Source organism: Notechis scutatus, chromosome 2, assembly GCF_049901735.1.
Source record: "Notechis scutatus isolate UNSWTSFEM ecotype Mainland chromosome 2, rNotScu1.2, whole genome shotgun sequence".
In the NCBI taxonomy this organism is placed as follows: domain Eukaryota; kingdom Metazoa; phylum Chordata; class Lepidosauria; order Squamata; family Elapidae; genus Notechis; species Notechis scutatus.
The window spans coordinates 92967548-93039636 of record NC_142010.1 but is presented as its reverse complement, the minus strand read 5'-3'; the positions used below and the strand labels follow the sequence as shown (position 1 = coordinate 93039636).

At 36.7% G+C, this 72089-nt stretch overlaps 1 protein-coding gene across 1 annotated transcript; it reads right to left on the bottom strand.

Moving 5' to 3' along the window:
• Window positions 1–34120: 34120 nt before the first annotated feature.
• KCNMB1 (potassium calcium-activated channel subfamily M regulatory beta subunit 1) lies at window positions 34121–57970 on the bottom strand. Its single transcript, XM_026688531.2, has 4 exons — window positions 57836–57970; window positions 42487–42655; window positions 38894–39089; window positions 34121–37148 (listed from the first exon to the last, which is right to left on the bottom strand). Exons 2-4 carry the CDS (start codon window positions 42621–42623, stop codon window positions 36858–36860), a joined length of 624 nt encoding a protein of 207 aa, XP_026544316.2. The 5' UTR covers window positions 42624–42655; window positions 57836–57970; the 3' UTR covers window positions 34121–36857.
• Window positions 57971–72089: the final 14119 nt, after the last annotated feature.

Here is a 72089-nt window from a genome sequence, read left to right as displayed (position 1 = left end):
TATCCTCCTTTCCTTCGATATTTTATTACATTTCTAAAATCAATCATTATTAAATCAATCATTATTAAAAACTTCAACATTTCAATTTTAAACTTCAACATTTTAATTTCTTATTAAATCTTAAGCCATTCTAATTTACTATTTCAAATATAAATGTTACAATACCATCTTCTGTACCTTAGCAGAATCTTTCTTACAAAAATTTATATTTCATCCTTTGTCTCTAAAAAAATCCCTTTTCTCCCATCCAATTTTAAAGCTTTGAGGCTTTTCTCCGCCTTTCCCTTTCTTTCTTCCCCCACCAAATCTTCCTACCCCGCCTTCTTCTTCTAACCTCTGCCTTGCTGGGATCCCTTCTCTGTTTTGTTCCTTTTTCTCTTGTTTATTATCATTATATTTATTTTGCATCATATTTTCTCTTTCTCAAATGTTTTTTAAATCTTAAGTCCTTCATTTTCCTTACTCTCTTCCTTCCTTCTTCCTTAGATAAGTTTTGGGATTCAATGAAGATGGCGTCTTCTTCCCTTCCTTGTTGTTCTTCTTCCGTTTCCATCTGTTCCATTGTCTGTTGGTAATTGACCAGCGCCATTTCTAGAAATAGAAAAGCTTTTTCCATGCCATCTTTGCAGGCTGCTTTTGTTTGCTCATATTCATCCCTCAGGTCTTCAAAAAGGAAAGCCATTATAAATAAATCTTTTCTTTTCTTTATTCCTCTTCCTTCTTACACCAACCAAATATTCCGAGAGAAAGGCAAAACAATCCCAAAATCCACAATCCTCAATAAATCCAAGCAAGCCAAAATTCCCCCTTCCTCTTCCAGGGTGGTATCAAACAAATAAAAAAAAAAGAGTCCAAATCTATATTTTAAAGCCTTATTAAGATTATATTTCTGTCCTCAAGTCTTCAAGGCATCTCCTCCAACAAGATCCAAATTTATATATTTTCTTTATCCTCTCCTTCCGGCTTAATTCCGTCGGAGGGAGAGTAAACTTTCCCTTCAGCACCTCAAAATAGCCGCTTTTTTTTTTTTCTCTTGTGGAAAAATCATCAAAAACCATCTTTTCCAGGAATTAAATTAGATAAATCTCAAAGCCCTGGGTCAACCAAGAAGAACTTTCACTTTCAATAGCTTTTCTTCTTCCTCCTGCGCATACTTGCCCGGCTGTCAACTTCTTTGTGGCGGCCATTACGGACCGCCGCTGCACCGTCCTGGTAACAGGGGTTCTGCCGGCCAGGGAGGGGTCTGCAACACCCCCAAACCCTTCCTCCGGATCCCCTTACCTTCAGCTACCCTGCAGGGCAGCCTTGCTCCGCACCCGCCTGGGTCGGAGCCCCAAAACGGCTAGCGCGGCAGGGATCGCGCAGCTTCGCGAATCCCTACCGCTCGCGAAGCCGACAAACCGGAAACTCCTGCATATTGCCCCCAACAATTTGGGTCCTCATTTTACTCACCTTGGAAGGATGGAAGGCTGAGTCAACCTTGAGCCTGGTGGTATTTGAACTGCCAAATTGTAGGCAGTTGGCTGCAGAATTAGCTTGCAATACTGATATGTTATGCAACTGGAATTATTACCTGGATACAAGGTGAACTGAACAGTTTGGGCTGAAAACAAGAAAGCTGGTGACGACACACTATGAATTATATCCCATAATTATATTGATAGATTATAATTTCCCACGGAGATTTACTTCAAGTCAAATAAACTGAGGAAGAAGTAAAGCATGCAACAGCTGTAAAAGAGAGCCAACAGCTGTAAAAGAGAGCCAAAAACAAGCATTGATGCAAATTAAAAACAGGAACTTCCTGAATGTAGAAGAAACAAAACATGAATATTGAAATGTAATTAAAACACAAACAGAATATTGGCAAGAAAAAGCATTGCATGGCCAATTTCTACAGAAGATCAAGGAGAAATTGGATAAAGATAAAAACTGGCAATAGCTTACAGTTGGAATATTTAAAAAAAGAAACTGAAGGTTTGCTTTTGGCTTCTCAAGAGCAAGCTATTTGAACTAATTCAATCAAAACTGAAAAGTTATTAAGTGATTCAAAGAACAGATTGTACAAAGAAGCTGCTAGTAGAATAGAAGACAAAGAATTGGAGAAAATATATCAAGATTTGTAAACCAAAATTGGAAGAATATAGGAATATGTCCTTAAATATATTTTTGTATCTTTTGTATATTTATGATACAGTTTTGTTTTTGGGAAGGAAATGACGATTAACTTAATGTTTGAAAACATTTTTCTACTTCTATGAGAAAAGCATTTATTCAAACAAGACTTAGTTCCATAGTAGTTAATAGTATGATCACTTCTCCTGGCATATCTATTCATAGCTTTGAAATAATTTCACCTTAGTAATTTAGTAATTTTTTTCTTAAGGAAAAAAAGAATGTTCTGTGGTTGTAACTATACTTACAGTTTGGCATTAATCTGCTCCATTCCATCATCACTATGCTTTTTTTGTTTCCACATCATTGACTTCTGAAGTGTAGAAAACTCATAATGTCTAATATTATTTCTTACAGTTTGTCTTACTGCAGTAGAATAGCAGAGGTAGCGTTCTGGGTTTGGAGTCAGATTTAAGAAAAAAAAGCAATAGGAGGACACTATTGAAACTAGAGGTGAAGACCTGCAAATTGCTCAATGATGGTCCTTTGGTTTGTCATGATCAATATTCTAGTTTCTTCTCCCTTCTTCAAATAACTAGAATACCAGAAATGTTCCAACTGGGAAAGGAGGATAATGGGGCAGTGTTCTAGAACCAACCCTCTTCATACCCTATATAAATGACCTCTGTGATCATATTAAGAGCAACTGCGTTCTTTTCACTGATGATGTAAAGCTATTCAACACCACAGATAATACTGCTACCCTTCAAAAAGACCTCGACTATGTATCAGAATGATCAAACAAATCGCAACTTCAAATCTCAACAAATAAATGCTCTGTCTTACATATTGGCCAAAAAATAAATAAATCGGAAAATAAAATACAAGCTGAATAATCAAGACCTTATTGATGATCCAAACTCTTTCAAAGACCTTGGAGTACTCATCTCTAATTATCTAAGTGCTAGAGCCCACTGTAACTATATAGCCAAAAAGGCATTAAGAGTTGTTAATCCTAATCCTGCGTAGCTTTTTCTCTGGTATAATCGCACTACTAATGATAGCATACAAAACATTTGCTAGACCAATACTTGAATACAGTTCATCAGTCTGGAACCCACATAACGTATTTGATATTAATACAGTTGAGAAAGTCTAGAAATATTTCACAAGAAGAGTTCTCCACTCCTCTTCTTGTAGCAGAATACCTTATGCCACCAGACTTGAAATTCTAGACCTAGAAAACTAGAACTACACCGCCTTCGGTCCAATCTAAGTATAGTACATAAAAATATATATTGCAATGTCCTACCTGTCAATGAATACTTCAGTTTCAACCATAACAATACAAGAGCACACAATAGATGCAAACTCAAGGTAATCCGCACCAAACTTGATTTCAGGAAATACAACTTCAGCAACAGAGTGGTCAATGTCTGGAATATTCTACCTGACTCTGTGGTTTCTTCCCCAAACCCCAAAAACTTTAACCTTAGACTTTCTACTATTGACCTCACCCCTTTCCTAAGAGATCTGTAGGGGCGTGCATAAGCGCACCAACGTGCCTACCGTCCCTGTCCTATTGTTTCTCATATATATATATATATATATTTATTTGTTTTCTTAAGTTTTCGGGTACTTACATGTATATATATCCATTTCATGTATTCATAACTATGTTTTGTCAAGCGATTATCTTATAATCACTTGACAAAATAAATAAATAAAAATACTTTTAGCAGAGGGGAAAACACTAAATGTAAGAGAATGTGCAAGTAATAGGACAAGTTATCAAGTGAATCACATGTGCTGAACTTGGCATTCTTGAACCTTCAGTTCTTATTGCAGGTGCTGAAATTCAACAGATCAAAATAGGAACAGGTTGAAGAAGAGTGGCTTAACTCTGTGCTAACCTGAAGAGTTCTTTTATTAAATACATAAAATGATGTTGGTGATGAAGATGATAATTATTCCTTTTTCAATTGGTGTCTTTCCTTCTGATAAATGTAATCGCCTGCTGCCAGGAGAGGTTCTTTGGTTTCTCTCTAAATTTATGTAAGCATTTGTTATAGTTTTATGGCTTTGATTAGATCTTACTGACATCATTGATTTTCTTTTTATGTCTGCTGCTTCAATTGTTTTGCTGTGTGTGTGAGAGAGAGAGGGGCGGGGAGAGAGAGAGAAAGAGAGAGACTGCGTGCTCCTTTTATATAGAGTATCAGAATGTCTGGAAATATGCTTTACCTTTGCTTTCTTTGAAATGCAGTGTGGTTTATAAATGAACAACATAGAGCAATAGCAGAGTTATGGTAATATATTACAAAATGAAATTATGATTCAATGGAAAATATAAAGGGTTTGCCTCATTCTGCACTCATATCTCTTACAGTATAAGAGCTGTTATAAGAGAATAACTGAGTGCCAGCTTTCTAAGTTTCATTTTATTGCCATGTCTTTTAAAATCCAAAGTCAGCATGTTTTCTTGTAATGTCCATAAAATCCTGTATATTCAATCAAAGCCTAACTTTAACAAAATACAATCCAGCAACATTATCTGATGCAAATGTTATTGCAAAGCAATTGTCATTTAATGCATATAATTTTCTGCTTGGCTAAGGTTTGTAAGAAATAAAAAAACACAACACTCTTTTGTCTCATCTTGGATGTAACTATCCTTGGAATTTATGGGTGATCTCCTTGCATTTGATTGTTGGGCTACATAGAGCAAAACACTGCACGTTTTTTATATATCTGCATATATTAGGTTACTTATTTATCTATCGTATTTGAATAGCTGCCCATCTCAAGTTTAAATCAGATTCTTTCCAACCCAAACCTTGTCTTTTTTCCCACTAGAAGAGATGGTAATATCTTCAAATTAGCTGAAGACTGGGAATGCCTGAAAGTGCAAGTAGGGCAGAATTTTAGCTACAGGAAATTGCACAATAGTCCAGCAGATTAAATGAATATTTTGTGAAACTAGGGAAATGATCCCATTCAGCAACTGGTGTGTCTGAAGATTTTCATTTGATTACTTTGGAAGCAATTATTGCGAAGCTTTCTCTTCTTTTTCAATGAACAAATGGATTCTGTAAAAGGTTCTTCTTTCCCTACCAGTTCGATTGGCAGCATGGTAATTTCCAGTATAAAAAGAATGGTTGTGCTATTCTTGAAAATAATGATGCATGTGAAGTTCATCATTGCCTTCCAGATTTTTCAGTATTTTAGTGGAAAAGAAATGTGAAAAGAAACCAGCAGGAATTTATATAACCAGATGTTATTCGTAAATGAAGCCCATGCTGTGCAGAAATGATAGAGGAAACTATTATCTCTGTCATGTGAAAGTGAGACTTTTCTACTAGCTTATTGGTGGCTCTCTTACTTGGTCATAAGAGAGTAAAATATTATGTTTATTTTGAAACTCCTAGCTGAATATGACAAGATAATTGCTAAGCACCTCACTACCACTGCTGTAAAGTAGCCCTTAGTCAGGAATAGCTTTACTTCACAGTAGACATACAGATATGAGTTGTCAAGGTTAGTCATATTACATACAAGAAACCAGTCGTAAGCCTGGTACGTTTTAAACAAAGTCCTTGTGTGTTCCCTGGTTTAAATGTTAGCTTTTTTCTCCCATCTTTCTGAGTCAAAGGATACTTGGCTGTTGTCTTGTAATCTTGGGGAGGGCTAATCTGTATTGATAAATAGTTCTCTTTAGTCTGGAAATTGCTGGTTCTTACCTTGCTTCAGCCTGTTGATTCAGGATATTGGCACAAGAAGTGAAGAAATGGCAAAACCAATATTTGTGAATGGAAACCTTGGTTTATGGCTTAGGATCTTGTGTGAATCCAGCAAATTGCCAGGCATTAGTAAACCTTGGATAAATAAGCCATGGCATAGACCATAAAGTAAAATCCTTTTCCTCCTCAGGACTCTCCTTTCTGTATGTGCCCTACCTGCAATTGTAGGAAGCAGGACTGTTGAGCAGAATTTCTAATAACCGCAACAGTAACTTTTGGCATAGGGCTTTTCTATCCTAAGTGTTTCTACAATTTGGTATCTCACAAAAGAAGAGGCTTAAAGTTTTGCTATTAGGGGTTCTAGAAAAGAAGTTTAATCACTTTTCCTTTCAGAGTTGACTGTTGGTCAGCATCATGTGCTCTGCTGTAATATTTATGGAACTAATATCACTCCTCTATTACTCTGGAAGAGAATAAATGCTTATGGATCTATTTTTTCTTTCAGCGACTCTCCTGGAAGAAAAGGCTTTAAAAATATTCAACCTGGCCTTGGTTCTCAGTTACATTTCATTTATGGTCATTGGCCTGATGCTGTATAAAAAACACCAAGAAGTAAACTTTTAAGAAAACTAAAATAATAACAAGAAAATTGGATATCTAATTGCCTTCTAACAGGGAAACAATGTCAGAATTTAATTATACCCAGGAGGGCGGAGCTGGTGTTGCGGCGGTATGATGGGCGATCTTGATCCTCCAAGATCGCCGTCGATATCTCAACTGCTGGTCGGTCCCCATGGACCTAAACTGTCCCGTAGAGATGGTGATTGACAAGGGCACGTCCTGTTGATCCCAGGGACACAGCAAAGTTCCTGGTTGATCCAGGGAAAGCCCTTTTTGCCAGCAGCAGAGAGGCAGCCTTCCAAGCTGCTGAAGCTGGGACAGCTCCAGAATGGAAGAGATTGGAAAGAAAGTGTGTCAGTTTGGTGAGATGAACTTTTACTTATTATTTCTTAGAGAGAACACCCTGAAAAAATTAAAGTGGACTAAAAGTGAAGAGAAAAGAATTTAAGCGGCGTGATTAATTGTCAAAGTGAAAGATTTTTTCTCCCCCCCCCTTTTTTTACTGGAATTGTGAACTTGGCAAAGCTGTTTAACTTTAAGCTGGACTGGTACTTTTTAATCTTTTTATCTCTGTTTGTATTTCTTTCTCCTTTTTAAAACAATCCTTTTGAAAATTCTGTTTTGATTAAGACTCTTCTGCTTGATTTAAGATTTATTTTTCTCCTTTTTAAAAAAAGAAAAGGGAAAAGATTTTTTTTTTTTAGTTCCTGGTTGTAGATTTAACAGGGGGAAGTGAAAGTGAAGGAAAATAAGTAGCACTGCCGCCCAGAGGCTTGGATACATTGTTTTTTTTCTTTCACTAGTGTTACAAACAAGGACTCTGAGCTTTGTATTGGAAAAGATAGAGATCAGCATGGCAGTTTGTTTATACAGGTGCTCATTGGTGAACAGATAGCTGGAGTTGAAGTTGAAAGAAAGAAGATTGAAGTGACCTTGAAAAATTCTGAGCTGATTTATCAAAGAGCCTTGGATATTTGGCAGCAGAGGCTTGTTTTATATTAGAATTGCTTTTTACCTTTTGCCTCCCTTTCTACCCCACCACACCAATTGGGTTTTTTTTCTCTTTAATTGGATTTTGACTTTTTAAACCAGAAACCAGAATGTAAATCTTTTATTTTTGTTCTCTTTTTGTTTATTAAGAGGAACATATAAAATATTTTTCTTTTCTCTTTTCCCCTTTTTCTCTTTGATTTTTTACTTTTTACATTTACCATTGCAACTAATTGGATTAAGGTATACAAGTGCCTGAAGATTTTCTTTTTCTTTTTTTCCTTTGGAGTGGCAACTGTTTGCCTTCATCTTTTTTTTCTTTTTTCCTCTTTTTTTTCTCTCTCTTTCTTTACAGATAAGCATACCAATATGAGTAGAAAGACAACAGCTCCAGCTTCTTCAATACCAACCCCCTCACCATCTGGAGGACAACAATCTGTACAGACAATATTACAACAGGAAAAAGAGAAAGAGAAGGAAGTGACATTACAGATGATTATGCAAGGAATTCAGGAGATTGAGCAAAAAATTGAAATGACAGATGAGAAAGTGGAAAATATTCCACAGATGATGATGAAATATGAGGACAGATTTAAAAAAATTGAAGAAGATATACAAAGAGATAAGAAAATTGGAGACATTGATATTCAATTGAGCGATGTCAAGAAGGGCAGATGTGAACCATTAGGATGGGAAATAGATAAATCAAAATTTTATCTAAGATTTCAAAATATAGAAGAAGAAAAAGGTGAGAACCTTGCTGAAATAATGGCTGAAATATTGGCAGAAGCACTGGAAATACCCAAAGAAAAGATGATGGATGGGATGGATGAAGTGTTTTGTGTCTATACAAGATATGCAATGAGGAATAGACGACCAAGATAAGTTCACATTAGATTTACTAAAAAGATTATTAAGACACAGATACTCCAGATGGCAAGAGAGAAAACACTAAAATATAAAGATAAAGAAATTGTGGTGCTGAAACAGATACCAAGAAGAGTAAGAGAGATGAGAAGAGAATATTTATTCTTGGCTAAAGAGTTACTTAAAAGAGGAGTAAACTACAGATGGTTGATGCCAGAAAGCCTTTTGTTCACTTGGCAGGAACAAAGACACAGAACTGACACAGTTGAAAAAGCTGAGCTATTCTACTTAGAATACTTTAGAGGAAAGGAGGAAGAAGTAAGAAAGGAAGAGTCACTAACTGAATTCCAAGAGGAGTATATAGCAGTAATTGAAAAAGAAAAAGAAGGCGCAGTAGGTGGTGAACACAGAGAACAATGAGAATTGAGATCTACTAGAGCAATAAAACCCTCTTATAAAGCTTAACATGGATGAAAGAAAATTGATTACGAATAACATAAATGGACTTAATTTGGCTACTAAAAGAAGGAAAGTATTTCACAAATTAGAAAAATTAAAATTTGACATAATCTGCTTACAAGATTACAAGAAATTATTTATGTCGCTGGCACAATCCAAAAAAAGAGGTGTGGTATATATTAAAGAAACAATTTTGGCAGAACTAATCTACACAGATGATGATAGAAGGATTTTGATAGTGGAAATAATGGATAATGGCATTAAAACACTTTTAATTGCAATTTATGCCCAAATGATAAACAAGTAGAATTCTACAGCAAACTACATACGAAAATAATTGAATTGGACTATGTTAATATTTGTATGATGGGTGATTTTAATGGAATAATTAATGACCGGTTGGACTATAAAACACAGAAAACAACAAAGAAAGTTAGAAAGATACTACCAAAATCCTTCCTTTGAATAACAGAAGAATTTAATTTAAAAGATGCATGGAGAGAGAGAAATGCAGAAAGTAAGCAATATACTTTTTATTCAAACAGGCATACATCCTGGTCTAGAATAGATATGATATGGATGTCAACAGAATTATTAACTAATGTAAACAGATTGAAATAGAAACAAGCACTTGGGCAGATCATAATCCAATGTCAGTTATTTGGAAAGGATACAAGAGAAGATCTAGATGGACTTTAAATAATACGATATTAAAAGAAAAAGACTTTAAACAGAAAATAGAGAAAGAACTCGTTTTTTTCTTCAAAGAAAATAGAAAAGAGGATACATCTTTACAGAATATCTGGGACATGATGAAGGCCTACACAAGAGGCTTGATAACAGATTATACTAGGAGAAGAAACAAAAAACAGAAAAAGGCATTCAAGATAGAGAATGACTATAAAAGATTGGAAAAAGATTTACAGAAGTCCCCACAAAAAAAGACATTAACAATAAAATGGATTAAATTAAACATAAAATGGGACTAATGGAAAAAGAGGAATTAGCACAAAATTTAAAAATGCCAAACAGAATTATTTTGAAGATGCAAACAAACCAGGCAGATGGCTAGCTTATAAACTGAGAAAGGAAAGAGAAGCAAGAAGAATTAGTCAAGTAATAAATAAAGAAGGACAGGTTTGCTATGGAAATGAGGAGAAGAAAAAATTATACAAGACTACTATGGAAAACTTTCAAGAGAATATTCAAGAATTAAAAGTTAAGCAATATCTACAGAAAGCGAACCTACCCCAGATACCTAAAAACATTGAAACAATGTTAGAAAGAAATATAACAATGATGGAATTAACAGAAGCCTTTAAAAAAACAGAACGTTGGGCAAGCACCAGGTCCAGATGGTTTGCCAGCGGAATTTTACTATAATTTTCAGGAAATACTGAATCTTCATCTTTTAGAAGTTATGAATGAAGTTATGTTAAAGAAAAGAATACCAAAACCATGGTCAGAAGCATACATTACACTTATATCGAAGGAAGGTACAGACCTGCAGCAAGTTAAAAATTATAGACCCATACTTCTATTGAAATCAGATTATAAAATCTTTGCTTCAGTTTTGGCAGAAAGACTAAAAAGATACTTAAATAATTTTATCCATACTGATCAAAATGGATTTCTGCCAAAGAGACAAATCAAAGACAATGTGAGAATTATTTTGGAGACTCTGGAATACTATGAAGCACACCCTGAGAAGCAAATGGTCTTGATGTTTCTAGATGCACAAAAAGCCTTTGACAATGTGAGTTGGCGATTTTTTTTACTGTGATTGATACAAATGGGCTTTGGTAAGAAATTTATCCAAGCCATTGAAACAATATACCATGAACAAACTGCAAAGGTGATGGTAAATGGAGAATTAACAGAATCTATAGATATAAGAAAAGGGACAAGGCAAGGCTGTTCATTGTCGCCTCTGCTGTTTGTGTTAACATTGGAAGTGTTGAATAGGAATATCAGAGAAGAAAAAGAATTAAAAGGAATGAAAATTAAAAAGGAGGAGTATAAATTGCAAGCTTTTGCAGATGACCTAGTATTTATATTAGAAGACCAATGGGAAACAGCACCCAAATTAATAGAAAAAATAGAAGAATATGGAAAAGTAGCAGGTTTGAGAATAAATAAAGACAAAATAAAGATAGTAACAAAGAATATGTTAGCAAGACAAAAGAAAGAGTTAAAAGAAATTTTAAAAATACAGGTCACGAACAAGGTTAAATATTTAGGGATACATATTACACCAAGATGTAGTACACTGAAGGAAGATAACTATGTTAAACTCAAACAGCAGATTGCGACAGATTTGATAAAATGGGAAAAACTGCAACTATCATCAATTGGGAGAATATCCACAGTTAAGATGAATATATTGCCTAGAGTCTTATATTTATTCCAGACAATTCCTATTCGACTAGGGAAAGAGTTTTTTGAAGATTTAAATAGAATTATGTTGAAATATATTTGGCAGGGTAAAAAAAGCAAGAATAAAATTAAAACTGTTACAAGATGCAAGAATAAGAGGAGGGTTTGCCTTGCCCAATTGGGAGCTATATTACCAGGCGACAAGTTTGATGTGGGTAAAGGAATGGATAACACTAAGGAACAGTAGATTATTGACTTTAGAAGGCCATGACTTGCTGTGAGGATGGCATGCCTTTTTCTGGTATAAGGGAACTAAAACACAGAGGTATTTTAGAAGACATTATATTTGAGAGGCATTGTTTTTGAATTGGGAGAAGATAAAAAGACAATATTACTTAAAAATTCCAACATGGATATCAACTACTGAAGCTTTTTCTTATCCAATAATATATAAAAAGGAACAAACAGTTAGATATGGTGAGATATTGAATGAAAAGGGTGAACTTAAATCTATGCAAGCATTGGACGAACAAGGTGTAAAAATGAATTGGTTTTCATATTTGCAAATACAATCTAGGTTTGATAAAGACTCTAAAGCAGAAGGTATTTATGATAAGTTGACTGATTTAGATAAAATTTTGATGGGTACTGATGAAAAGGTAATTAAAAACTTATGGACACCTATTAGAATTTAAATTGGAGGAGGAACAAGTTAAAGAAACAATGATTGCTTGGGGGGAAAATTTTGGATATGGGATTGATTTAGAGAAATGGCAAAAATTGTGGTCTCAAAATTATAAAATGACAATGTCAACTGCATAAAAAGAAAATTTGTATAAGATGTTTTACAGATGGCACCTACCCTTGACGAGACTTGCAAGAATGTTTAAGAATAAAATGGATAAATGCTGGAAATGTCATCAGATACCTGGTTCATATTACCATATGTGGTGGACATGTTCAGATGCAAAGAAATATTTTAAAAAATCCACACATGGTTGGAAAAAATGATAACACAACATATAGACTTTAAACCAGAGATCTTTTTATTGGGAGTCATACCGGACATATACAATAAAGAATTGAAATATTTGATTGTAAATGTTTTAACAGCAGCTAGAACCGTATTTGCAAAGAACTGGAAAAATGACAAAATACCTATGCAGGAGAAAGTTATTAAAAAAATTAAGGACTATGCTGAAATGAGTAAACTGACATTTGAAATTAGAGAACAAGAAGACAACCAATTTTATATGATATGGGATTTGTTTTATCAATGGTTGGATAAAAAGACATGGTAAGGTAACAGAATAGATAATTTTGTTAAAGAAGCTTAATAGATTGATACAAAATATAATGCAGACATATATAACCTTGGATGATAATACAATATTGATGGAATAAATAGCAGGATAATTAATAATTGATAAATAGATAAGCATATGTTAGTTTGACAATGTGATATAAATTGTAAACAATGATTATGAAAGGATCACACAAAAGATTCTAAACCAACTGACACACTGTATGTACAAAATGGAAGATGGTTTTATGTTTTTTTTTTATGTATTGTCTGTGTATGTTTGTCTTAAAATAAAAATTTTATATACAAGAATTTAATTATACCCAGAATGTCCTTACAGCTCACATGATTGAACAGCATTTTTGTACTTTTTTTTGAGTTTTCTAAGGATTTATCAGCTAATAAAGAAAATATATTTTTGCTTTTTATCTTACAAGAAAGGATAACATATTACGAAAGTTGAGTCTTAAATGAGTTTTAAGGCTGCTTTAAACTTTGGTAAGAGTTAAGGCTTTCATTTGGTTCTTTACTTTGCCCAGGAAGAAAGATATCTTAAAAATTAGGCTGTTACTCTGAAAACTAGGGCACTGATGGATTAATTCATCTTGTGGGCAAGGGTATTGCTAAAACAACACCAACTTTTTCATAGACTGTCATGCACACACAAGTGAAGGTAACTGGGAGAAGCTTACTATTTAAGATTGGAAAATGAGTGAGGCTTTAATGTTTCAAAAAGAGGTGCATCACACCTGTTCCCTGGGTCCCAAGCTCCTTTTTCAAAGTAGTTGCATAACAGTACAGTTTGATATGTCCCACGTGGAATTTCATCTAATCCTACATTGAAATTTGCCATCTTATTTCATGAATTTTTTTCCTACACCGAAGGCATTCCATTTTTTACACTACGTTGTTTTAGAATATCTGCAGATGATACGTTTTGAAGTAAGCTTGTTGCAAGGTGATGTTGCTCTTGTATTATATCATAATTCTCAGTCTTTCTATCCCTCCCTGCTATTTTCATCTTTAGTCTTTAGTCCCTTGATCTGAAGGGGAAAAAAAAACCTCAACATCCTAGGAAGGGCTTTTCTTTCCTACCATTTCCCTGGCAATACAATGAGAGAAGAAAAATACTTCTTCCTAGGGTCTACCCATAACATATATTTAAGGTAGACTCAAGAACGCAGTAGTAAAAATGTTATTTAATTAATTAATTAAAAGATTTTGTATGTCCAATCACAACTCTGGGCAGCTCACAATAATAATGCCATAAAATTAAAACCAGAAAACCAGAGGAAAAAAAATCTAGTTTAAGGCATAACTATTGATGTCATGCTACAGAATGGTTGACACTTTATACTAGCCACAAAGTAGTAGCTGCCTAACACAATGACAACATAACAGTATAACATTGGAGAATTGTTTAACCTCTCCCAAAAGATTAGAGAACTGGAGATATTTTTATTCTCTATTGTTTTGGCCTTTTCAGGATCTGTTTTTATGCCTCAGGTGGAAGTTGTTAGTTCCAATATCTTTGCTTTCATAATCTGCAATACTGAAATTGAAAATAGGAAGGAAATAATAATTGTGATTAATTTTCCTATATATTGCTAGACTGCAGAACATGCAAAACTATAAATCTATATTCTTCTATAAACTCAGTCATGCATTCAGGAGCTAGATAAGAGAAGAAACCTCGAGGGCTTAATATTGCTAAGTAAATTCCATTATTGGAAACAAAAACAGATATAGAAAATTTCCCTAATGAATCTGGAAACCATCCCACACATTTATCTATCTGTCTTTCTGTCTCTTTGTCCCAGAATTTAAACCTGAAGCTTTTTCTTCCTTTTGTCTGGGTCAATGGACTTTTGGCCTTTCTTTTTCCAGTTTTAAGAGGGGAATACACAGGACTGAATAATGTCACATCCTGCTTTATCTGATTCAGCCTTTATATTTTGATCATACAGAACAGGGTTTTCTGTCCTATTGTTTGATGACCTAATTCTGAGACCTACACTTGAAACTAGCTCAATAATAATTCACAACTTGTGGGCTTGTCACCCGCTCTGTGGTGGAGAACCATATTTCCTTGCTTGCCAGCTCCCAGTGAGATGTTTATTAGAAGATTTTTCAACTGAGCTAGAAAGTAAAAGGCCAAATCCCCAGGGGGTCTGAATGAATTCAATGACACTCCCATAAGTAGCAGAAGATATGTCTATCAGATGGGACGGATGTGTTAATTTGTAACCAAAACTCGCTGGATTCTTTCTTTAGAGAACTGATAAGAAGAATGTGCACCCTTCTTCATTAGCTTACAAAACCAATTAAATAACTATTTTAAAAAATAAGAACACGACAATAAGAACAGTAAATTTAAACTGCCAGAAAGATTCTCATTGGAAAAATATGTGAACTATCACATATCTAAGCAGTGGTATTAAAGTTGGCATGATAGAGCTGTCCATATGGTTCAGGATAACTTTGCATTTTTGCTTCTAGATATACATATGTTTTTTACAACACAGTCCCATGTGGTACTATTAGCGTAATAGATATGCCTCCCCAATTCTCAGTTTAGTTCAGTTTTTCTATAAATGCAATTGCTTATTTCTATTTACCGTACATCTCTGGACCTCTGTAAATTCTGATTAGAAAATGATTCTTCTCGCTACCACTCTTCTAATTTCAAAGATAATTCCATTTGTAGCACTATATACTGTGCTTCAAACAAATGTGTTAATAAGAAATGAATTGTCTAAAGTGATTGAAAGGCAATAAAGTTAAATTCCTTTCTGCATGTGTTTGTATTAGTCATTTTAGCATGGCCCTATAATAATCCAAATCAGAGGAGGTATAAATTGCAAAAGGAGAGGGGGAGAATTTGGGCCCAGGAAAAAATTAGGAAGGAAACTATGGTCTTTTCTGCTTTTAATGTGTGCTTTATCTGTCAAAATCTCATTGTTCTGTATCCTGGAAATGGGTTTTGTATTTTTAATGTCCCACTAAGGTTTTAATTCAATAATTATATGTGAAATGGGAAGGAGGCAAGATCACCTTAACAAATATATGCTCTAGCTTTCTAATGCTTTTTCATTGTTTCAGAAGGTTTACAAGAATTAAAAATAAAACAAACCTATAAAAGTCATAAAGTGTTATAAAAGTGGAAAAAGACTTTGGGAATAAAAACACTTCAAAAGAAGAGTGTGTCAATTTGCATCCTTTTCTAATTGTTAAGAATGCTCCTTTAGCAGGTCTCAGTTGTTATATTAAATAAAAAGTGAATGAAATAATTTCAGATGTACCAAGAAGGTACCACTTCAGGCAAGGTGAAGTCAAAATTATATCTTTAAAAAAAACAATCCCATTGGTATGGAATATGGGGAATTAGCTCTTAGGCATCTTGCATTAAAATCAAGATGGGCTTTAAAAAAAAAGAAATTGCAATGCTTTGAATTGATCCTGTGAACAAGTGAGTTACTGTAGAAGATATTGTGGAATAAGGGTGACAGGATTCCAGAAGAAATTGTATTAACTGGAATGCTGTCATCTGACATTTAGGACCTTCAGATGGAGCCTCCTGGAAAAATATGTGGCAGTTGTCTCTGATCTGTAAAAAAGTGTTTGTAGCTTGCAATAACTTAAGTTGGTTATAATTTCCTTCTTCCCTCCCTCCCTCCCTCCCTCCCTCCCTCCCTTCCTTCCTCTCCCCCTCCGTCCCTCCCTTCCTTCCCTCCCACTATAAAGACAATGGAAAATTAGAATTTATTTAAAAATAACAAACATGGGAGAACATAAACCTGATAGACTAATTTAGCTAAGCTGAAACCTTTCAATGCTAAGTTCTTAAATTTCTGCAGAGGTTTATCTTTAAGGTAGCTAGCCTATTTTGAGACTTGTCCCAATTTTTAAAAGAAATCTTAAACAAGTCCTGCTCTTATTAGATCAAAAGTTAGTTTGAGCCAGCATCAAAATCTGAATAATTGGAAGTTCTGCTTATTTAAGCTTTAGGCAAAAGAAGTGTCATGAAGCATCATATTGTAACTCAATACAGACTTTAGGGTGTTCTGGAATTTCAGCCCTCTGCTGCGCTTAGTTACTGCTTGAAAAACAGGACTGAGAAACAGTTATCATTCTATATTTTCATTTTCTATCAAACAAAATTAGGTAGGAGACGAGCCAGTATCATCTTATCACCTTGGGTCAGGTTTACTCTGAGGATTACTAGATGTACTGCTGTATTGAGAGAAAAGCAGGGGTAGGAGCGGTTCGATAGAACTGGTTGTTATGATTCTGCACAGTTCAGAGAACCGGCAAATTGTGGCCCTGAGTGGCCCCACCCCTCTCTGCCCGCCCCTCCCCTCCCCTCCCCACCCAGGCAATCCTTATTGCGCATGCACAACATTGCATGCATGCCTGACATTGCTGACTGCGTTCTTCTCCTGTCCAATAACTCTTTAAGGTATTTCTTCTTTTTTTTCCTCTCCCGATGATCAGCTGTTCCAATGATCAGCTGCGCCAGGATCCCTTTCATTGTCTTACTGCTTCTCCCAGAAGGCTTTCCTGAGGCCCAGGAGGCCAAAAAAAAGGGGGAGGGAGGGGGAATTTGCTGCCAAAAAAACCAAGAAGTCACACCCACCCAGCTACATGACCATGCTCACCTAGCCACGCCCACAGAAACGGTTGTTAAAAAAATTGAATCCCACTCCTGGAGAAAAGGCTAATTTGAGTAGGACATGGAACAGAACACATGATATCTTTGATGCGTGGTATCTTACATAATTTATGATGTTTATTACATGTATAAGTAGTCCTTGACTTACAACATTTCATTTAGTGACCATTCAAAGCTACAAAGGCACTGAGAAAAGTGACCTGTGATGATTTTTCACACTTTTATGACCATTGCAGCAACCCCTGGTCACGTGATTTACATTCAGATGCTTCACAGCTGGTTCGTATTTATGACAATTACACTGTCCCAGGGTCTTGTAATCATCTTTTACAACTTTCTGACAAGCAAAGTCAATGGGGAAGCCAGATTCACTTAACAATCGTGTTACTAATTTAACAACTGCAGTGATTCACTTAACAAATGTGGCAAGAAAAGTCATAAAATGGGACAAAACTCACTTAACAAATTTTTCACTTAGCAACATAAATTCTGGGCTCATTTATGGTCATATGTTGAGGACTACCTGTAGTTTTATTTACTTTGTTGACATATGCTTGATTCCCTACCCCTCAAAAAAAAAAAAAATACCTGCGTGACTAATATTTAGAAACTGGTAAAAACATTTTTTTTTTTAAATTAAGCAGGCATTTGGAAAATTAGTGGAAGATATATGGGGATACTGGTAATAATGTTATGTGGGGTGAAATTTGTATTATGCTATATGTTTTAGTATTTTTCCATGATATATTGCTTCTTAGATTCATTTTTTATTAAAGTTGCATAAAAACATTCTGTAGAAGATAGATGATAGATAGATGTGATTGATATTAATGACATATATCATGCAATAAAATATGAACATTTCTTTTTAAACTTGGTAAATGAATGATTTTTGATATTGTTGCATGGATTATTTTTGGTATTTGCTTCAACTGGGAGTAATAATCCACATTAGGTTCATTTAAGTTTAACACCACCCCAGTTTGAATGCATGGGCTTTTACAAATGTTCAAGTACCCTATAGATGATTAGTTTCTCCTTAGGAGGAGGTCAACATTTGCTTGAGTTCCACACGCTTTATTTCGACTGAGAAAATGAACTGATCCAACTCACTGTATTTAGTTTACAATGCTTTCACTTACACTGTACTCAAATGAAATTTACTGAACTTTCCAAGGGAATTTGTTCTTGTGTGTATTTATTTTAAAAAGTTTTACATCCCTTCTCATAAAAAATAAAGTAAAATCCCAATATGGTTTACAGTACTGTTCCCTATGGGGAAGTGGCCAGACCTTTCATACTTTTAAACCCATGATCAGTGTTAAAAAATCCTTGAAGCATCATGCAGCTTCAGCATCTCAAATGCTGGATCAAATTGATTTGATTCTTGGCATTTATTATTTCAATTTGTATGGCTGCCCATCTTAGCTGCACAACTAGAAGCTGAGGTTTAAAAACTAGAAAGCGAACAAGTCTAATCTTAAGACATGGTTTAAAAGCATAGAAAACCATATGCAAAATATGTAACAGAACCAACCATTCAGGTCTGAAAACTGCAAGGTATACTCAGCCTAACCACTGAATAAACTCTGCTGCATAGTCAGATCCCTGCATCCAGTGTCACAGCTCTACCTTTAAGCCCTTACAAAAGGCCAGTAGGGTCAGGTCCAATGTGACCAGGTTTCTTCTTTTTCCCATTTAACTTTTTCCTCTCCTTAAAGCATCAAGCCATTTCTTTTTTCTGGGTGAAACATTTATTTCTGCTTGGACACTGTTGGAAGAAAAATCCAGGTCCAATTCCAAGCTGGGAGAAAGGTGCTGGGAATAAAATGGAGGATGATTGGAAAGGATTCTGTTTATTGATGAACATAACTATCAACAGTTCCGGGACAGCTGACAAAATGGAGTTGAGAGTAGGGTGGGCTTTTATACCTTTTTGATTTCTAAGGGGTCATGCAGGGCTCTATAGGCAAAAGGGGAAATGCAAATCCTATGTGTTTGTCTTCGCTAATCTTGTCTTGTGTACCTGGAGTTTCTGTCTCACCCAGTCTTTCTGAATGGATTCCAAATCTGCATTTCTAAAAGCTGCCTTCCTCATTTTCTGCTTGGGACAGGGAGAATAGTGCTGGTTTCTGCCTCCCTTAAAATTTTCCCAATTTCTCCTTTAGAGAAATGTTCTATCCTGCCTTTTTAATGTTCCCCAAAATAATTCATTCTCTTGGGGGGTTGGGTCGGTGCTGACTTTCTAAAACACTTAGAGTGCTTTCTGTTTCATTTCATTTTAAAAAAGAGCAAAATTCAAATTGATATTTTCCTAAGATAAATTGCAAAATACTTTTTGAAGTGTTAAAAGGGGAATGTCCTACCTCTCCCAAACATTCTATCTTAGAGCTGTAGGCATAATTTAAGTACATTGCCTGTAATTGAGTGTGGTGTGGAATTGCTACATTGAGAATGTACTGGGGCAATCGTATCTGAAACAGAAAGATATACATGTCTTTATTATGCCAATGTATTTATTGCTGTTGCAATCAAATGCTTTAGGGAGTTGTCATTGATGAACAGGGGTTTTAATTTCAGAGCAGGAAAGGAAGAATAAAATCATCTTGATGCCCCCATCCATGTTTTAATGAGAAGGAAAATGGATTTAAATAGAAGAATGGTGCCTTGATTTATCCTTGTTCTTTTTGATGCAAAGTTAGCTAGCTATTTTTCCCAGTTGTAAAGGCAAGTAATTTAATTTTACTTATTATTTTTCAGTCCTTGGGTTTAAAATGCATTTCTTTTCTGAATAGGTTACCTTGCATTGGAAAGGCTGCTAGCCTATTGGCATGCCTTTTCCCCCATTCCTAACATACATAGACAGATGATAATATAGATAGATAGATAGATAGATAGATAGATAGATAGATAGATAGATAGATAGATAGATAGATAGATAGATAGATAGATAGGCAGGCAGGCAGGCAGGCAGGCAGGCAGGCAGGCAGGCAGGCAGGCAGGCAATAGCTTTATTGTCACTTTGAATATACATTAATCGGCATACATTAAAATGACATTTTGTTGCATACAGCTCTCAAAAGGGTCACCACCACCAATATACACTACGTAAACATGAATGAATAAATAAATACAAAATTATGCGTATACCCACATACATAATGACACAGAGAAACAACACAGTCTAGTTCGGATGTATACATGTACATGGCAAGAGAAACTAAACTTGTGAGTTTACCAGATGGATGGCATAGGGAACAAAGCTGTTACAGAATCTGGTAGTCCCGCTAGAAATACTTCGAAATCTCCTCCCAGAGAGGAGCCAAAGAAACAGACTGTGAGGTGGATGTGTGGGGTCTCTAAATGCTTTAAGCTCATTGGCTGTGACATAAATTTACCAACTGGCTTGTCAGTTGAGCCAGTAGAGATAACGACTGCTAAAGATAGCCAGCTAAAGTGGAACTAGAACTCACAGTTTTCTAGTTTTTCTTTTTTTGAAATAAGCATACTTCCTTTGTAACCACAATATTCTGTTCTGGTATCCAATCCATTGCTGAGACTTACAATTTCTTCAGACCCATTTTAGACCTAATCTAATTCATTCATTCTCTTACAGTGGCTCTTGTGTGAGCACAAAGGCATGCTTGCAGATAATGCTAGAGGTTGACAGTTCCAGCACACCAGTTTTTTTATTTTATTATTATTATTATTATTATTATTATTATTATTAATTTTATTTTTAAAGATCCAGTGATGCAGTGATCTGGGGGCCACCAAGGATGATGTTCATATCTGCTGCTACACAGAAGCATATGGCACTGCGGTGCCTACCCTTGTAATAAGTATTTGGCCTTAATCCTTCCTTTGTGATTTTCTATTATAGCAATATTAGGGTGGAAATCTGCATATTTGAATATTGTATCCATTAATGAATGCATAAACTTAAAATAAAGAGTTTCTATTACCCTCCACAAGAGCGTTAACATTTTTGCACATTTTTCTTTCTCGGTTACATAAGTGCTGTGCTGATTCTTTTCTATTAAACCTATAACTCATTGTTAAGGTCTTAGCCTTGTGAATACACAAACTTTGAGTGTTCAGCTATTGCTTACAAATGCTCCAAAATGACTGAAGTGAACTTCAAAAAAAGTAAGCAGTTTGATTTCAATGTAGTTCAGGTATCCTTGCCTTACTATACTGGCAGAGATTATTTGGTGGCATTTATCATCATCACAACTAAAGAAGTACCTGTAATTGCTTTAGTTGGTTAGTTTTATTCCTGGATCACTTATATTTAATATCTGGCAAGACTCCCAGGAGACCATTACTATTTTGAGATCATCCCTTCATCATAGAGTTCCATTAAAAATGATATTGTTAGTGTTTTTAATCAATAGCATAACTGGATAAAAAATCTATCTAGTTGGGCTCTTTAAATAAAAATTGGAATATTTTATGCAGCAATGGAAGCAGTCAATGATACAACATCTTTTTCACCATATTATATTACCAATCATATGTGTATCTTAAGAATGCATCAGTATTTCTCATAGCAATTGTAAAATACAAGCATCAAGACATATACCTAGGCATGTATTATTGTTTGCATAAATTTACATATTATGCACATTTATTTGCTGTAAAAGGAGTTACTCAGAAATGCAAGTAAGAAAACAGAACAAAATATGAATACTTTCTCCAGTGGAGAAAAGCTGGAATGAATAGTGGTATAAATGTGTACTGGTTGCAATATATGCAGCCAAGCTGTGGATTAATATTTTAACTGCATCTGCTTCTTTTTGCCACATGCTGTTTTACTAAGCAGACTAGTTTGATCTAGATGAAGCAAACAACAAAATGATAAAGTTCTTTTGAATGTGGGAATCTTTATGGAACAACATCAAGCTTACTGGTAATAGTATTACCCCTCCAATAGATGAGAACAATACCAAATACAAGGAATCCTTGAGTTACTACCATAATTGAGTCCAAAAGTTCTCTTGCTAAGTGAGACAGTTGTTAAGGGAGTTTTGCCTCATTTTACGACTTTTCTTTTCACAATTGTTAAGTGAATCACTGCAGTTCTTAAGTTAGTAACGGGGAGGTTAAGTGAATCTGGCTTCCCCATTGACTTTGTTTCTCAGAAGGCTGCGAAAGGTGATCACATGACCTTGGGACACTGCAACCATCATAAATATGAGCCCATTGCCAAGCGGCCAAATTTTGATCACATGATCATGGGCTTGCTGCAACGATGGTAAGTATGAAAATTTGGTCATAAGTCACTTTTGCAGTGGTGTTGCAACTTGGAATGGTCACAAAATGAACTGTTATAAGTCAAGGACGATCTGTACTCATGTAGATGAGAAACAGGGTTTGCTGTAACTCATAAAGAAAAAGTATTAATGCTGGCTAGTAGAAAAATCAGGGGGGATTACCCCGATACTCAGATCATATGCTAAATCTACCAGGAGAGCATATAGGATGTGGTGCTGAACTAGGACTGGGGAGATTCAGCTTTAAAGTTGAAACTTAAAAGCACCAATCACCCTCAACATAACTTATCTCATGGAAGGTTGTTGTCATGGGCATAAAGTGATAGGGAGCATCCAGGTGAGCTGATTCAAATCTCTAGAAAAAAGGTGAGATATAAATGTTATCTAATAAATAAAGATTAGGCCAATTCAAGTCCCCCCCACACACAATTCAAGCTTTGGACTCCTCCAAAGCTTTTCATAAGGTAAGAGGAAAATTGTCATATGGGTGGTCTTTTATTTAGCAGAAATGACCCATGTTTTCAAGCCAAAATTACTTTATCTTATGAAGTTATAGAGTAAATGGGTAATTTTGTAGTTCAGTGCAAAAGGATGGGTGGAGGTACAATAATGGTGGTGAAGATATTTCCCATTCTTGAATGTGATGCCAAGTATGATTGAAATCAAATGAAGCCCAGGAAATGTAGGGCACATGTAGGAATTCCAAGCGCAACACACAAGAGAGAGGGGGGAGGGGAAAAATTCTGACCTAGGCTTCCCCAACAACACGAAGCCCCATCCTCGTCCTGATAAACCCCTTTTATTTTATTTACAGTGAATTCCTCTCCAGCAAAGTCCCAGCCAACAGTCTTTCAAGATAGTTCACAATTACAGACCTTTATCAAGTTTGGAGAGTGGCCAGGCCGATATCTTTTAGACACCACAATACTTGGCAGAATGTTGGAATGAACTAATTGTCTCCTGCCAAACCCCACTCCCCTTTCGCTCCTCTTTTATTCCCTATGGGAGGGGCCATTCACTGTCCACCTGTGGCTATACTCCCAAGTCGACCCTTGTTCCTTAGCTGTTCCCTTCATCTGGCAGCTCTGAGCATGCACACACTGGGAACAGGCTCCAGCTGTTCTTCTGCCTCGCTGATGTCTGTCTCCGAAGGCATCTGATAACTGTCAGATGGTCCTGGCTCCATCTCTGCCTGCAACGCAGAGCACTCATCAGAGCCTTCCCCATCCAGGACTGGTCCATGTTCCTCCCCAACCTCCTCACTGTCCGAATCTGCTGCCAGCTTTGCTGGCTGCTGATGGGCCACAACATTAATTTTCATGGCCTACCATCTCCCAAAAATGAGTGAACCTAGTTAGAAACATCAATGTGACAATAAAAAAGTAATATAACCACAAAATATAACAATATAACAATAAGCATATTACTTGGACAAAAGTGAGGAGAAAAGTCCCATTAGTCTATGAAAGACAAAAATAATATTAACATGTCTTTCCCAAAAGACATATGTACTCATTGGATAGGATTTTTGAGTTTCTCTGTCATTAATTTCTGATTAAGAATACTCTATTCTGATAATTGCTGTTTCTACTGATTATATGCATACTGTTATATGCAGAAATGTACTTTGCTGAAACATGTTTGCTCAATCCTGTAGATAGTTCCTTACAGAAAAAACGGCTTTATATAATGAACATTTTGGTGTCACAACATCTTTTTTTTAAAAAAAAAAATTACAAACACGCCTTGCTAAACATTTTAATGGCATTTTAAGACTTTTATTATTTTACTTTTTCGCTATTCTTTTGCTGGTATAATTTATTATGTCAGAACTACTTTTGTCCCTTCCATCTCTCTTCATCTGAGCTTGAGGTAGTTTTTAAGCTTTTATTGCTACTTGCCCAGGTGTTACTAATTGCATAATGTAAAAATCATGTCATTAAATTACAAAATAAAGGAGCAAATGTCACATGAAGATTAGTTTAGCCAAAAGTTTCTCTTAAATTATCTTCTACTATGAGTTTATGAAGCATGTAATAGCAGTGTTCTTTCCTAGCTACAGCTAGCAATATGAGCTCATCATGCAGTTATATCTCAAATTTCTCATGGAAATCTGGGATATGCTACTTTGGAATTGGCTTGTAAAATATATCCCAATGAGTTAAAAACAATCTCCTTATAATATAAAGACAACCAGCATTTATCTCATGTTGTTTAACTGGTCCTCCTGCCTGTGCACTTTCTATTCAAGTCAGAATAAAGATTTTTATTTAATTTGTATGTGATGTGTGTATACTTTTCTTTTTTGTTTTTATTTTCTTTTTAATTGTTATCCAAACAATGTACTTGAGATAGGTAACCTTATAAATTCAATGAATAAATAAATCACACATATACCTCTCACTCACTCCCTCTTATCAAATTGATATTGATTTCTGTTGGGTAGATATAGAATTAGCTTGCCACTGCCTTTTTGGATTTTGTGAAAATATTGGATAATCCACGTAGGCAGAACAAAGGGGAAATGTTATTAAAAATAGAATTTGTGACACATGAATAAACTATATTAAAAAAAAACCTGTCTGGACACTTGCCAAGAATTAACACTTTTCCAAAATTTGTCCTCCAATTTCAGTTTTGTTCTTTTTTCTGCCAAGAAATGTCTTAAGATGCTTTTGAAATTTTCTGCGCTTTCGCTTACCAGTACATTGGAGTCTTTTATTAGTATGATAATTTAGCATTTTAAGCAGAGAAGTGGCTCAGATGAGAATTCAAGCTGAATCTGTTGGCAGTTTGAAGATGAAGTTAAAATGGAACTGCAAGCGAGGAAGAGAATAAATTCACAGAGGAGATACTGTAATGTGCTAGTGGTCTGTATTACTTTGGTAGCTTTTCAGGGCATGACTGGAATTCAAGTTTAGGTTTAAAAGATGCATGTTTCATTTTCTCCTGGAACAAAAATAGCTAAAGAGCACTAGGTCCTTGGACTGCCTTGCAACAATTGGTCCTCTGAGAAAGAACTCGGGCAGAAGCTACAACTATAAATAAATTTATTCTAATGATATAATCTTTCTACTTATTTATGGTGAAGAGCACACCTTGGAATATTGTAAATAATACTTAGATCGGTTGTGCTAAAATGTGTCTCCTGGGGAAGTTAGCAAATGATAAGTTTAAAATTATTGCAAATCTTAATAATTCCATTCTTTATAGCTGATGGATCACAAACATAGTCCATGGGCTTCAGTCAAGTTTTACATAATCAAGCAATAGCAGTAAAATACTAACAATCTAATAACTCAAATATAATCAAACAGTAACAATAATAAAATAATATACCAGATTTTATAGTTCAAACTGACCAAATTCTTTTTTTACCTAAGATCTTAAAAACTTAAAGAAAAGATTTGGGTATCAGCGTTCTAGAAAAACAAACTCCAACACCTGAATTCTGAGGCAGGCATTTTCTCAAAGTTCCAATTTATTAGAGTTGTAATACTGGCACATCTGGGAAAACCCGAATCTGAGACTTCCAGGTTTACCCTCCATAACTGAAAATCAAAGACCCATTCCCCTGCACCCCTCAGTCCATCACATGGCCCAATCACCATCTGTCCCAACTTGAGACATCTTCTAACCACTCCTTGTCCAGATGTAGGATGACATGACCTTGACTGTAAAGAAGAATGCTATTAGGTCTAACTACATAAACTCTAAGAAATCCCCACTCCCAATTTCCCAGACACAGGAATGTGGCAGCGTGGAAGCTTCTGGTACTAATATGGCTTTCAAAGTTGACACTGGGATTTGTTTCATACACAACAGATCCTTGTCTTCTCCTGAGAATCTTAGGTGGAACTCTAGATCCTACAGAAATTCCCATGCAATTGTAATTTTAAATGTGACTAGAAGTGAGGATGAATAAATGCATGTAAAGTAATCCCATTTGTTTTTTTTTATTTAGTTTTATTTATACTGATGTGAAAATAAAAACAAATGTAGCTTTTCTTCTGGTTTTTTATCATTTTTTGAAGTATAACTATTTTGTATCTTCCTCCAAGGCTCAGGATAGTCCTGAGTTTGAGAATTGCTGTGCCCCCTTGTTAATTGAGCCCTTGCCTTTCTTATCTGCTGATTTAATGAACATGACTTTACTTTCTTTGAAGAAAGCTAAAGCTCAAATCTTAAACATCTCTTTGTGTTGATAGGAAACTAGAAGCTAGTATTCATAATCCCTTTTTTCAATCATTGATGTTTGAATAATATTGTGTAAATAACATTTACAGTCTAGTTAGTTTATAAGCTGCATTTTATGCCTTTTAAAAGCCTATGTGTTGTTTTCTGAGTCTATTAATAATGTCTCTCATCAACTTGATTGTACTTAAGTCTTGGGATTTATCACCCTATCCCATTGTTTATTTGCCTGGGGGAAAAAACTTGTACAATTTTTAATGAGTTAATCAAGAAAACATTTTAAGTTCAATTTACTGAAAATCTGAGTGCATATATCTATGTGTACATCACCATAGTTTGTTAACTAACTCAGTTGCCTGATTTTATATATAATGATGCTCTATAAAAATTCATAAATATACTAAACAAAAACAAAAAAACCATTGTCACTTAGAGTATTATTTGAACGCATATTGTGCATATGGGTGTATTTACATATAAATAAAATAATTTATTTGATTGAATTTATAAGCCATCTGATTTCAAAGGACTCTGGATAGAACAGCTTTTTAAAAAGTAAGGAAGAATAAAATGGGTTAAAAAGAGATACTTATTATATCAACAAAAAACCAGCAGGGCTGAACAACCATTATAACCCAATAGTAATGGAGAATAAAGTAGTTGTACACAATTCTAGTGAAAGATATATTTTAGATCTAAAGTAGACATTGTACTAACAGAATCACTTCTTACATATTTGTGCTGTCCCAGCCAGTCTATGGGAGTTGGATAGTTACTTAGGAACACCCTTAAGGGAATGTATCATGGTAAATGTAGTTAAAGGTATCCTGGGAAATGTAGTTCATCTCATGTGGCTACATCTGTAATCCTGATTGGTCACTGAATTGACCCTTGGTGGGTTAAGGGAGTTATCCTCATTCTTTGTCTGAACTCTCTACCTCATGCCATCTTCCTTCTATCGTTACGAGATAGGTTAGGAGATAACCATCTTTCACGTACAAGGCAGATATACAAAGGATTGGTCATTAAAGAAGAACTTCATCACAAATGTGAGTTATGAAGATACCTGATGTACCAATAAATGAACTTTGTTATGGAAGCTTTGTTGAGTTATCTATCTGCATCTGCACAGCTATAAATCTACCTCTGTGCAAGAGACAGAACAATATTTTTTTAAGGAAAGCTAACCAAACCTCCTCTGAGGATCAGATGGTGAGAACATGGCACATTTACTCCCATACCAGGAGAGGAGTCTCCAGATGTTCTTTGTGCCATTGCTGTTATGACCTATCACTAGTATGGATTGTAGCAACTATTCAGCCTATTCTAAGGTTATCGGCCAGTCTGGAATGTTCCCAATTCTTAATGTTGACCTTTGTCTAATCTAGAGGATCTTGTTACTTTGAATTAGTAAAATTTTAGAGCTGTTTAAAACTGTAGTTTTTTGTTCTTCACCTCCGTCAAAAATCCATATATGCTCGCAAATAGGTGCACATTCTTTCAGAAGCACTTGTAATTGGGTGCTGACTCATACCCTTTTTAGTGATATGATATACTTTCATCACTCCTATTGTTTTTATGTGATAAATAATGAAAGTAACAGGCAAGATGCAAAGTTGGAATATGACGAATCCTCTCGCAAATAAATAGTCCCAATTCCCCCCATCCCCTGAGCCATCCCTGCACCCTCGCAAGCCCTTTCTGACCAATTCTCCTCAATGATGAAATGTCATTCTTATATTAGAATCACCTTACCCTAACACAGTTTATAACTAACTATAATCATCCACTCTTGGGCTTACAGGTCCCAAGCAATGGCAGAGAAAATTTGAGGATAGTTTATCCAGCAGTGGGAAACATTTGTTTTAATGAAGGCTCATCCAATGTATATTTTCTGAGTAGGAGTAAGAATTACTGGAAAAGTCACATAGGCTAGAAATGAGATTATGTTTCTACCTTTTAAAAAAACTAGAATAAATAACAAGCATTTGCAGGTATTTCCTGCTGGGATGTAAGTTGTTGAGGGTATAAGTCTGTGCAGAAGTTCCTCCTCATGGTTTTTGCATACAAAGAAATTTAATTTAATCTTCATTTCTTAACATATATTGTGTGCATATTCAGCAGACCATACTTTACTTACTCTTAAACATGGAAAGGCAAAATGTAAAACTGTGGCATCATGGATATTAGAGAATAATTGATTAGGCTTTATTGAATTGCAGGAAACCTACTGAGAAGTTGCTCACTTGCTTCTTCAAAGCAATTTAAGATGTTTTATGAAATGCCATAACAGCTGAACAAAGAAAATGTTTAATATGATATAATGAACACTTTGAAAATACAAATAAATACAACTATATTAAAGAAAACTGCATATCAACATGCAAGGCCACACAGGGAACAATTAGAAAAACAATTAGAAAAATATTTTGAACAACTCTAAAGACTAAGTATTGGAATTTACCTCTTAATTTAAGATTGCAATAGGTGATGATGGAATAAATTATAGAGCTATGTTATTCAAACTAGAAATGTACTTATACTTTTTCTTATCAATTAATAAATCAGAGCTTGTTTAGGTATTTATAATAATTTATTTACTTAGGTTTAAATAATTTAAATTATCTTGCCTCTCTTCAAAGATATAATTCAGTAATAATCATTCATGGCTTGATATGTATTTTAGCATTGCAGGATTAAATGATATACTTTTTAAAAGGGCAAATTTGGGGAGTTGAAGACTGTGGATAAGATTAATGATGAAACAATTTCAGGACAATGTATAATGTATAAATGTAGATTGCTTTTGAAAAGGACAACGCTTTTGAACACCAATCCAATACTGAATTAAATACTTGGCTGGAACTTAGACGAAAAAGAACTAGTTTTCTTATGAGTTGAAAGTATTGAATACTTAAAGGATTTAGAAAATGCTGTGTGGGTAAAATCTTACATTCTTCAACAATTTTTGAGAAGAAATCATTATATTCATTTTTAGTTTGATGTCAAGCTTTACAACATTAAAAAAGAAGTTCAGCTGAATCAATCCTGGTGATCAATGGGGGTGACAGGTATCATAGCCAGATCACTATCATATCACAAAAAAGAGGTTGTGAGAACTAACATGTAAGCGAGTGTCTGCAAGGCATCATCCCAAAACAAAAAAAGAATATGAATTAAAATGCAATTAGACTACAATTTAAAACCAGTTAAAAAGCTTGGGCAAATAGAAGGGTGTTCACATGGTCTGAAATGATACTAGTGTGGGTGTCAATTGAATCTCTCTGAGTAGAGAATTCCATAAAACCTCTCCAACTTGTAGAGGTCCATTAATCTCCTGGATAGGACCTGGATAAGAACCTCATTAACCGATAAGGTATATGAGAGAAAAGTTTGAAAATCATACAAAGCATGAAGGATCCCCCTTTGATTCTGCAGTTCAGAATAGCCACAAGGCTGTCATTTTCATTGCCAGTGGGACTAGCAAGATCATTGGTTCCCAACCTTTCTGGCTTTTCTGACTAGTGGGATGGGGATGGTTCCTACAAGCAGTGGGTGAGTGCAGGGGTGGGTTTCTACCGGTTCTGTCCACCTCTGTAGAACCGGTAGCTCTGAAGAGCAGCAGACATAGAACCGGTTCTATGTCTGCTGATGTTTTTGCCCACCCGCCCACCTGGGCTCTTACCTGACCTTTATTTCCTGATTTTTCAACTTCAGCTGCTGTGCAAGGCACAGCTGCAGTTAAAAAAGCAGGAAAAGAGGACTGTTTCAAAGGCTGCTTCTCTGCACGCAGCGTGCTGATGACGATTTACAGGTGCGCACGCTCAGAGTGCAGGGCAGCACAGCATAAATCACCAAACCTCGTAAATTACCGAACCAATAGTTAACCTTGTCGTATCCCACCCCTGGGTGAGTGGTACATGCAGCTCCATTTGTGTGAGGAGCAGGCAGACACGTCCACTGCTCATACAAATGGAACTGGAATGTCCACTTGCCTGCCATTCCCATAGCCCAGTTCCAAACAGGCCACGGCCGGTACTGGACCAGAGCCCAGCGGTTGGAGACCGTTGAAGAAGATTGCAATAAATGAGCCAAATTGACTGATGTTGTGATAAAGCAATTGAAGGCAACTTGGAGATATGGATTAAGAATCCTGAATGGTGGCATCTGTTTCTGAAGAATTATATTGTCATCACTGTAAATTGTAGAGAACATTATTTCAATTTTAGTGGGAATGGGATAATCTTTCAAAATTTTGGAAGAAAATTTTTAATCATATAACTAATAGAATATTAACTTGTCTCCAAAGTTAGGTTTACTATGTATATTTGATAGTTAAATAAAAGTAGCAAATTAAAACAAAAGCAGCAGACAAATAAAATAACAGCTAATAATAGAAATATCCAGATAATGTATCAAGGATAGAAAATATGATAAGATTTAGGCTACAGTGCTGCTTGAAGATTTTTCTGATGAAATTCATTGTTTGTCATTGCGAAGAAACAAACCATTATTCTACGAGGAATGGTAGAAGAAATAAGCATAATTGAAACACTCTATTCTCAAATTAAGGAGTAAGATGCACATAATTTAAAAAGGGAAACATTAAATCCAATCTATCATAAATGAGGGAGACAATCTGTTCAATGCAGATAATCTAGCAACTACCAAAAAGGTCTTGTTAAGTTGTGTTAAGTGATGAGATGTATCACAATTACAAATTACAGGACAGTTTCATATGAAAGGACACATCATGGCTACAGTGACCATTAATGTCTTTATAAATTTAAAATCAGTAAGTATGAAATGAGATGTGGAGCCAGGTGAAGACACGAGTAAAGTTGATCCAATGTTGATCCAATGTGATCTATAAAACAATTTGCTGACAAATATTTTTTGCATTATATTTGTGGGACAGTGGTCTATGCTAATTCTTTACAATAAGGTAAATAAATCAGGATATGGTAATTCATAACCTGTCTTCTTAAAAACAGTGAAGCTGGACTTCTGAGGGGGGAATGATGAATTGAAGTGCCAACAACAGCAGCAAAGACCAAGGAACTGATGAGTAGACCAGTTTCTGGAAACGTCTCTGGATAGGAAAGAACAGTAGATTGCCCACAGGTGCTATGGATTGCATTTCCTTGTGAGAAGACTACAAGACAGTGCTTTTCTTTTTTTTTTTAAACAAGTTTTATTAAAAATTTCAACAACAAACAAATCATTACATATTTAAATCTTTTCCTGTCTTTCTACAAAAATTTCCCCAATATTCTCATAAAACACAAACAAACACAAACAAACATAAAAAAATATTTTAGTAAAGTACCTTGGCCCCAGTTACCTCTCTTTGCATGGGCAGCGCATATCACTCTTCACAATTCTATCTTATTTAATCCATCTTAATTAAATCATTAAATTTATATCTTTTGCCCATTCATTATCCCTCTATCTCTTCTTATAATAAAAAGAATTTCTCCTGAAATCACTAATCAGAGTATGATGCCTTTCTATCCTCCCCCTAAGTTAGTAAAATTAATATTCAACATAACAAATACCCAATTCGGTTCTGCTTGGTACATTCTATCCACCAAAAATGTTTAAATACATTGTATCCTCCTTTCCTTCAATATTTTATTACATTTTAAAAATCAATCATTATTAAAAACTTCAATATTTTAATTTCTTATTAAATCTTAAACCATTCTAATTTACTATTTCAAATATAAATGTTACAATACCATCTTCTGTACCTAGCAGAATCTTTCTTACAGAAGTTTATATTTCATCCTTTGTCCCTAAAAAAATTCCTCTTCTCCCATCCAATTTTAAAACTTTGAGGCTTTTCTCCGCCTTTCCCCTTTCTTTCTTCCCCCACCAAATCTTTCCTACCCTCCTTCTTCTTCTAACCTCTGCCTTGCTGGGATCCCTTCTCTGTTGTGTTCCCTTTTTCTCTTGTTTGCTATCATTATATTTACTTTGCATCATATTTTTCTCTTTCTCAAATATTTTTTAGAACTTAAGTCCTTCATTTTCCTTGCTCTCTTTCTTCCTTCTTCCTTAGATAAGTTTTGGGATTCAATAAAGATGGCGTCTTCGTCTTTTCCTTGTTGTTGTTCTTCTAGAACAACTTCTGTTTCCATCTGTTCCATTGTCTGTTGGTAATTGACCAGCGCCATTTCTAGAAATAGAAAAGCTTTTTCCATACCATCTTTACAGGCTGCTTTTGTTTGCTCATATTCATCCCTCAAGTCTTCAAAAGGGAAAGCCATTATAAATAAATCTTTTCTTTTCTTTATTCCTCTTTCTTCTTACACCAACCAAATATTCCGAGAGAAAGGTAAAACAATCCCAAAATCCACAATCCTCAATAAATCCAAGCAAGCCAAAATTCCCCTTCCTCTTCCAGGGTGGTATCAAACAAATAAAAAAAGAGTCCAAATCAATATTTTAAAGCCTTATTAAAATTATATTTCTGTCCTCAAATCTTCAAGGCATCTCCTCCAACAAGATCCAAATTTATATATTTTCTTTATCCTCTCCCTTCCGGCTTAATTCCGTCGGGAGGAGAGTAAAGTTTCCTTTCAGCACCTCAAAATAGCCGCTTTTTTTCTCTTGTGGAAAAATCATCAAAAAACCATCTTTTCCAGGAATTAAATTAGATAAATCTCAAAACCCTGGGTCGACCAAGAAGAACTTTCACTTTCAATAACTTTCTCTTCTTCCTCCCATGCATACTTGCCCGGCTGCCGACTTCTTTGTGGCGGCATTCACGGACCTGCCCAGCTGCACGAGTCCTGGTAAAGGGGTTCTGCCGGCCAGGAGGGGTCTGCAACACCCCAGACCCTTCCTCCGGACCCCTTACCTTCAGCTACCCTGCAGGGCAGCCTTGCTCCGCACCCATCCGGTCGGAGCCCCAAAACGACTAAGCGCGGCAGGGATCGCCTGCTTCGAATGGACCTACATCTGTGAAAGCCCGACAAACCGGAAACCAGAAGACAGTGCTTTTCTATGGATTTGATGGCTGGGACATAAAGGGATTACCCATCTTGTTTGAAATCATAGTGGGGCTTTTTAAAGGTCACAAAGTTTGCAACCTCACTTCTAATCATCTTTGAAAATTGCAACAGTTTTCAAATCTGTTAAAGACATTTAGAATGACAAGTTTGAAAAGTCTTCATTGGGAGAATTTCACTTCAGCTCTGAACAAAAGAAAAAAATAGTTGCAAGCTTAGAAACATATGCAATCTGAGATAAAGAGCAAAAAACTGAATAAGATTTTGATCTTAGAAAATTATAAATAGACCAAAGTATAAATTTTGAGTGCTGAATTTTTTTCAACAAGATTTTGGAATTATTTATGAAGAACAAACAGTTTTTCATGAGAAATAGATGTGTTTTTATTATATTCTTTCTAAGACTGAGCTGAGGCAGGCATTGAAGAACAATGTTTATTGTAACAAAGAAATAGGTGATATGTTGCTGATGTTGCTGAATCAGCCAGCTGACACGTAACAGCTGATGCTGGCTGACAGCTCCCTTTTATAGTTCACTGTCAGGCTGCTCAGCCAATCAGAACATACAAAACTCCTGCTCAAAATGCGGAACAACAAATAGAACTTCTGTAGAACACAATAGTTTTAGTTTTTGGAAGACAGAAATATGTAATTTCATGATTTAAAAACTGGATATTAGATGCTATCAAAGAAATGATAGCTGTAGAACAAATTTTATCTGACTAGAGAGAAATACAAATTATAAACCAAGTGAGTGACTGGGACAATTTATTTCTTATTGGATTTACAAAAGAGGCATATTGAAACCTAGAAGAATTCTGTATGATGGGACAAAAAATGAAGAAATATCAAATCTTTCAACAATAATAAAGGTAGGATACAAATAGATAAAATATTTGAATTGGCTAAAGATGAAGACTTTTAGAAATATAAGGAAGGAATATAAAGTTGTTTTATTTGATCAAGATTAAAATATATTGTTATCTCTGGAAACTCTTTATGGACTTAAAAGATAATGCTTTATGGATTTGTCTATAGATAAGGAATAGGATATAGGTTGAAGAGTTAATTGTTTGTAAACTAAGAGGGATACTAAATTTGTGACAAAGGTTGGAAGTCATTTTTTATATTTTTTTCTTTATTATAGAAATATTAATTTCTTCTCTCATTTCATTGCACCTTTTATTATTTTTCTCTTTCTATTTTTTGTTTGTATTACATTACTATTATAACCAACATACTAAAATTATACATCAAGAAAAGCAGAGGAAATAATGCTGAATGACACATTTTTAACTTGTTGGCACAGTGATTCAAAAGCAACACAGGATTGTGTTCATGAAGAGGTGGTCTATTATTAAAAATTGGGTGGAAATAAATATGTGTGCTGGGAGAATTCAGTTCTTGTCTTCATTTTATGGCTAAATCAGTGATTTGCTGGGCAATGATAAATCTTATGAGAGAGGAAAGAATGCTGAACAAATTGGTGTTCAAAGCAGGTAATATCCCTTTAACCAACTCACACTTTCTGTTGCAAGTGCCAATTCATTATGGCAAAATAATTGCTTTGTAGTAAGCAGTGAAGAGTTGCTCATTAGAAAATATTGCACAGACACAATTTCTTTAGCTCAAGCTGCTATTGGCCTGATAGTTAGAATCTGCTTTTAGGAAGCTTCTGTGAATGTGTTAACTATGGCTTGAGGCAGCTGTGCAGTTCACTGAGCACTAAAGCTATAAATGTTAGCTTAATGCACAGCTAATGATAATGACTACAGTAGTGCATCATAGTAATTTACAAATACATTGAGTTTTTTTTATGGTGCTTGCTTCAAGGCTGTTGAAGAGAATCACCTAAACTGCACCTTGAATAATCTAATTAAAATAAGTGTATTTTTACTCCCTGCAGATTCGTTACAATCCCACAATTACTGGATAGATAGTTTTGTTATCATCAGTTTAAGAGAATCTGCCATTCCCTATAATAAAGTGATCTTGCAGGGATAAAAGTGCGTGCTGCATTAACATGACTCAGTAACTCTCTAATGTTGTAAGCTTGAGATACAAAATCTTTTTCTTATCACCTGAATTTTGAGATGACCTCTAAAGAAGAAGGTTAGGAAAGAAAATGGAAGTTCACTTTCACTTACTCATTAACTCAGGGTTAATCAGATACTTAAATGTTCATATTATTTAAAAAAATGAATTTGGAATATGGTTAGAATAAACTGATTTTAAAATAACAATATGTTGCCTGGTTGTCATGTCAAATTAAGAGACCAACACTCATTTCTGAAGGACAGAAACAAACAGCAACCAATCCTGTTAATTCCATACTTAATATCAAAGTCACTCATGGTGCATTTTTATGTTCCACTTTCCAGTTTTCCATGTTATGTTGCCTAGAGACTTCTGTTTCTTTGGGGTAGCTTGCTTCAGTTTGTTCAGGATAACCTCAAAAATTCATTAGCTATTTTACAGAGGCAAGAAGGTCCCTTCCATTGAGTCAAATCTTACATGGTTCAATGATCATGTAAATAAAAATTAAATCAGCTACCTCACCCAAATTCCTCACCATGACTAGAAATACTAACAAAAGATATTTTCTCAAATTTAAATAACATAACAGTTGTGTTGTTTAAAAATGTAGTAAAAATGTGGTGAACTCAGAGGAGTATAATATGAACATCTCCCATCTAATTTGATGTCTCCTATCTCTTATCTATACTTTCCTTGTCTTTACTGCAGTGTTGTTTTGACTTAGGGTAAACTTGAGAACTTACTCCCGATTTGCCTGTAATACAGGTAGTCCTTGATTTATGATCATAACTGAGCCCAACATTTCTGTTGCTAAGTGAAAAATTTGTTAAGTAAATTTTCCCCATTTTACAACCTTTGCCATGGTTGCTAGGTGAATTACTGCAGTTGCAGTTGTTAAATTAGTAACACAGTGGTTAAGTGAATCTGGCTTCCCCATTGATTTGGCTTGTAAGAAGATTGCAGAAGGTGATCACATGACTCCTGGACACTGCAGCTGTCAGAAATACGAGTCAGCTGCCAAGCTTCCCAATTTTGATCACATGACCACGGGGATACCACAACGGTCATACATGTGAAAAATGGTCATAAGTCTCCATTTTCAGTGCCATTGTGACTTTGAGCAGTCACTAAATGAACTGTTGTAAGTCAAGGACTACCTGTTCAAAAGTGAAGACAAAGTCCAGATTTTAGTTAGAAAAATCTATATGAGTGTTCTACGTTAACAGAAACGAAGGCAAGATACTGGCTTAGTTTGACCAAGATGACTATCAAGATTCCACCAATCAACAGCATACTTGGCCAGGCGAAAGCAATGAGAAGACCTTCTGGGGGATACAATCTCTTCAAAAGGACGCTCTTTTCTTTTCTTGATGGGTCATAATGGCAAAGAAACCACTGGTGCTTTCTGAAATTGTCTCTTATCTCTTCTACTTTCTGTTGAACTTGTTTATAATTCTCCATATCAGGGGGGATATAAGAGCACTGCAGAAAAAAGAAAGAAAACTCAGGGTACTGCTTTTCACAATTATTGACTGAAGGTAAAACAGTAATTTAGGGGTACTTTTAATCAGGGCTGCCTTAATATTGTTTTTCTGTTGTGAACAAATTATGAATATATGTATCCTATCGCGGCTTTTGTAGGGGAATCCATGAGCTTTTCAAAGCTATCCTTTGTTTATTAATTAACCAGGGTTTTTCAGGGTCAGAGGGAGATCATAACTCAGCCTATTCTTACAAACAATTAAGGAATCAAAAGTTTTTTCTCTGCTGTGATTGGAACTAAAGAAACTATTTGTTCTACAGGTATAGTGTAGAATTGCAAGAAAAATATTGCAAGGAAAAAACTAATAGTTTTCCTTCCTTCCTTCCTTCCTTCCTTCCTTCCTTCCTTCCTTCCTTCCTTCCTTCCTTCCTTCCTTCCTTCCTTCCTTCCCATGGAATATTATTTATGTGAGCATAGATATAAGAGAAGTTGTTTATTTTGTTATCAAATCTGTACAACATCCATTTCATCTGTACAACTCTGGACAGCTTACAAATAGAACATTGTGGATGAACTAACATATTTGCTAATAAGCAGGATTTTAGATTAGAGGAAAATGGATCCATGAAATTTTACTGAAGAAGGGGAAAATATTAGAGGACTTTTAAAAAAGTACTAGAACGTTATACATTTTGGGAAGAAATGTGAAAATTATACTCAATGTTTTGGAATTAAATATTTGAATTTCATCTCAATTGTAAACAGTGAAGGGAACACAATGGCTAACCTTGCAATTAAGTTTCGTGTATAATTTGCTTCTTTATAATTTTCTACAGATGTTTGATCTGTCGCCTTAGGGAATAAATCCTATGAATGATGGCAAAGTAATGGGTTCCATAAGAAATGAGCCTGAACATGAAGGACTGTAAAAACACAGTTCATTTTAAAGAAGGAGAAAGGCAGAGGAAACAGCATTTATATATTACAGCAAATAACACAGCTTATAGCATTTGCTATGATTCTGAATTGCTCTTACATAGTACAAGGATAAGCATGTTTAGTTTTACTCTATTATGACCTCTGATGATCTGTAGCACTCAGAATTCCAGAATAAAATGTGGATTTGAGAGGACAGAAATAATTCCTGCACATGTAACCTTGCAGTAATGATACTGAATAATAATGACTTTTATTTATTGTACACTGCCCAGAGTCCCTCTTTGAGGGAGATGAGCCACTCAGAAATACAATGTATGGAGAGGGTAACATTATTGGTTAAAGTATAACATTCCTTCAAAGCTGCTGTATGAAGCAAGTCTAGGAGTTGAGGCAAAGCCAGTATAAATTTATTTATGTGGGGAACTTCACTAAGGCAAAACAATGCTGCCTTCCATCAAACTATTACTTAAACACCTTTGAGTCCAAGTGATGTCTGCCTTTTCTGTGTGTAACAATTGTATAAATACTATCAAAAATGCATATTGCTGGCAGGCTAGGAATTCAGATTGTGGTTGAACAAAATTCATTACCATTCAGAAACCTTTATTTGCATTATCTATCAGGACAGACATAACTCTGCCATAGGGAGTTACTTTTTGCTTCAATGATATTTTAGGACAAGAAAGGATAATTTGGCAAGAATAGCCATTGTGTCACCATTTATTATATCTCTTCTTGCATGTATCCTGGTTAGAATTTGCTGAGTAGCAGTAGAACGTACAGCCTTAATATATAGCATACAAACCTTGGGATTTCTGTTCACAGTGATCTCTGTGTGGTAGAGCATGACTATTTGCCCTAAATGGGTTAAATTCACATAGACTTCCAGACAAGGATAGTGAAAAATATCTTTATCCTCAGAGCCTTCAACGAATGAACAATGGACTTTTTCCTTGATGTTAGCTCTCACTACATTGCATTCACTTTCATCAGCCCAGACACTGCAGAGACAAATTTATTAAGAATTTATGCATAACTTAAGCCTGATAATACATAAATATCTGTTTTTGATATTGTCAACACAATGTGTTGTGTGAAAAATAGGGTGAGATAAAACAGTATTAAAATTCTATTGTCCATGTGAGTAAAGGCAAATAGCAATCACAATAGCACTTGTACAGTATACTGCTTCACAGTTCTTTACTGCCATCTCCAAGTGGTGTACAGAATCAGCATATTGCCCCCAACAATCTAGGTCTTCACTTCACCAACCTCAGAAGGATGGAAGACTTAGTCAACTTCGAGCCAGTCAGAATTGAACTGCTGCTAGTGGACAGAGTTTGCTTGCAATATTGCATTCTAACCACTGTGCCACCATAGTTCTTATGTAGACTTTTAGCAAATGCTATGGCAAATACACACACACACACACACACATTGTACATTATATTTCATGATTTTGAGTATGCTTTTTCCATCATCTGGTAGGCCAATAAAATATCAACTCTTTAAATAATGTCTGTGTTTTCAGAAATGCACTTGGTTTAGTCTGTTGGAGAAATTTATACATGCATTTTTGTGATCCTCTTAATATATGGAATTTACACAATAATTAATATGTTTCTTTAGGGTGACACAATCATATTTTTAAAAATCCTACATTTATTACTTTTATAAATGATTCAAGGTGGCAAACATACTTAATACTGCTTCCTCCTATTTTCTCCACAACAACCCTGTGAGGTTGGGCTGAGACAGTGACTGGCTCAAAATCACTCAGCTGAACTTCCTGCTTAAAATAGGACTAGAACTCACAGTCTCCTGGTTTCTAGCCTGACGGTTCAACCACTACACCAACCTGGCTCTCCTGCTTATTTAATTAAGATTAGTAAAAATTGAATAGAAAGATATTTCAAAACATCCATGTTAGAGAAGTTGATGATTAAGTGATTGGAATTAGTTCAAGGTTCCTTTTCACATTCATATCAGTTTGGAATAATGCAGAAAGGAATGTTAGTTCCTAATAGATTTGATGGCTCATGTGGACATAGGAATGGTCTGTACAGAAAAAAACAACATACCTGGGATCCCATGGTGCCTCAGGATAAAATCCACAGCAGTTTAGGGATCTCTAACTCTTAACATAGGAAGCAGATTTCATGCAGTTGCAAGGCATCAAATACCTCTTTGGTTTTGTGAACTAGAGTGACTATAAGTAAAAGCTGAAAAAAGCACAATCCATCCATCCATCCATTCATCCATCCATCAGAATAGAGTTGGAAACCACCTTGGAGATGTTTAGTCTAAATCTCTAAAGCAGGAAATACTGTATCATTTCAGACCAGTGGTTGTTCAGTCTCTTAAAAACTTGCAGTGATGAAACACTCACAACTTCTGACAGCAAGCTGTTCCACTGTTTAATTGTCCTCACTGTTAGGAAATACTCCCCTCTTTGTGGCAGCCTCTCAAATATTAATATACTGCTATCATGTCACCACTAGTCCTTCTTTTCTCTAGACTAGCCAAACCCAAATCCTGCAACTGTTCTTTATATGCTTTAGTCAGGGGTGGGATTCAAATTTTTTAACAACCGGTTCTGTGAGCGTGGCTTAGGTGGTGGGTGTGGCTTGGTGGTCATGTGACTGGGTGGACATGGCTTGGTGGTCAACATCACTCACATCGAGGCAAGCATCTCCTCGCCTGGCCTTTCATGACTGTGGGGATGCTGCAACAGTCATAAGTGTGAAAAATGGTCATAAGTCACTTTTTCCAGTGCCATTGTAACTTTGAATGGTCAGTCCACACAAGCAAAGTACCAACAAAGGAGGGGAAAAAAACTCCAGAGAAGCTCCGGAGACAGGAAGTCTAGTCCTGCCAAGAATGTAATAAGGGTTAACAGAGAGGCAGTTTCTGTAAGCAACACCAGAATGTTTCCTTCCTGCCTTCCTTACAGGATTAGGCCAGTAATTTCTTCTAACAACTGAATAACCAGAATTCCTGAGCTAACATGACTGGAGGAGGAATTCTGGGAGTTGAAGTCCACAAGTCTTAAAGCTGTCAAGTTTGAAGACCCCTGGTCTAAGAGATTGCTAACCTGAGGTCACCTCTTTTTGCCTTTGTTCTCAACACATACAAGGGGAGCCCGTGTTCTAGGATTGTGCTTCTGCTAGGACACAGCTTGCAAGGTGCTAGGTTTTGCCTATCCTTCTCGTCTATTTCCTGCAAATAAATCACCATTGTCAGATCAAATTCCTGCTGCCAGGAATGCACTCTCTCTCCCTCTCTCTCTCTCTCCCTCCCTCCCTCTCCCTCTCTATCTCCTTCCCCCTCCCTCCTTCCCTCTTCCTCCCTCTCCCTCCCTCTCTCTCTCTCTCATTCTCACACACACAAACACATGGATTCATTCCTCCCCTCCCCTAGTTCAGATATCTTTTTGTCATTTCATCTTTCTCTTATTTTCTCTCTTTTTGCTTTTTTCTTTTTTTTTTTTGCCTGACATGGAGGATAATACACATGGAGGTGGATTTCTTTATCTGATATGTGCAGATAAGGATGAATCAGTTTTGTTAAATGGAGTATTTTATTTTACATGCAGTCTGTTTGATTAGTAGTTATTAATTTAATTAGTATTAATTTACTTTTTTGTCCATCACATATACTCATCTATACATACAGTTTATATTATGTATATAAATCTCACATAGGGATTTAATGAGGCAGCTTTAATGTTGTTATGCTTGGACTTTCCTCAACCTATTGTTGCAAGTCAGCCTTGGAGAAAAAAGGATGAAGGAGAAATCCTGGCCCAGTTATACTGTTGCCATACAAGTACGGTATTAAGTTCTTAACTATGAAAGAAAGATTTATAATTCCTGTGTTCTAGAAGCAAAACTTCTTCCATTTAACCAAAACTTCTTCCATTCCACAGCTTCCAGTTTAACAATTTATGTTTCAGCTTTAATATATTAATGAACATTATTTATTAAATGCTTTCTGAGTACAATAGATTTTCCATTTTGAGAGGCATGACATGTTCAGAGCTACGTGACATCAGATTCATTTGTATAATCCAGCTAACCATTCAATGGAGAGGAACATGCTCTCTATTGGTATCATTCTTTTCCCCAGCATTTTAAAGGGACAAATGATGCATAAAAACAGATTAGTTTAGTTTCCCCACGTCTGCAAAATTCTGAGAGGAAATAAATCATGGAAATAAGGCATACATTTTGTACCTACACATCCCACAACTCAGAAGAAACATTTTCCAGTCTTTCCACTAAGCAAATGTCTTATGCTAAAGTTGGGAGATTTTTTAAGCTTCCAAACTGACTCACTTGCTGCTTGGAAATCTACATATTTTTTTTTGTATGGCTTAAAAAATAATGTTTCTTTTACCTTCCTCTATGTAAAGGCACCAGGACGATACCAATAAAAAGATACATCAGTGATGAGCAGGCCATCATTGCCAAACCTAGCCATAGGGCCTTGGTCTCCCCTCGTTTCTGTGCTGCCACCACCTTTTTGTGTAACATGACTTCTTGGGATGCTTCTGTGGTTCTTATCTCTGCATAAAATATAATAAAATCCATTAGGTTTGCTTGTATGATAGCTCCACTAAAAGTAAACTCATCCTTTTCTTAGAGATTGCATATAATTTGGTTTAATATCATTAATTACTTGCTTTCCAAAAATAAAAACTTGAGAACAAGCCCAATCTTGCAAGGTATACAATAGCATTTACTTACATTTTCAAGGGTAATATCAAAAACCACATGTCAGATGCTCAGACCAAGCTTTTCTTTTTCAATAGGAACAGTTTACTGTTTCATTTGTAAATGCTGATGGATTTTTTCAGCCAAAATTCTAAATTTCATTTCCTGAAACTAGTGGTTCTTGTCCCATGCACAGATTAACACAGACTAGCACTTGAAAACTATTGCATTCTGTAACATGGAAATTCAACATTGCTTGGCTGAAGACTTTGCTTTCTGGCTAACCTATAGTAATATATGGTGAGATAAAAACAATACTGAAATGTTCAAGGTATTATGAGTATATCTGAGTTAATAATATTCATCTCAAATAAAATGAAAGTTTATTCTTTGGGGATGGAGTGGGGAGAGGAATGTTCCAACTGACCAAGAGAAAAATTGAAATGGAGAAGGTATTTGGCCCATTTTCCCTGACAGCCATGTTAAATGCAGAAAAAGTTGACAAATTTGCAATGTTCAGCTATGCTAGATATTCAGTTAAGCATGGATGTAATTAATATGCAAAGTTCTGTTATGCATTTTCTTCTTTTTCTATTGATAGGCAATATATGTGACTCTCTTCCCTATCCTCTTTTGGTAAAAAACAGCTTTATAAGTGTTTTTGCAGAGCTGTAGCAGGCAGAATGAAGTTCTCCTTTCCCTGTAGTCTGGTTTTCAGGAATTTGTTTATAAGTTTGAAAGGAAGACAGATTTATTTGAGAAGGGCTTATCAGTGATGGTGGGGTTGGTGACAGGGGCGAGGTTATGATTCATTTTACTTCACCCTCAGGCTCTCCTTTCAATTGAATTGCAGTCTTGTGCAATCCCCCAACTATTTATAACAATCCTTGGAGAGTGTATTTGTAAAGTCTATTGCAGCTCAGATACCATGTAACTATGCCATTTGGGCCTGCTGTGAAAGGAAGCTAGACATAATATACTTCTTAATGGACACCCTTGAATAACTTCCAGTATAAGGTACTATGAACCTAAAATATGTCAGCTTCTTTTCTAAGTACAGTGCTATGCTGAGCACTTCTTCCATATTATTTCCCCATCAATTCTCTCACAGGCTGCTAGATAATAAACTGCTTTCAAATTTTAATACAGTTCTCATGTATTCTCAAGTCCAGGAGTTTGGAGCTTTAGATTCCCGAGCTAAATTGATAGGAAGATGAGCATGGCTTTAAAATTGGGCAGGGGAAATTTGATAACTTGTGGCAAGTTGATGATGCTGTCTGATAGCTCAAAGTGCAAAGCTCTAGTAATGAGAGTTAAGGAGCACAGAGAAGAAGAAAAATGGGACAAAGATTAAACATGAAGAAGACCAAACTAATGATCACAGATGTCAGCTTTAAAATTCAGCTGCCACATTTTTTTTCCTTTTAGAGAGTTGCAGGAGTTGAAAAGTTCAAGGTTATTCTGTATGTCGTATTAAGTAATTCCAGTGGCAGTTAATTGGTGCTCGTGATTTATGAAGTGTAGAAGTGGGAGGAGATAAATAATTTCACTTGGGAAATTGCCTTTGACATGCCAGATCTGTTCTAATAAATTCAACCTTGGAGAGAGATGTCTTGGAGTTATTGATATCATGGATACCTTCTGGATGCCTTACATTTATTTCCCAAGTCAAAAAAAAATTTTTTTTTTTAAAAAAGGGCTTGGTTGATACCCAGAGTTCTTTTTCCTGAGATGGAGAATTATCAACAATCAGCCGAAGTTGGAGGTATGCAGGGGGAGAGTATGGGGGCGCTCCCTCCGGAACATTAATTGAATCTGCAAGCCTTTGTTTGGAGGAGATGATGGATGCTTCCAGAATGACAGTAGAGGAAAGAGGTTTGGGAGCTATACTGAACCGTTTCAACTCAAGAAGTTGTTATAACCCAGAGGTAACCCAGCTGGTTGAAGATAAATCTGGAGCCCCAGGCAGATTGCTATTCTGTCTGATTGGAGGGAGGAGACTATACAGATGCCAGTTGGAGGAAGCCAGAAAGACGCCTCAACTGATAGAGGTATGTTGCAGCCTTCGAGGCAATCCCCTTATTTTCCAGAGGGAATTTTGCCTCCTGCAGAGAGTATCCCTCCAGGGTGGGGATTTTATCCAGGCCAGGGGTGGATTCAGTGCCAATGGCAGCCAGCACTAACCCAGCCCTGGTCTGAAGGAGGGTTGCCCAGATAACAGACAGCAGTTACTTCCACTCCACCTGACCAGGGAACCAGGCTACACCCAACTTCCTCCTGACCACCACAAATGCAGCCCCAACCAGCAGCAAGGCCACAGGGACCCCTATTCCAGAGAGGCACCACCCAGTCAGGATACAGGGGGCCTACCCAGCTTACGTATGCCACCAGGCTGATTTCTTTCATTCCAGTACAACCTGCAGGGGCCTTGCCTGTGCCACCTCCACAACCACGACCCAGGCCGGACCAAATACCTTTTGAGGCCATATTCGATGGCCGCCATGAACATTTCAATTACTTCCTCACTCGAATCCGATCCCATATAGAACAATTTGGAGATCAATACGCCACAGAGAGTGATTTGGTTATGGCCATAACAAATGAGATGAATGAAGGGAATGCTTCAGACTGGGTGGCCCAACTACACAATGAACAAGCCCCCAAATTACGCAATGTAAATGGATTTATTCAATTATTAAGATTCTAATTTGAAAATCCAGACAGGGGAGCAGAAAATGAAGAGAAGTTAATGGAAATGAGGCAAGGCAAGCGACCCTTGTCAGAATTTATTTGGGACTTTAGAAGGGTCGCAAGCCACCTCATGGATTGCCCTGAAAGAATGACTACACTATTTTAAAATTGCCATTGATCCAGAAGTAAAGAAGGCCTGTGAAATTAGGGGAATCCCAGAGACCTTACAATCGTGGTATGTTGCATACCTCAGCTTAGTTCACAGCATCAACCCACACAGGAAACCCCTTCCAGCAGCCCTGCCTAAGAGAATTGTGGCTAGGAGACTGCTGACCAGATCAGCTGAACCTGCTCGTACCCAACCTACCAGAGTGCTGAAATATTATCGATGTGGCCAAGCCGGCCATAGAGCAGCAGACTGTCTGGCCCCTGCTCCTGTACCACAAGCTCCACAGTCAAAGTCTAACCCAGCTGTTAGAGGTCAGAAGAATCAAGAAAGACCTCCGACCAGGGGTGGGTTCGCCAAACATAGCTGGGAAAGCCCCCTCTGCACAGATGGAAGCAACAGACCACCAGACTGCCACCATGTCCCCGAGAACCCGACCTGCAAAGATGAACCAATGGTGAGTGATCCCATCATACCTTTTACAGTCAAGGTCAAGTTAGTGGTACCAAAAACAGGGGAGGCCAGGGAATTAGACGCTGTCATTGATACTGGGTGTTCTAGATGCCTTATCGGACTCCCCATCATTGAACAATTGGGCATAACGACTAACCTGCTAAAATGCCCAATCAGATTTGAGCAAGTGGATGGAACCTTAATTGGAGGGGCCCCCAGCCACTCAGATGGCTGAATTGATCAAGATGGAATTAAGGTGCCATCGCGAACTCACACTTCATAGTGGCGTCCAAGATGTCAGAATCAATCATACTGGGACTTGCTTGGCTAGAAAATGGGCCCCAACGATCAAATGGGAGGATGGATTCAGAAAAATCCTCATTGGACTGGGCCCATTGCCCCCTCTTCCACCCACTACAAAGCCACCGGTCAGCTTGAACCCAGAGCCTGAGCCAGCATCCATGGCATCCTACCTTCTCCCAGATAACCCCCAGGTACCCGATCAATACAAAGACTTGGCTGAAGCATTCAGTGAAGAACAGTGTAATATTTTACCTCCCCATCAAGCCACTGATTGCACCATAGAATTAGAGCCCAGGACGAAACTACCAAAACCAAAGATGTATTCCATGACGCCTGCTGAAATGACTGAATTAAGGAAGTACATTGACAGCAATTTGGAACGAGGTGTTATTGAGCCTGCCAAATCAAGACTAGCTGCCCCCGTGTTGTTCAAGGAGAAGAAAGATGGTGGGTTGATATTGTGTGTTGACTTTAGAGGTGTGAACGCCATATGCATCAAAAACATGTACCCCTTATGAAGGACTTATTGAACCACTTGTCGAAGGGCAAGATATTCACCAAGCTAGATCTCAGGGAAGCTTACTACCAGGTCTGTATCAAAGAAGGAGATGAATGGAAAACTTCTTTTAACTGCCCTCTGGGTAGCTTCCAATTCAAAGTCATGCCTTTTGGACTTCAGGGGGCTCCTGCAGTGTTTATGTAGGTCATCAATGAGGTGCTACACCCGCACCTTTACCGGGGGGTCCTCGTGTACCTGGTTGACATCCTTATCTTCAGTGAAACCATGAAAGAACATGTTTAATTAGTCTGACAAGTTCTAGAAAAATTTCTAGCTGCCAAATTATATCTGAAACTCTCAAAATGCAAATTCCACAAAGAGTCGTTGGACTACTTAGGCTACTGAATATACAACCTGGGGATTGAAATGGACCCTGGAAAAGTGAAAGCGGTGCTGGACTGGCAACCCCCCAGAACCCGAAAACAACTTCAAAGTTTCTTGGGGTTTGCCAACTTCTATAGACAATTCATTCCATCCTTTGCTGAAGTTGCCCTCCTGTTGATGAAGCTGTTAAAAACGGGCCCATCGCCCACCAAACGAAAGCCAAGTCAACCCCTGGCTTGGACTATGGACTGTCAGAAAGCTTTTGAGGCCTTTAAACGCCTTTTCACAGCTGAGCCCATCCTCCAGCACCCAGACATGACCAATCCTTTTATTGTCCAAACAGGTGCAAGTGATGTAGCGGTGGCAGCTGTTTTGCTACAAAAGGACTCTCAAGGCTGACTGATGCCTTGCGTGTGTCCAAAAAGTTGACAGACACAGAGCAAAGGTGGGCGGTCTGGAAGAAAAAAGCATTCGCCGTACAATGGGCTTTGTTGACTTGGAGGCATTTTCTACAAGGCGTGCCAGAGGCCTTTGAGGTAGGGATTGATCATAAGAACCTCGAGGTTCTAAAGACCCCTAGGAGATTATCTCCCAAACAAGTCCGCTGGGCCCAATATTTTAGGTGATTCAACTCTAACATTAAATATATCCCCGAAGGGAAAAACGTACTGGCGGACACTGTGTTCAGAAAACTTCAGTTTGATAGCCACCGAGAGGAAATAGTACAAGCCTTAATTTCAGAAGCTCAATCGGCAGGCCAGGTGGTCACTCGAGACCAAGCCAACTGACCGACCCTTGGTTCCTGGACCATCAAACCGAGTTGACAATGAATAATGGACTAGCTTGGAAAGGGACTAAGCTTTATGTATCCACAACCCTAAGACTACTGGTACTAAAGCGTAGCCATGAGTACCGGCTGGGAGGCCACTTCGGATTCCTAAAAACCCTACATTTACTGAGAAGACAGTTCTGGTGGCCAAAAATGAACCCTGATGTTGAGGACTATGTAAAAAGTTGCTTAATTTGTGCCACAATGAAACACAGAACTGGAAAACCCCCTGGCTTCCTGCAACAAGTTGCTGAACCAACCCAAACTTGGGAAGAGATCGCAATGGACTTTATTGTTGAATTACCTAAGAGTGAAGGAATGCGATCATTTGGACTATAATTGACTTATTCTCTAAACAGGCCCATTTTATAGCCTGCAAAGGACTTCCATCTGCAAAAAAACTTGCAAAGCTGTTTGTGAAATATATCTATAGACTACACGGAGTACCTCGTAGAATAATATCAGACAGAGGGGTACAATTTACTGCAAAATTTTGGAGGGAATTTCTGAAATCCATTGGTTCATCTCAAGGGTTATCCTCAGTTTTCCATCCTGCTTATAATGGAGCAGCGGAGAGGGCTAACGCCATGATTGAACAATACATTCGATGCTATGTAAATTATCAACAGGAAAATTGGGCTGAGTTATTACCTTTTGCAGAGGTTGCTTACAATAATGCAGTACATAGCAGCACGGGATTAACTCCATTCCAAACCAACACTGGAATGGATTTTGTCCTGATGCCAGAGTTACCTAGACAATCTCCCTCATCCATGTCCCTAACAGAATAGATGAACTCATTAAAGAAAGGATGGGGAGATACAAAAAAAGCTTTGACCAAAGCTGCAAAATATTTAAAAAAACAGGCGGATAAACATAGATCCCTTCAACCGCCTTTTAAAATGGGGAACAAAATATATTTGTTGACCAAGTATCTTATGTTGAAACTGCCCAGTAAGAAGCTGGGTCCAAAATTCTTGGGTCTGTTCCCAATTTCAAAGATAATCAATCTGGTCACTGTCCAATTAAGTCTTCCTTGAATATTGGGGAAAATTCATCCAGTATTCCATTGTAGTTTACTAAAACTAGCTACTACATCAATAAGACCACCGCCAATCGCTTCCCCTAAACCGTTAATGGTACAGGGGGAAACACATTATGAAATTCAAAAAATTCTCAATTCTAGATTACACCGTAGCCAATTGGAATATTTGGTCTTATGAAAAGGATACCCTCTCTTGGATGCTAGTTGGGTAAAGAGTTGGGATGTTCATGCTGCTCAATTGGTTAACTAATTCCATGAGGATTTTCTCCACAAACTGAAGGGTCCTCATGGGGGGGAAGAGGGGGTTAAGGAAAATGTGTTAACCCCTGTATCTGTTTTTTTCCCTTTCTTTTAGGAGGAGGAATTTTGAAGGGGGGATGCCTGTCAGCTTTAAAATTCAGCTGCCACATTTTTTTTCCCTTTTAGAGAGTTAGAGGAGTTGAAAAGTTCAAGGTTATTCTGCATGTTGTATTAAGTAATTCCAATGGCATTTAATTGGTGCTTGTGATTTATGAAGTGTAGAAGTGGGAGGAGAGAAGGGAGGAGAGAAGGTGGATTCTGTGTAAGGTGCGAAAATAATTTCACTTGGGAAATTGCCTTTGACATGCCAGATCTGTTTCTAATAAATTCAACCTTGGAGAGAGATGTCTCGGAGTGATTGATATCATGGATACTTTCTGGATGCCTTACAACAGAAATAGCAACCAGCTTTAGAATTGACAGTGAAGATATTGAAGGGGTGAATAGCTTCTGCCTAGAATCATCAACATTAAATAAATTGGTTGTTAAGAATCATACCACACACTAGCACTTAAGCAGTCAGGAACTCCTTGGAAAAGATAGTTAGATATGATGTGTGTGTATCTATGAAGATCAGAATAATGCAAGCAATGGTTTTCCCTAAGACTCCATGGAAGTAGAAGTTGGACTTTGAAGAAGAAGGATAGAAATTGTATTGAAGCTTTTGCTGGTTGGTATTGGAGAAGACTCCTGAGTATACCATGGTGGGGTAAGAAAACAGACAAGTAGGCAATTGAATACATTAAGCCAGAGTTTTCACTCAATGCACAAACGTCAAGTGCAAATGATCCTACCTCAGATTATGTAAAAACCTCACTTTCTAGAAAAGATCCTAATGCTTGGGGAGGTGGAAGGACTTAGTTACAGTGACAGTGTGTGAACCATTAGAATTAGAATTCTTGGCCAAGTGTGATTTGACATACAAGGAATTTGTCTTGGTGCAAATGCTCTCAGTAAACACCATTGAACACCTGTAGGATTATGATGAGAAAAGATCCTTGTAGAGAAAATCCATGTGGTTGTTAATATTTGACATTGACTTTGATGGCACATAATCAATCATGGTTGTAGGATTCCTGGTACATAAGTTTATCCCAGTCTTGGATTCAATTTTTTATCATACCTTTCTTTTTCTTCTAAAATCAGATCTGATCTTTTTTTTTTTTTTTAAAGAAAAGTTCTCCTTAATTTATAAATTGTGTTAGGAATATGAGTCACCGAACAGGTATTTGGGTTAGAAATATATAAACCAGGATAGACATTTTAATACTGTCTCTTTAAGAGCATGCTAAAGACTGCAATTGGGTGTGGTTACTCAAACAGCCATAAGATGGAGCCAGAAACCTGGGTTGTTTTAGTCTTAGTCTGAGTCTCAGAAGAGAGTGTGAGTGTATCTCTGTTTCCTTCTGTTGGAAAGTATTGCCGTTGCTCCATTTCTTCTAATTGACTGATATTACTGGATTTAATGTAAGTCTGATACTGAACTGTTTTTGCCACTGGAATTTGATATTTGGATTATCCCTGGATGAAAACTGACTGATTTTACCTGTGAATGACTTTGGACTGCCTATTTTGGACTTTGCTTAAACGTTTATTGAAAGTAAAACCCTACATTTACTGTACAGTGTATCTGTGTGCTGTATGTGTATTATTCAAACACTACTCTCAAATACATCTCCCTGTATGCACTCATTCTCCTAATGGGGAATTACCTCAACACTGGTTATGGGCCCAGGCCATACCAGGCTCAGATAACTGAGAGTTAGTGTGAATACACAGTACTGTATACAGACAGCTGTTTACTGTTTAATTGTGGTTTACTATCCTGATAAAGACGGCACAAGTCACTTCAACAAGTCTATCACTGATAACCCGGTTGGATGGAACAAACTATGTTTCCTGGTCTATGAAATGCGGTCTACTTCTGCGTAGAGAAGGTTTATGGAATGTAGTTCAAGATCCATTGGATGTAAATGCTTGGGATCCAGAAAATGAGGATGATGCCAAGAAGCTTGCTGACTTTAAACAGAACAACGAACAAGCTCTTTGTATAATTGGACTAACACTGAGTGACCAGCAGCTAGTCCATATTCGTGGAGAAGAGTCTGCTGCCAGGTGTTGGGAGAATTTGAAGAGGATTTATGTTCGTGACAGTGTAGGTGCACACATACATCTTACACATAAACTGTTTAGAGCAGGGGTCCCCAACCACCGGGCCGCGGACCGGTACCGGTCCGCGGAACAAGTCCTACCGGGCCGCTGGTTGCTGGGCGCCGCCATCTTTTTTTGATGAAAAAGTGCTTCCGGTGAGCTTTTCCAGGTAGAAAGCTCACCGGAAGCACTTTTTCATCAAAAGATGGCGGCGCTACGCTCGGTGAGCTTTTCCGGGTAGAAAGCCATTTCTACCCGGAAAAGCTCACCGGAAGCGCTGAGCGCCGCCATCTTTTTGATGAAAAAGTGCTTCCGGTGAGGTCACCGGAAGCACTTTTTCATAAAAGGATGGCGGCGCCCAGCTGATGCTGGTACCGGGCCGGCGCCCAGCTGATGCTGGTACCGGGCCGCGGCATAAAAAAGGTTGGGGATCACTGGTTTAGAGCACGTCTTCTGAAAGGTGGAGATATGTTAGCTCATTTAAACTTCATGAAAAGAACTTTTCAAGAGCTACATGAAAAAGAACTGATATTTTCAGAGCTGCATCAAGTTTACATTATTCTTTCCTCATTGGATGAAAGTTATGATGATTATGTATCTTCACTGGAAGTCCTGCCCAGAGATAAACTGACATTGACTGACATTACTGGAAGATTGTTAGAGGAAGCAAGGAGATGACTGGATAGGGACCAACTGAGGAAGGAACAACCACAAGAAGAGGATTTATCTTCACCTGCCTATAGTGTTAGGAAATGTTTTTCTTGTGGGGCTAGAGGACATATAGCTAAATTCTGTAAGAAGGAAAAACAATAGCATACTAGTAATCACCAGAAGGCTAAGAAGAATGTTAGTTTAGCTATGTCTAGCAATTCAACTGTAAACCATGATTTGTGGGTTGTTGATAGTGGAGCATCACAATGCATTACTAAAGATAGAAAAAGGTTTGTAAAGATGTCCACAAGTAAACAACATGTATCATTGGCAAAGTCCCATTATCAGTTACTGCAATTGGGATGGAAGATCAAAGCTTCAGGTGAAGGTACTGCATATTGTTCTTGTATAAACGAACATTTAACTATGTTATATATACCTAAACTAAAATTTAATTTATTATCAGTAAGGGCTTTAGTTAATATTGGTTATGTAGTAACCTTTAGGGGAGATAACTGTATAATAGAGAAAGAGGGTAAAAGTGTTACTGCTACATTAGAGAATGATTTATATGTAATACATGATGACCAGTTGAAGATGGCTAACTCAGTTTTTAACAATGTTAAGCCACATGATGAATGTGTACATTTACTACATAGACGTCTAGGGCACATTAATTTCAAAATGCTCAAACAAACTGTTGAATTGTCAGAGGGAGTAAAATTGAAACCCTGTAGCAAGTATTTACACTGTAATGCTTGTAGTCAAGAAAAGAGTAAGGTTACTCCAGCAAACAGACTCAATGGGTTTAAGACCAAAGAACCTTTAGAGATTGTTTTTGCTGACATAATTGGTCCTAAGAAACCAAGTTTAGGAGGTGCCTGTTATATTTTGAATATTATGGACCATTACTCACAATATGATTTCTGCTATCTTATGAAAAACAATACAGAAACATTCCAACATTTCTTTAACTGGCTAAGGTTTGCTAAGAGAAAAATGAAAAGTAAAGTAATTACTTTAGTAACTGATAATGGGACTGAATTTGTTAACAAAAGATTCCAAACAATGCTGAAATTGGCTGGTGTTGAGCATAAACGTTCTGCACCTTACAGACCACAACATAACTCATTTATACAATGAAGAGGGCAAACATTACAAGCCATGGCTCGCACTATGTTATCTGATTCAGGTTTACCTGAAACACCGTGGGGTGAAGCCATAATGTGTAGTAACCATGTTTTAAACAATGTAGTTAATACAACAACTGGTGAATTGCCATTCACTCGTTGGCATGCAGAAAACCAAATTTAAGTTACCTACAGACATTTGGAGCTCCAGCATGGGTGCATATTCCCTCACAAGTAAGACTGAAAGGGCAACATAGAGCTAAGAAATTATTTTTTTGTTGGTTATGAGGCCAACCATAGATCATTTAGATTCTGGGATCAAGGCACAGCTCATGTTTACTGTAGTGCTAATGAAAAATTTCTCGAGCATGTTGGATGGGATAAACTGGAACAGGAATCCAGCAATGATATTATTATTGACACCCAAATAGTCCCTAAAGATAAAATCAGTAAACCACAAATAGTCATTAAAGATGAAGAGGAAGCACAGGAGGAAGTAGGAGAACAGGGACAGGAAGAGGTAGAAGAACAGGAGCAGATGGCACAGGAAAGTTCACCAGTAAGCCCTGTAATACCAAGACGTTCAACCTGAGTAACATGACCACTTGATAGATATCAGGCTCGTATTGTATGCCAAGTGAATACAGTTCCAAGTAATTATAGTGAATTAAAACTGTTTCCTGCTAAGGATCAGGCTGCTTGGCAGAAAGCAATGGATAAGGAACTGGAATCATTTAAAAAGTTAGAGGTATACGAAAATGTTAAGTTACCACCAGGTAAACATGCCGTAGGATGTAAATGGATTTATAAACTTAAGACAGGTGTAGATGGGACTGTTACCCATAAAGCCAGGTTAGTAGCACAAGGGTTCAATCAGACAGCAAATGACTACGATGAGGTGTTTGCACCTAGTCTGAAGGCTACTACATTAAGGGCGGCATTAGTGTGCTCAGCTAAGGAGCAAAATATTATAAATCATTTGGATGTAGAAACGGCATATCTGCATGCACCATTGCAACACACTATATATATAAAGAAACCTTTAGGTCTCAAAAATGATAATACTGATAATAATGATTGCTGGAAATTGAAAAAGAGTCTTTATGGCTTGAAGCAATCAGGATATGAGTGGAACCAATGCATAGTTAAAGAATTAACTAAGATAGGCTTTGTAGCTGGCATGGCTGATCCATGTTTGTTTAAAAAGGAAAGTAATGGTGTGGTGTCATTATGGTTATTATTTACTGATGACATAGCATTAGTCACCAAAACCGAACAAGAAGCTACTGAGATAATTTCACTATTGGAAAAGAAATTTAAGATAAAACAGTTAGGAGACATCAAACAATATCTAGGTTTAAAGATAGATAGAACTAGGGGAGGATACAAGATCTCACAGGCAAATAAAATTAACCAATTACTAAAAAGTAATTACTTAAAATGGAACTTTGTAAACTGGCTAAAACACCAATGAGCCAGGAGTTTAGCCATAGTGATGTTCAAAGTCCTGTTTTTGATAAGAACATTTATCAGTCCTTGATTGGTAGTTTATCTTATCTCAGTAATTGGTCAAGGCCAGACATTGCATACAGTGTTAATCAATTAGCAAGATTTAATGCTGAGCCAACTGAAAGGCACTGGCAAGCTGCTAAACGTGTGTTAAGTTTTGTATAAGCAATTATTAATTGATATGGGAATTGATGTAAAAGATCCTATTGTTTACGAAGATAATCAATCAGCAATACAGATGGCTTCAAATATTGCTGTTAAGACAAGAACTAAACACACAGATTTAAGATATTTAAATGTGAGACAATGTGTGCAAAGTAAAATGATTAAGCTGGAATACTGTATATCAGAAAACAATATAACAGATCATTTTACAAGGCTCTATAAAGCATAAGGCTAGCTGTGAAGATTATGGACTTAGAATGTAAGGTTGTATATATTGTCTTACCCAAAAGGGGAGAATGTTAGGAATATGAGTCACCGAACAGGTATTTGGGTTAGAAATATATAAACCAGGATAGACATTTTAATACTGTCTCTTTAAGAGCATGCTAAAGACTGCAATTGGGTGTGGTTACTCAAACAGCCATAAGATGGAGCCAGAAACCTGTTCTTAGTCTGAGTCTCAGAAGAGAGTGTGAGTGTATCTCTGTTTCCTTCTGTTGGAAAGTATTGCCGTTGCTCCATTTCTTCTAATTGACTGATATTACTGGATTTAATGTAAGTCTGATACTGAACTGTTTTTGCCACTGGAATTTGATATTTGGATTATCCCTGGATGAAAACTGACTGATTTTACCTGTGAATGACTTTGGACTGCCTATTTTGGACTTTGCTTAAACCTTTATTGAAAGTAAAACCCTACATTTACTGTACAGTGTATCTGTGTGCTGTATGTGTATTATTCAAACACTATTCTCAAATACGTCTCCCTGTATGCACTCATTCTCCTAACGGGGAATTACCTCAACAAATTGCCCTTTTAAAATGTATTCAGAAAAGTTCACAGGAAACTTGAACTTATTTATTAAATCAATAAATTCACCTTATAACAATGTTCAGCATGAGTAATAAAAACAGCATATTCTTAAGAACAAACCACAAGAGGAGCTCACAATACAAACAGTAAAACAGGGCCTTATTCCATTAAATGCTAAAATAGACCCCCAAAAATGAATCATTATTAATGACACACACACACGCTGTACATTAAATTCACTTGTTCTTAGGGATTTTAAAGGAATGTGGATAGTAGGGAAGAAAGGATAATGCTTCTTCATCTTATTCAAATCCCACCATTATGAATTTTAGAATCCATAATTCTTGAACTCTTGTTCTTCCATCCAATTTAATCTCAATTTGTCCTGATATACCCTGACATACAGGGGCTGCCACAAAGAAGAGGGAGTCCAAAGCACCTGAGGGTAGGACAAGAAGCAATGGGTAGAAACTAATCAAGGAGAGAAGCAATTTAGAACTAAGGAGAAATTTCCTGACAGTTAGAACAATTTATCAGTGGAACAACTTGCTTCCAGAGGTTGTGAATGCTCCAACATTGGAAGTTTTAAAGAAGAGATTGGATAACCATTTGTCTGAAATGGTGTAGGGTTTTCTGCCTAAGCAGGGATTGGACTAGAAGACCTCCAAGGTCCATTCCAACTCTGTTATTCTATTCTAGTCTAACTCTACACCTGTGCCTTCTCCACCAAAACAAGAACATATTGTAAATCTTTTCCCAGAACAATTTTACAGTAATCATTAAATATAAATTATAAATATTTTTTTAAAAAACCCACTTTCATAAGAAACCTAATTTTTAAACAGTAGATTTATTTTTTGCTTCTTCTTTATCTGCTGTTATGCTACATAACTTATGCAATGGTGCTCATTTTCTATTGAGAAGATATATCAGAGCCATCATTCTTTCCTTAATCTCTGAAATATCAATCTCTCTATGTATTTATTTTAAAAAGTGAACAATATTTCTACAAATATCAGTTCTCTTTGTGACAAACTGTATATGGGGTGCGGGGGGGGGGGGGGCAAGAGAGAGTCTACACTGGAAATTGGGAAAAATTCAAGGTTGTACATTTAGAAAAAGAGAATAGAGTCAGAAAAATTAGTAAAACAGATCAGAATGAATTGAGATCACTGTTGAACAGGGATAATCTTTGTTATATAACATTTGGTTCCATGTCATATTTTTCTTTATCTGTACATTATATAGTTCAGTGATAAAGGCACTGTTGATAACAGAACCACAGGTATGACTTTTGATATGAAACAGTGGAATAATGTTTCAATTTAATGCTGCTATTACAAGATTAATAACCCTAATGTACTAAAAAAATTGAAATCCAAATGTAGGTACTTTTAAAGAAATCCATCTGATTACCTAAAATTAGAACATTCCACCCCTCACCTTCACAACTTTTACTTATTTGCTACAAATATCTACTTTCACAATTGGCACTCTAGACATTTCTGTATTTTCTATTACGTATACTTACTATAGACATGCTCAATATTAATTTGCATTCTAAAATAATGTCATTTAAAAAATGAAAGCATTTCAAAACACTGAATCCCTTCAAGAAAGCAGGAATGGACATTTCAAAAACATCCAGTTCAAATCCGTTTCATTAAAACATTAAATGATATTTCATTATCACTAAATGAAACTATGGTCCTGCCACTGTGTGCCCATAAACTAAAACTCATCATCTTAATATCATATACACAAAACTATAAGTTTTTTCCTTGTATTTTTTGTTTCTCTTTTTACTTAAAATAAGGTTTAATGTTTCTGAAATCTGGTAATAATCTAATAGGAATCTAATAGTTCAAGAAATGTTCATGTTATTCAGAAGCATTGTACACACAGAATTGCTGAAAAGAAACTTTTCAGAAGTTATGCTTACCGCCTTTGAAATGTGACTTAGAAGTTCATGGATTTTTGGAAAAAGACTGATCTGCAAAGATCAGCTCCATGCTGGCCCCCAAGGAGCAAATCTGTCGCTGTAAAAAGACTACCTCCCTGTGAACTTGCTGATGATAGTTTTTGAAAATGGATGTTTATAGCTAACTTTCCTAGTATTTGATTTCTGCTACCATAAATGGTAAGGTATGGAAACACGCAGGCTTTTTCAAGATTAATTGTGCAATGCAGGAACTGATGTGTTACAAATAATTGTATGCTCTATTCCTTTGTGCTGGAAATGGAAAGATTCCTGCTTCGTATGTTATAATGCAGCTAAATATAATCTCCATGCACTGGCTCACTTTTTAAAAGTAACTGAGAATCCATGGCATTTTCTAAATATTAACTTTGAAGAGATTCTACTGCCTAGCCGTTACTTTTCTTCTTCTCATTTTATATTAAGATAAGGTTTGTGTTCATTTATTAATATAAATCCAAATGCATTTGGATTTACATGAACAATTGAACACAAAGTGTTGATTCTCTTGGACTTCAAAACATGATAAAGCCATTATGTTACTTTGGTGATTATTATTTTTCCTCATGGCAACATATTTCTCAGCAAATGAAGAAAACTGAGAAATAATTAAAAAGAAAAAAAGAAAGATTTTGATAAGAATGGGCCAAAGATTCCCCAAAGATTATGCTTTCTTGATTGCTACATCTTGACTGCCACCCTTTTCATTCAGTTATGTGGAAATTAAATGTTATTACTGAATCTGTCTGATAATTGTATGTAGAAATTTAAAGAATGTTTAAACAATGAACCCATATGTTTACAGATATGGATGCAAAAGGATTTAGAATTTTGAAAAAAGATGTACATTAATGGTCATGTTTTAATGCCATTGTATACTAAAAGATGGCACAAATTTTGAGAAGATGATTTTTAAATAGTGAAAGAGTCCAGCAAAATATTGCAACCAAAACTCTATTTTTAAAGCTGTTCTTTAAAGTAGCTGTGTTTTCTTTTGGGATTGTACAGTGGTCCTGTACAAGTTCTTCATAATCCCTGGAAAAGATGCTGTTGTTTTACAATTGGAGACAGGGCCTGGGTTTGCATCTCCTACACTCAGCCTTTTGGGAATTGGTCTGGGGCATTCAGCTGAGCTCCTTTTTTCATCCACTAATTAATATTGCCTGGTAATAATATATTACATTTAAGAATTAAAATGTTAGAAACCATACATTTTTCTTGGAGCCTAACTGAAATTAGTTAAACAACAACCTTAGCAGAAAAGTTGGGCCTGATCTTTCAGCATTCAGTTCCAGTTCACCTCAGTGCACCAGGACTGTTCATTTCATTTTGTTCATCAAATGAAAACACCCTTTGAATAAGAGAGCAATGTTTTCCACAGATATAAGCCATCGTGCTACCATTTTAGCACTATCACAAGGGTGCTAAAAATCAAGCTGGAGTGAAATATACAGAGTACTCATGATTCAAATGAAGAGAGGTCTTCTTGTATTCCCTTTCTTCTAGACTGCTGATTACTAGACCAGCACTTTGGACTGAATAGCATTTCCTACTTATGGTACTTATCCATGGTACTTTTCAGAAAAAAAAAAACAATTCTCAGTATTCCTGAAGATTACTCCATATTAAGCTAAACTTTGATGCAAAGGAAAAAAAGGGAAGATAAACAAGATACTGTTCATTAAATCCGACTTAAAGTTCAGATTAACCCCTCAGAAACCTCAGCTGAGGGCATGCTAGCTCAAGAGTTGCAAAAGTCTACATATCCAAGTTGGGGGTAGTTGCTTTAAAAAAAGTCTGAGAACCATACATCATTCTGGAGGCCTTCCTATTAATTTGGAGTACAAGAAATGCACTTATTATTTATTTAGCATATGGTTAAATGGGAAAAGGCACATCACAGTTATATTTTCAGTGAGAAAATTACTCCATTTACAAATTTAAAGGTAAATCTAAAGATAGACTATTTATATAGGCAATAGATGATTGGTTGCATACAGGTTTTCTTGGGTTTCCCAAAATTTAGTGTATTAGGAAAGACAACAGAAGTTTGGCTATTAATTTCAAACCAATGTGTGAAATGTGGACTTTTTTTTAATGCAGTTTTGCCTATTACTGAGATAAAGTTGGAGTAGTTCCTTGAAGGTTGTCATGTTGGCGTTTTGCAACATGGAATGGAGAGATTTTTACCAATGAAAATAATACTAACACATTGACATTGTGGAAGTTTTTGTGAGTCCCAGTCTACCTATCTGCAGCTAGGACAGGGGTGGGCAAACTTTTTGGCTCGGGGGCCGCATTCACTTTTAAAATTTGACAGACGGGCCGGGTCAGCACAAGATTTTGGGAATCGCCCCCCTTCACCCCCTTCTTCTCCTCCTTCCCCTCCTCGGAGGCCCCCTGAGTCAGGAGTTGCTACTGCCGGCACGGCTCACGCGGCCCAGTCCCACGTTGCCTCGGGAAGGGAAAGGCAAAAAGGAAGAGCCGCGGCGGTGCTTTGCAACGGCAGCAGCGGCACCGGAGGTTCAGGCTCAGCGGCTCCTGGTTTTGGCTTTCCCTTCCCAAGGCAACAGCGGGACTCAGAGCGCGTGAGCTGCGCCGGGCGGTAAGCAACTCCTGACAGCCTCAGCCGGACACCTGAGCAAAGCCCGGGCAGAACTGCCTGTTGCTGCTGCGGGCGCTGCTGCGGGCGTCTGGCTGCCCAAGTAAAGCTCAGGGCAACTGTGAGGAGCAAGAGGGGAGAGGCAGAGAAGGAGGCAGAGAAGGAGAGCACCTGGCCAGTTGGGGAGGCTTCTTGTGCTGCGAAGAGGCGGCTAATGATCTCCGGCTCCACTCTGCTTCTCCACACCGCCGCCCTGTTCTGTCGCTGGCCCGGACTTCTGGGCCTGACACAACGGCGCCGGAGTGGAGACGCGAGCCGAGACGCCTTCCCCAGGGGTGCTGGACCATGGAGCGGGCAAACCGGGATAGTAGCTGCCTCTTTTGCGCAAGCCCCCCACCGCGGCTGGTCTCCTCCTCTCTGCCTGTTTGCTGTTGGCCGAGGAGGAGGGCCGCGCCCGCCGGCGGGGGCCCGGCGCGGCACCCCCCGCCGCCCTGGCGGGAACGGGCGTCCCGGGGTGGCTGCCCTACAGGGCGGGCCCAGCCCATGTTGTTCATTTGGTGGGCCGGGTCCTTTGGCCGCCCCATTTTTTTCAGGGATTTTTAGGCGGTAAAGACACGGGCGGATGTGCCGGCGTGGTTGCCCCCCTGAGCTAGGAGTATTGACCCAGTTTTTTTGCAGTTTCTTTGCCTAGGTGGTGAATGATTTCATTAAATAAAGCATGATAAGCAAAACAGTTGTTTTTAAAAGTAAAACATATTTTTATTTATGTTCATTTTAAAAAAGCAATTGGAATGAAAACAACTGTTAAGGTCTTCCTTAACAGCTAGGTTCAACTGTTTTAAAAATGTGATTATTCTTTGGTAAGTTCCTTTACTATTTAGGACTCTCTCTGATTAGTCAATACAGGTAGTCCTCGATTTTCAACAGTTCATTTTAGTGACTGTTCAAAGTTACAATAGCACTGAAAAAAAATGACATGAACATTTTTCAAACTTATGATCTTTGCAGCATCTACATAGTCACATTATCAAAATTCAAATGCTTGTCAACTGACTCACATTTGTGATGGTTCCAGTGTCCCGGGGTCAATCTTCTTACAAACAACATCAATGGGGAAGCCAGATTCACCTAACAACTGTGTTATTAACTTAATAACTGTAGTGATTCACTTAACAACTATGGCAAGAAAAGTCATATAATGGGGCAAAATTCATTTAACAAATGTTTCACTTTTGTTAAAATTCACTTAACAAATGTTTCACAGCAACATAAATTTTGGGCTCAATTGTGGTTGTAAGTCAAGGACTATCTGAATATAAGAGAGTACCTTGAATAATAATTTTTGATGCATTGATGTGTTTATTTTTTAAAACAGATTTATATAGCTATCCACAATGTAACAATAAAACTGAGTGCCATCTGAATCATTAAAAACAATTAGAAACCCCCAAACCACACAATATAAATCTATAAAACTCAAGGCACTCCAAGGTAGCACTGTGCTATACTTACACATCATCTTGCTGGGTTCTGACTTCATCTTACTCCAATGCTTCTGGCAAGACACAGTTTCCCAAGATCTTCCAGACAGCAAGGAAGGTTGGGGCCTGATGGATCTCTACAGAAAAGATATATATTTATTTTATTTTATTTATTTACTTTGTCAAGAATGCATTTGATAATATATATATAAGTATAAACATGATTATTAATACATGAAATAGATACGAATAAAAGGGAACATTAAGAAAGGGATGGTAGGCACATTGGTGTGCTTATGCACGCCCCCTACAGACCTCTTAGGAATGGGGTGAGGTCAACAGTAGACAGTCTGAGGTTAAAGTGTTTGGGGGTCAGTGGAAGAAACCACAGAGTCAGGTAGAATATTCTAGGCACTGACCACTCTGTTGCTGAAGTTGTATTTCTTGCAATTGAGTTTTGTGTGGTTTACCCTGAGTTTGTATCTATTGTGTGCTCGTGTATTGTTGAGGTTGAAGCTGAAGTAGTCATTGATGGGTAGGACGTTGTAATGGATAATTTTATGTACTACTCTTAGGTCAGACCGAAGGTGGTGTAGTTCTATTCTACAGGGGTAGCTACAGAGAAGGCACACTTTCTGGATCCTGCTAGATGACAGATTTTTAAATAAGAAACCTGGAATGGAGCCCACCTTATTTGATCTGATGGGACAGGCAGTTGCTGCCCTACAAGTAGACTGATTCAGGTTTTAAAGATGATAACCAACCCCTCGAATTGTACCTGGAAAGAAAGTGTAAGCCAATGCAGCTTACACAGAAATGGTGTAATAGGAGGAGAGTGAAGTGCTCAAAACTCACATGTTGTCACATTCTGAACCAGTTGCAGTTTTCAGATGGTCTTCAAGGGCATGCCCATGTAGAGTGCATTGTAGTAATACAACTAAGAAATGGTATGGCAGAAGTTTGAATTTTTGAAATTACAAGAGTTTTCATACCTTTACCCACTACTTAAACTTTGGCTTAATATCCCTTAATTAGATTTACATTTATTTATTCAAAACATTTATATATCTGCCGATAATTTAACTAACTCTGGACAAGTCAAATCATAAGTTAAAACAACATATAACAGGATACTTCCTAGCAAGTAACTGCTTTCCTTCCTTCCTTCCTTCCTTCCTTCCTTCCTTCCTTCCCTCCCTAATAGCAGACCTCAAGAGAAAAAAAGGAAAAAGATATTATTTATTTATTTATTTAATTTGTCAATCGCTTATAAGATAATAGGTATAAGTAGAAACATGCGGAAGTCGTACCTTCTGCAATCAAGTTTAGAGTGGTTAACACTGAGTTTGTATCTGTTGTGTGCTCTTGTATTGTTACGGTTGAAGCTGAAGTAGTCATTGAGTGGTAGGACAATTATAAATATGCTAATATTTTTAATTCTAAATTGTATTACTATAATTAGTTTTTTATTTCCAAATTGCCTTCCTTCAATCTGATTTTAATTTCATATAGGAAAATAAATGGCTGTGAATACATATATTTTCTTCTCAGAAACTAATCCAGCTGGACTGGAGATGGAATTTGGAGATTGTAATTATTTTTCATTAAATATTCCAACTCTTTCTGTTGCAAAAATGTACAAAATGTAAAACTACATAATTTTATCAAAAGACTGGCATGAAAAGAGTCTTTCACACTTCAGGCTATAAAAGACTAATAACTAAGTATTGACTGTACTTTCTTGGAAAATGAAACTGAGTAATCTAACTGCAGGGTAAATATGTTTTGGATACTCTATGCATTGATAGATACCATATTCAACTAGCATGTGCAGAAAAATATTGGAATTTATTTTTAAAAGATGGGTTAAGAAATGTTTCAGCTGAACTGGGGCTCAGGGATAGGAATTCTTTCTTGTTGCTAGAGTCAGTGAACTATAGAATCAGAATAGTTCTAATCTTAGAAAAAGCCAAAGACAAAATACAGGACATGAACAGGATATGGTAAATAGTCATTCTAATGCCAGACATTGTAATTGCAAAAGAAATGAAATGTAAATGAGAATCTTCTGTAGATGACTGTAGAAAATTCTTGTTTTTGCAGATAACTAACTGGAGAGGGTAAAAAAAAAGTCATAATCCCATATGAATAAGTGGAGGCCACTGTTAAAGATTTCAAACATTTCATCCAGAAAAAAGAGTTGTAATTTAAGGTGCATGTAGATAAAATACAGTAGTATATTCCTGAGTAATAACCTATTCTCCATAGTGTAATTCATGGAAAGTCCTGAAAAAGAAAAAGAATTTTAAAAAATGACGTAATTTTTTTTCAGCCACTGTTAAGATAGGTCTTTTTACCTTTAAAAGCATTTGAAAGACTTTTCTTCAGAGAATGAAATAGATATGGAAATTTATTTTGGGATTTTAATGCTGGAAGTTAGGTTTTTCTCTGTAATTTCACAGAATAATAGTGGGACAACAATAAAATATCTGTCATGGAATCAAGGATGGTACAGGATCAAGCAGGAGACATACACATCAGATCTAGCCTGGAAGTGCTGTTTTATTTTAAAAAATGCATTATTTTCTGTTACGAAAGAGAGACAGTGTCTCTGTCCTATGTCTATTCTTTTGAAAGGCTATTTAGCCTTCTAATCTCTATCCTGTTTTTTTTAATCTCTGTTTATATTTTACCATTTTTCCATATAGCTTCCTAAATTCATACTACCTAATTTCCATTTAAAAAAATCTATCTAATATTTTTAATATTCTCTTTAATGTTCTTATATCATTTTTGGGTGAGTAGACTTAGGTAGTAACTGTCTTAGACAAAATACTCTTTTGACTGTCAGCTGGACTGGTTTTGCTACCAGCTGGTTGAATTAGGCTTAATTATCATGCTGTTAGCATTGCTCCTGGTGTTATTGACACTGTCACCTTGCTTTTCTCTTTTGGAAACATAAATATATATGACTTCCACATATTTTCATGTATCAGAAAAGAATAGGAAATTGAGAAGATATGCCCATTTGATCTGGAAATGACAAAAATTCTATTCAGTGGTTCACAAAAGAATATGGAACATCATCCACAGAGTGGAAGGAAGGAAAGGGATGGAGGGAGGGAGGGAGGAAGGAAGGAAGGATACTTGCATCAAAGCAAACCAAAATAGAACAGATGTAGAAAATACTCCAATTAGAGATACTTCCTTTAATTATAACTAGGTTTTCTGATGAATCTTAAAATTGGTTTCTGATACCATGATGTCTGGATTTTGTCTTTTGTTCTTGTAATATTGCTTTACTCTAACTTGCTAGCTGAAATCTGATTATTCTGAGGTGGCTTCTTCGTTTGTATCTTTGGCTCCTGATTTCTGAAGCTATCAATTCTCTGTTTAATGTGCTTCCTGAATGTAGAAAAATGTGCACAATTATTATAGATTTGTGTGGGAGAATGATGTGTTTAATAAATAATCACTTTAATACAAATAAAAATAAAATCTCCTTTGGCTGTTTGGGTCCCAAGTCAGGTATTCTTTAAAGGCATATCAATGAATAAATAGCTGAATTATTTCTGAATTCTGTTTGTTAAACTACCAAAAATCAAAACTTTTGAAACATACTGAAGGCTATCCCAAAGGTGCTTTTCAGAAGGCACCTGGACCTTTTTTTTTTTTTTTGAAGACATTTTGCTCCAAGAAGCTTCTTCAGCTCTGATAGGATAGTGGGGAATGGAAGGATTTATATTCCTTGCAGACAGCTGGTAATTTGCATCCTTTTAGAGGGTTGTTGAAGCAATTGGAGGTTTATCTGTGTCCTCAGAGTCACTTGAATCCAGAGTCACTCCTGGTTCCTGTAGTCTGACATGTTTTCACTGGAAATCTATTCCTACTCCCACACCATTCAAAAGGTGTTCATCCCAAATTGTATAGTTAATAAAAGTCTGTAGAGATACCTGAATGACTGAGAACCATGACCTGGATGACTGAGAATCTCTACAGACTTTTATACTCAAAGTTGACTCCAAATGTGAAATTACCAGGGCAGAGGTCATTGTGATCTATCTGAGAAAAACTAGAATTTGGAATATGACAAGGCTGATTAAAAGTTCTCCAATCTACTTATTTATGTTGGGAGGCATCCCCAAGTATGTGTTTTGTTTATTTATCAGTGTTGAAGAAGTTATCCTTTATGACTTCCTACAATGTGCACAAGACCTCATTGGTTTTATCCCAGCCAGTCCTTTATTCAGCCATTACTTAGCCAAAACAACAAACCAATACTTTATCATTTCCATTAGATTAAGACAACATTTGAATGTATCAATGTCATCACCATTGGCAATACATAGAGACTAAGTTTCTGGTTTCTTTACCACATGAAAATACCATGGGATTAAGGAGAAATGTCCTTAATCTAATTTATGTTGGTGTTGGACAACATACTGAGGGAAATCAAATACAGTGAGTCCTCAGTTCACAATGTTCAGTTATAACAGTGGTGAACAAGTAGGACATATGATTGGCATGCAAAGTAGTGGCTATAAGAGCATCCTAGTGATTACATCATCACAATCTGGTGGATTGGTGCTCAGCTTGTGACTCTGCAGCTCAGCAGTTTGAATCTTACCAGGTTCAAGATTGACTCATGCTGACCCTGTAAACAGCTTAGAGTGTAAAATGCTGTGAAGCGGTATATAAATCTAAGTGCTATTGCTACAATGTTGCAATGCGTTGGAGTCAAATGATTGTGATTTCTGAGGTTCCTTGCTGGCTTCCCACTAGCAAAGTCAACACGGAAACCGACAGGAAATCAAAAGGCTCTCCTGCTGCTTTTTCACTTGCTACCCTCCATAATACCTGCCCATAACAATCCCAGTCCTCTTCAAAGCACCTGTGTTCCCTAGTGCCTGCCCAAGGCCCATAGCTTTTACTTGTAGCTGTCATCTGCCAGCCCACTCAACAATGAGACAGGTGAAACTCGAAAAATTAGAATATCGTGCAAAAGTTCATTTATTTCAGTAATGCAACTTAAAAGGTGAAACTAATATATGAGATAGACTCATTACATGCAAAGCAAGATAGTTCAAGCCGTGATGTGTCATAATTGAGATGATTGTGGCTTACAGCTTACAATTAGAATATTGTGAAAAGGTTCAATATTTTAGGCTCAAAGTGTCCCACTCTAATCAGCTAATTAAGCCATAACACCTGCAAAGGGTTCCTGAGCCTTTAAATGGTCCCTCAGTCAGGTTCAGTAGGAATCACAATCATGGGAAAGACTGCTGACCTGACAGTTGTGCAGAAAACCATCATTGACGCCCTCCATAAGGAGGGAAAGCCTCAAAAGGTAATTGCAAATGATGTGGGATGTTCCCAAAGTGCTGTATCAAAGCACATTAATAGAAAGTTATGTGGAAGGGAAAAGTGTGGAAGAAAAAGGTGCACAAGAAGCAGGGATGACCGCAGCCTGGAGAGGATTGTCAGGAAAAGGCCATTCAAAAGTGTTGGGAACTTTCACAAGGAGTAGACTGAGGCTGGTGTCAGTGCATCAAGAGCCACCACACACAGACAGATCCTGGACATGGGCTTCAAATGTCGTATTCCTCTTGTCAAGCCACTCCTGAACAACAAACAACTTCATAAGTGTCTTACCTGGGCTAAAGAAAAACAGAACTGGTCTGTTGCTCAGTGGTCCAAAGTCCTCTTTTCTGATGAGAGCAACTTTTGCATCTCATTTGGAAACCAAGGACCCAGAGTCTGGAGGAAGAATGGAGAGGCACACACTGCAAGATGCTTGAAGTCCAGTGTGAAGTTTCGACAGTCTGTGTTGATTTGGAGAGCCATGTCATCTGCTGGTGTTGGTCCACTGTGCTTCATTAAGTCCAGGGTCAACGCAGCTATCTACCAGGAGATTTTGGAGCACTTCATGCTTCCTTCCACAGATGAGCTTTGTGGGGATGCTGAGTTCATTTTCCAGCAGGACGTGGCACCTGCCCACATTTCTAAAAGCACCAAAACCTGGTTCAATGACCGTGGGATTAGTGTGCTCGATTGGCCAGCAAACTCACCTGACCTGAACCCCATAGAGAATCTATGGGGCATTGCCAAGAGAAAGATGAGAGACATGAGACTGAACAATGCAGAAGAGCTAAAGGCTGCTATTGAAGCATCCTGGTCTTCCATAACACCTCAGCAGTGCCACAGGCTGATAGCTTCCATGCCACATTGAGGCAGTAATTGCTGCAAAAGGGGCCCAAACCAAGTACTGAGTACATATGCATGCTTATACTTTTCAGAGGTCCGATATTGTTCTATGTACAATCCTTGTTTTATTGATTGCATGTAATATTCTAATTTTCTGAGATTGTGGATTTGGGGTTTTCATGAGCTGTATGCTATAATCATCACAATTATAACAAATCATGGCTTGAATTATCTTGCTTTGCATGTAATGAGTCTATCTCATATATTAGTTTCACCTTTTAAGTTGCATTACTGAAATAAATGAACTTTTGCACGATATTCTAATTTTTCGAGTATATAAGAATGTTACTACCAAGTATGAAATAAAATGTGGAAAATATATAAACTGAATTCATGGAGCACTGAAAAATGTCTTTGTTATAAAAGCTAATCAATGAATGGCAGAATTAAAATAAAGGGCAGGAAACTGGTTCTTAATGTGGCAGTATTTCTAAAATAAAACAAAAAGTCCCTATGATTCGTTTTTTCTCCCATTCATGTAAGAAATACCTCATAAAGTCCATCTTACCTCATACCAGGGTGATGTAATTATGTAAAAATTAGGACCAATTTAAAGGAAAATGAAAGCAGTGGTTAGAACAAGTAATGTTTTATGTTGATGTTATAACTCTGATTTAAGATGTTATTTTCCAACCAAAGACTTATAAAGTCTCAATTGTTCTCAGGGTCCATAGTCTTGTGCTTATCACTTTTATGCAGCTGAAGACAGCTAATTCTCTACAACGAATGAGTGATTAATGTGTTTCCTCATTATCTTAATGCTAGATTCTATAAAATGTGGACCAGTTAACTTGCTGGACAGATAAAATATTCCTTCTCTTTCTACTGATGCAAAAAAAAAAAAAAAGCAAATTAGAACACTGGGTTCCCCCCCCCCCCCCCCCCCCCCCCCCCCCCCCCCCCCCCCCCCCCCCCCCCCCCCCCCCCCCCTGCGTCTCGGTCTATCAAGAATCCTTCACTGATGCAAGAACTTAACAAAATCTGTTTCTTTCTCTTTACCGTCCGCTTTTCATAAACTGTTCTGTTCTCAAGCAATCTTCACTGTGGACTTAACAATCTGTCTCTTTACCGTTTTTGAAAATTTATAATCATTCTTTCTCTATAATAAGATTGATGGTGCTTTCAGTGGAGCTACAAATTTGGGGTTAATTTAACACCCCATTATACAAACTTTATTGTAAACCTTTCACAAAATTAACAAGATTATTTCAAGCCATGCCTTCATCTAAGAAATCAAATCCACTAAAAATAACATTATAAGGAATGTTAGTTTTAGCACAGCATTTGGAGGGCTAACTGACTGTACATTGCAGCGATCTTTTCCTGAGGCAATACATGTAAAGGTACCTATTTTAACCTCTCTCAAAAAAAGGGGAGAAGAAGAGGAGGAGGAGACCACAGGTGAGAGTGGGAAGGGGAGATAGTTCAGTTTGCCAGGTTTCTGAGGCAGGGTTGAAAATTGGAGTCAAGTTCAAACAAAAAACTTAGATAATAGAGAAGATTCTAGTCCTCCTATGTTCTTCAGAAATGTGAGAACTCAAACATAAAATAGAGGCAAACATCCTGGCTTCAACTTATGTATTCTTTTGTACATATATCCAGCTCCTATTTCTTAAATATTCCTATATCATACAAAATGGCTATAAAATAAAGTCATGAATAAACCCCTAGTCATTTCAGATCTTTTATATTGGGGTCAATAATAATAATCAGGATAATTCTATTATCATTCATACCTTTCTGTGATCCAAGATAGTAAATCTGGGGTTGCCCTGTGTTTCTACCATTGAAAAGTGGGAAATTTAATTTCATTCTTAAAACATAGAAAGTAGATTTTAATTTTCTTAAAACCTTGAGCCATTGTTTTTCTCAGCCAGAATATTCCCTTCTGCATTTAAAGCATATAACCCAAGTCAATTGTCATCCAATATTCTAATTACATGTTAAATTACATTGGTGACTTCACATCAAGTCCTCTGTTTTTTTTATTTTTACAAATTCTAGGAATGTATCAGGTTAGTACATGTTTCAATTGTATATATTGCTAGGCAAAAAATATGGGTTATAGCTAGAATGTAATCTCTCAAAATCTTTAAAATAGCCATAATAAATCAACTGATATTTCTTGCTTAGCCCAGGATTTCTTATAAAGCATTTTTCTTTCCATCTTCAGGCTTGGATTATTCCACAATATCTATTTCTCATGTGATTTTCAATCAAACTTAACTGCTTATCTATTAATACTAAATATGCTTAGCATATAGGCTGGATAAGAAAATCCCTGCTTAACTTGATGGTAAACCTTTGCAAAGATTTCAAAGGCATCACAGTTACTCTATAATTGGCCCCAAAGAGGCAATATTTTAAAAAATTGATATTCCACAGAAAAATAGATACTAAAATGAGAAGCCAATGGTGAAGCTGAAAATGTTATTGTAAAGCAAGTGCAATTTGGCCAAAGATATTCAAGAGATTTTGGCCTGCCATTAAAACTTTCTCAATAATTTATCCTTTTGTATTAGGAATTATCATTGGAATTCCTCTTAAATATTACATTTGTTTTAATATAATATTCAGTGGAGGTCTTTATTACCAGCCTGAATCTACTGAAACTGTTTCTATACGTTTGTTCATGTTTAACTCATGGACAAATCTATAGATACATAATATGTACCATAAAATGTCATTGTCAAATTCCAAATATCATAATAGTTGAAAAGATGAACAGTATATTTATTGATTCATTGAAATATTTGGACAAAAGTTGTGTCAGAATTTTCCACTTCACAGTACTGAAGGACTTTTCCATAATGAATAAGACCATCATTGCATTTTTCAATTCAGATCTTCTAATCAGAATGTCATATCCCAAAAGTGCTTTTCAAAAGGCGACTGGACTTTCTTAATTTTTTCCTTGAAAATGTTTCATTTCTCATCCAAGAAGTTAAAGCTGAATTTCTTGAGTGAAAAGTGAAACATTTTCAAGGAAAAAAATCAAAAAAGTTCAGTTACCTCTTGAAAAGCACTTTTGAGATAACCATGACCTGGATTATTGAGAATCTCCATAAATATATCAGAGTGTCAATTAATGATTTAATATTGCTTGGGGATCTTTTATAAAACTGGACTGTTCAAGATGGGTATTTGAAGGCAAATTGTCTTCATCTACTGTGATTGAATATTTTCTGTATTCCAAAGGGGGTGGAAAGTGCATTTCAGAGTGACGAGATGACACAATTTATGCGGGAGAAATGGAGTCAAGATAGTTCCTCTCTTCAGATAATCTTTGACTTACAATCATTTGTTTAGTGACTGAAGTTACAACAGCTCTGAAAAAAGTGATTTATGATTACTGCAGGCTCCCCATGATTAAAATTTGGATGCTTGGCAATTGGTTCATATTTATGTGTCCCAGAGTCAATGCAATCATGTTTTGCGGAGTTCTGAAAAGCAAAGTCAATGGGGAATTCAGATTCAGTTAACAATCATGTTACTTACTTAACAACTGAAGTGATTCACTTAACAACGATGGCAAGAAAGGTTGTAAAATGGGGAAAAACTCACTTAACTATTTTGTTTAGCTATTTAACTATTTTGGGCTCAATTGTGGTCATAAGTTGAAGACTACCTGTCATAGTTCCCAATTATGATATGTAGTCGCCTTTAATTTGGCAAGATTTCTGTCTATAAGTGAGAAACAATAAAGGAAACTATTTAGAAGAATTTCATTGTGTCTTTCTTGGATTTTTTTTTTTTTTTTTGGTGCCTGACATCTACTGGGTTGCAGTCAGTACTGTTGCTTTTATCAGTCTCACCCATCATCTCCCTTTTTTCCTGTTTAGATAACATTGGACCAAAGCTTAAAAGTCCC

Coding starts and splice junctions, on each gene's coding strand:
- KCNMB1 (XM_026688531.2), bottom strand. CDS start 42,623: ATGTTACACAAAAAGGTGGTGGCAGCACAGAAACGAGGGGAGACCAAG. Junction 39,090..42,486: donor GTGCCTTTACATAGAGGAAG/GTAAAAGAAACA, acceptor TTGTCTCTGCAG/TGTCTGGGCTGATGAAAGTG. Junction 37,149..38,893: donor CTGTGAACAGAAATCCCAAG/GTTTGTATGCTA, acceptor TTTTTTCTGCAG/TGCTCTTATATCCCCCCTGA.